General features: G+C 48.5%; 1 protein-coding gene across 1 annotated transcript; it reads right to left on the bottom strand.

Moving 5' to 3' along the window:
* Positions 1–22,070: 22,070 nt before the first annotated feature.
* On the bottom strand, positions 22,071–36,601 carry PDYN (prodynorphin). The gene is made up of 4 exons (XM_079783451.1): positions 36,403–36,601; positions 35,117–35,165; positions 25,308–25,455; positions 22,071–23,936 (listed from the first exon to the last, which is right to left on the bottom strand). Exons 3-4 carry the CDS (start codon positions 25,434–25,436, stop codon positions 23,307–23,309), a joined length of 759 nt encoding a protein of 252 aa, XP_079639577.1. The 5' UTR covers positions 25,437–25,455; positions 35,117–35,165; positions 36,403–36,601; the 3' UTR covers positions 22,071–23,306.
* Between the last annotated feature and the right edge of the window lie 35,251 nt (positions 36,602–71,852).

Below are 71,852 nucleotides of genomic sequence, written 5' to 3'. Positions count from 1 at the left end.
CCTTTCATATCACTGGTCTTGTGGTTTGGACCCCCTGACTTTTCCTCCCTAAAGATAACATCTAGGCCTCAGTTGTATTTCAGCTCCAGGCCCAGAAAAGCAGCAAAACCAGAGAAGTGATGTCTCAGGACCAGCTGCATTGTCTAATGACCCCCCCACCCTGTCCTGGGCTGACCAATGAGTGGGGGCCATGACCCTAAAAGAGCGCACATGGTAAGTAGATGAATATTCTACTGAGACCCTCCCCTGAGACTCTCCCCTATGATTCCCCCGTGTGTGTGTGTGTGTGTGTGTGTGTGTGTGTGTGTGAGAGAGAGAGAGAGAGAGAGAGAGAGAGAGAGAGAGAGAGAGAGAAATACCCCCAGGATAAAGGGACCCAGGGCCATTAGGTATGAAGGGGCCTCGGGAGACTTGCAACCGGGGGAACAAGGGGCAGCTGCGATTTGTCCCAGGCTAACCCCTGAACCTGTCTCCAAGGTCTCTTTTTCTCTGACTGCCCCGTGAGCTAAAGCAGCCCAGCCTAGGTTCTCCTGCTGCTGCTTCTATGCTAAGCCCGTCCTTGTTCCACTGTCCCCAGCTTTAACAAATGTCCCATCTGCATGAGCTTTTTCTGTGGCCAATAACTTCCTGCTTTCCTTTGCTGCACTGTGTCTCTTGACTGAAATCTTTTCTTCAAGAAGACCAGAACCGAGGTCTCCTTGTCTCACCAGGAGCACAGTAATCCCCAAACGCTCTGATTATTTCCTGTTCCCTAATGTAAGGGACCATGGGCCTTTAGGGAGAAGCCTGGGATTAACAGTACACATTTTCAGAAGTGTATGGGATCCTTCCTCCAGGGGACCTGGTCTCCCTTCCTTCGAGGGGGGTCTGGGTCTATAAACCAGCTCTGGTCTGGGAATTACTTGAGGGACCATAACTCTGTTAGTATGACTCAGATTTGACTCTTGTTCACTTGACCTAGCATTTTTCTGCTTACACAGGTCAAGTAAGAATTCAGTAGGCTTCCTATCTATTTCACATCTCCAAACACCATTATTGACTAGCCAACGCCATAGGTCTATGAGGGTCGCACTATTCTGATTGCTGCTTTGATTCTCCTGTCCACTGTGGTAACCACGCCCACCTTGCCTTTGGTGGATCTGTGTAGCCACGTGCCTCCTACCACCCCGGGACCCCATAACTTCCATTGCATTTAGGTTTTTGCAGTTCCCACTGTGAGGTCTTGCCTACAGAGGAGAGTGATTATGGAGCTCCTCAAGATGCTGGAACTCCTCCCACAAATTTATTTCTCACAGTATCGGTAAAACGTGTGTCTTCTGGACCCTCCCAGTGTGAGGTAGTAGATCTTAAATGACAAATCCACTGTAACATTTGAATCTCCCCAAACCTCTGAATCCCTTCCTTTGCATTAAACCACAGGAGGTTGAGCATTTCCAATTCATTTACCGTGAGCCATCTTTTGGTCCATGTTTCAGCCAATCAGACAATTATGCCCTTCCTGATTTCCTGAGCTACAACAGTGAATGCAGACTCTCTGCTTAGTGAGCCCATGTCAATCAACTTGGAATGACCCTTCCACCATTATCCCGACACCCTTCGTGTCGTTCCTACACAGGTTCCTGGGATTCATTGCAAAACTCAAGAAGTTCTTTTGGAGTGTGGCTCACCGTGTGACCCAAGTTTATGGACCTGCTGGGATTTAAGTCTAGCCATGGCTCTGGAAGCAACAAAAGGGTGATAGTGGTTGATCCTGGGGAGAATCAGCATTGTGTGGCATCACAACTGTCTCGGGGAGGTCATTACAGTTTCCTCGGGTGACACAGGGTTAATCCCCTTACCTGAAGGTGGAAAGTGAATACCTCTGGGGTTGGGGAAGCCACTTTTGCTGGGGAAGGAGAGGGGCAATTATCGTGGGGGTCAGGAAACCTCTTCCACTGGCAAAGAAGACTCATCAGAATTTAGAGGTTCAGTGTCCCCACACACCCACTCTCCAACTTCAGGATCTCAGCCTTCCCAATCAACACCTTCACTGGAACAGCAGACGCCCTGTGAGGCTGAGAGTCCAACTTGCGTTGTAATTCAGCCAGTCGCAGGATGATGTTCTGTATTTGCTTTTCAGCAGTTTCACCCTCGCGGACTCCTTCAGGCCACACATAGCCGCTCTCAGGCCACTTACACTGAGTTTGAGCTGGGAATTTGAATCCCTGAACTCATTCTTTTCCTCCCCCACTTTGTTCAGCGACACTAGGCCAAGCAACCAATGTCATTATATTCCCTAGCTTCCCAAAAAGTATCATACACAGTCACCCAGCTCCTTGCTTTGTATTGATTAGGTTGAATAGGAGTATCCAAGGCAGCTATTTTGTGTATCCCTATAAATAGTTCATACCATGGGAATCAGGGAACAGAGTGCGGAATCTTGGAGGGAAGGCAAGGGATGGAGGGTGGGTGGGAGGTAATCAACCAAAGACCTTGTATGCATATATGCATAACCCATGGACACAGACAATAGGGTGGTGAAGGCCTGGGGCAGTGGGTGGGGGCGGGCTGGAGGGGGTCAATGGAGGGAAAAAGGGGATATATGTAATACTTTCAACAATAAAGAATTATTTAAAAAAATAGTTCACACCATGTAATATCAGCTCTCTTTACTACTGAATATAGAGTCATTTGCATCTATAAATCTAATCATATTAGAGAACCTATTCCAAAAATGCCAGAACCAATTCAGAAAATTGATTCTTAAAATTCTGTTCCTTAGGGTTCTCTAGAGAAACAGAATCAATATAGAAAATCTGAGAGAGGGAAAGAGAGAGAGAGATTTATTATAGGAATTAGCTCATTTGATTATGGAGGCAAAGAAGTCCCACTAGGAAAGCTGATGATGTAATTCAATCCAAGTGCCAAGACCCAAGAACTGAGGAGGAGGACTGATGTTATAAGTCCTGACCCAAGTTCAGAAGGTGAGAACCAAGAGCACCAGTATCTTCCCTGGCCAGGTAGCTCAGTTGGCTAGTGCATCATCCCTATACCCCAAGGTTGCAGGTTCAATCCTGTCAGGGCAGACACAAGAATCGACCGATGAATGTATAAATAAATGGAACAATAAATAGATGTGTTCCTCTCTCTTTCTCGAAAACAAACAAATAAATAAATAGAGCACCAATATCTGAGGGCAAAATGGATGAAAGTTCCAGCTCAAGCAAAGAGCAAATTCACCCTTCCTCCACATTTTTGTTCTATTCAGGCCCTCAACGGATTGGATGAGGCCCACCCTCATTGGTGAGGGTGATCTTTGCTTAGTCTACAGATTTTAATGCTAATCTCTTCCAGGAACACCTTCACAGACAAACGCAGAAGTAATGATTTACCAGCGATTTAGGCATTTCTTAGCCCAGTCAAGTTGACATTAAATTAGCCATCAAAACATTTATGTGTGGAAACTACCTAAGGCCAGCAAAGATGAAAGGAAACAATCCCAGGAGCCCACACAGGGCTGGGAATAGTTCCCAGGAGCCTAGGTGGAAAATCCCATAATCCACAGGGAAACAGAGTGCTGACAACGTTTATGCCTCAGTAGTGGGACACAATTAGGGCAGTGAAACTACTCTTTATGATACTATAATGGTGGATAAATGTCACTATATGTTTGTCCAAACATACAACACCAAGAGTGTATCCTAATGTAAACTATGGACTTTGGGTGATAACGATGTGCCAATATAGGTTCATCAGTTGTAACTAATGTACCACTGTGGTGGGGGATGTTGATCATGGAAGAGGCCGTACATGTGTGAGAGTAGGGGGCATATGAGGAATCTCTGTACCTTCCTCCCAATTTTGTTGTGAACTTAACATGGATCTAAAAAATTTAAGACTTTATATATGAAAAAGAAAAGTTTTATCTACTAAGCCAACAAAGGAGATAAAATGGAATCATAAGAAATATTCAATACAAAAGAAAAAAATGGAAAAAAAGAAACAAAAGATAAATAGGACAAATAGAAAACAAATATCAAGATGGTGGGTTAAATGCAACCATATCAATTGTTACATAAAATGTAAATAGTCGCCCTAACCGGTTTGGCTCAGTGGATAGAGCGTTGGCCTGCGGACTCAAGGGTCCCAGGTTCGATTCTGGTCAAGGGCATGTACCTTGGTTGCAGGCACATACCCAGTAGGGAGTGTGCAGGAGGCAGCTGTTCGACGTTTCTCTCTCATGGATATTTCTAGCTCTCTATCCCTCTCCCGTCCTTTCTGTAAAAAATCAAAAAAATATGTACATATTTTTTTAAAAATATAAGTAGTCGAAATACCCTATTCAACAGGCAAAAATTGTCAGGTTGGATTAAAAGTCCACAATATGCTTGGCCTCTTTAGGTTCTTGAGTGTGCTGCCCTTCTAATAAAGACTCGGAAAATGATAAAAGCTAACTCTTACTGACCATTTCCTGTGAGCCTGATAGTGTTTTAAGGGCTTGAGATAAATTATCTCATCTAATCCTCCCAACAGCCCCAGGAGGTAGGAACCAATGTCACCCCTGCATTAAATCTGAGGTTATAAAGTGAGGCCCAATGAAGTGAAGGAAATTGTCAAGTTCACCTCGCAGTAGAGCGGAGCAAGGCAGCCCCAGCAGCTTGCTCTACCTTCCCACTGAGCTGCCTCTTGGACGTGTGGTCCCTTCTCTGGGGGCCAAAGAATACGGCAGGACCATCTGTGTTGGGGATAAGAATGGCGAGGACTTCCCAGCCTGTGCCAAGGGAATGTCAGCACAGAGATGCAGCCAGTTAGCCTCAGGAAACAGCTGCCAGAACCTCAGAATGAATCTTTATCCCCCACCACCTTCTCCCCAAGGGCCTTGACTTTGATTCCAGGGTTCAGCTGTCAGCCCAGCATATGGATAATCTCTGTGTGGCCGATCCCACCCTTAGGATGCTGTTCTGCCAGTCAACAGTAGAGACAGGATCTCTTTGGGAAAACAAGCCCTTGGAAGCGGTTCCAAATACCAAACAACAAGATTATTCCAGCATTCTCAGGCGACGTGAGGTGGGCCGTTGTCAAAGGTCGCAGAGTTGCTCCTATGGCGGGATCAATGGCCAGGTTGGACACAAAGTTCAGAAGACCAGGAAGGGTTATTGGCCTGATTTAGACACAGACATCCATAAAGACATTTTGTTCATTCATCCATTCTCCCAAAGAAGAGTTACATAGCACCTTCAGTGTGCCTCTCACTGCTCTCTCAGCCCTGATGATGCAGTAAGAACTGTGGAAAGATTCCCGCCTCCCCGGGGTTCCCAGTCTAGGGGAGGGATGCAAAATAAGTCTTTGCAATAAAGCATGATGACTGAGGAAACAGCTCCATGGCAAGGTATAATGGATGCACCCAACCATGTTTTGAAGGATGAACAGGAGTCTTCTGGTAGGGGGGGGGGGAGGGGCTGGGGGGACGAGGCAGAGAAGACCATCATAGGCAGACAGCCAGAAGTCACAGAGGCAGGAGCGAGTAGGGGCAGAACATGTGGGGATTTCCAGGCTGGATAAGCAAGGAGGGTACATGTGAGAAGGTGGAACCAGGCAAGCCTGGAGAAATAGAATGAGCCAGATGGGAAAGGACTTTCAATGCCTGGCCATGGAGTTTGGGCATGACCCTCTGGCCTGTAGCAAGGTGCCCTGGAAGAGTTTCATGTAGGTGGATAACATGAGAATATTGGAGTTTCAGAGGGGCCACACCAGAGGCAGAGGGACAGCCATGTGGGGGCTGAGGGAAGCTACTAGAAGCAGAGATATGAGAGAGGGGGCTGGTAGGAAGATGCTGGCAAGAGATAATGAGGGTCTGATTTAGGCCAATGTCAATCTGGCTGACAAAGGGGTTGGAAAGAGTGAAGAGGTGGAATGGGCAGGGCCTGCAGGCCTATCAGATGCGGGGAGGGGGAGCAGAAGCTGGGAAAGGCTATGATGGAGTGGACCTAGAAGATATTTCTGTGGAGGTGCATTGTGCAGAGTATGACCACAGACAGAGGGGAGGGTTAAGGGAGACTCTTCACCACTGGCTCTGACTGTGATCAGGAGAGGTGGGCGCTGTCACCAGGGACACTGTGGGGGAGCCTGGACTTCTTGCAGTCCTGCAGGCTGTTCTCTCAGAGCTGATGGGTGCCAGAAGGGGATTAGGGCAGACCCAGCTCCAAACATGCCATCCTCACAATACACAAAGCTAAAAATCTTAAGAGTCAATACCAGAAAGAAAGGAGTGTGACCCCAGGCAGTCAGACCCACCCCTCACTGCCTCCCTACCCTTCCCTCTGTTTCTACTAGTAAGTTCCAGACTCACTTGCAGGTCCCATCACTCTGTGCCTGTTCTGCATCCAGGAGTATGTACAGCAGGTCCTCCAATAATATTCATTCAATGCCGGAAGCTAATTCCAGCATGTCAGCAGGGCTAAATCATCTGGAGTAGCTAAGGGCATTTCCCCACACCTGAAAAGGATGCATAAATGATTGCTTGCTGCCAGACAGCTAAGGGCATTTCAATCTACATGTTATTGCCTCCTGCTGGCCAAATACCTGAACAGCCAAAAGCAGTTTCCCCAATCTGACAATGGATTCTGTATACTAAACCTTGGTCTTTGATGTGTGTATCTACCTTGCCTTAGGACAATTTGGGTTAATAAAGAGCAAGGAGAACTTGGTTCCTTTAGCTAAGTCTTCTCTGGCTCCCCAAAATGCCTTGCAAAATTATGTTTCATCTTTAGATTCTTTATTAATTTACACACAGCGCCTTCTCCAGATTCCTGAACCCCTTCTAGATGCTGAGAAACACACACCAACAATTCAACATTGTTTTGTCATAATGTTGATGAGATGCTATAGGAACTTAACTCTTGTTTATATCAATCAGCCTATGGTGAAATTGGTTTCACTATATATCATTTTCTTAAAGTCACAGAACCTATTGTTGACATTAAGTGAAGACTTACTGTACCTATTATTCCCTCTGCCTGAAATTCTTACTGCCTCCATCACGCTCCAACTGGCTAATTCTTCCTTTAGGGCGTGGCCTTCATTTCCTCCAAAATTTCTCATTTCCCAGGTGATTTATTAATTTATTTTGTTTTAAAATATATTTTTATTGATTTTTAGAGAGAGAGGAAGGAACAGGGGTAGAGCGATAGAAACATCAATGAGAAAGGAACATCATTGATTGGCTGCCTCCTGCATGCACTGCAGGACATGTGACCTGATCAGGAATAGAACCAGCAACCGCTTGATTCCTGGGTTGAAGCTCAACCACTGCACTACACTGGCTGGGCCTCCCAGATGATTTAGAATCCCTCTGTATTCTACCAACCCCGTGACATAGTTTTAATCACAACAAAGTGATAGCCTTTCTTCTTATTTACTACCATTTAAGGATATAAGTGCCTTTGAAGTTGGAATTGGCTTTTATCTATTCTTAATTTTCAGGGTCAACATGAGGCCTGAAAAGATGGATAGGTGGGTGGAGGCATGGATGAACTGAGGGATGGATGGATGGATAAAAAGATGTACAAATAAGTGAATGTATGGATTATTGAAGAGGTGAATAAATTAGTGAATGATTGGAGTAAGACAAAGAACAAATAATGAGCAAATAAATAAATAAATAGTCATAAGTGAATGAGTGGATGAGTGAATAAATGAGAAAATAAGTAACTGGGAGAATGAATGAATAAGTAACTAAGTAAACTCCTTGCATGAACAAAATTAAGAACAAATAGATAAGTGAATGAGAGAATGCCATGGGAAATCTGGGCCACCCAAGCAATCATAGCTATGTTTATCTGGTGCATAGTAGTGTGAGAATAAACAAGTCATCTTTTCTGTCAAAGAACAGTTTAGTCAGCTGCCATTTTAGACTGCGTGACTTGGCAGCCACCATGTTGGCTGCATGGTTTGCAGCTCCCCTGGGGGCCACCATCTTGAAACAGCAAAGGCCAGCCCCTCCCTTTGAATTAGCCAATCCCTAAAGACTGTGCATCTGAGCTCCAATCAAGAGCAAAGGACAGGTCACGTGTGTAAGGGATTATAAACCCAAGCAGCCCGCCTGCTTGGTGTGCACGCACTTCCAGACCATGTGTGCGCACCCTGCTACGTAGAAGTAAAGATGTTTGCCTTGCTGCCTGGCTCCTGAGTATGTTTTGTGTTCTACCAGGACCCCTGACTTGGGGGGCTGGCTTTCTTTCTAACAGTAGTTACTCAATAAACATCTGTTGAATAAATGAATAACCAAATGAATGTTGGTAGACCAGTTGACTCAGTGGCAAACATCAGAGCTGACATTAAGAGACTTAGATTCAAATCCCAGCCTTTTGACTTTCAATGATGTCACTTTGAGTTTAACTTCCAACATCCCCCCCTCCCCGCTCTGTTTCCTCATCTATAAAATGGGATGACCCTCTTTATTTGTCAAATCTCTTGTAAAGATGCAATAAGAGCTACGTGGCTATAATAGGGGCTCAACAAATGTTAGCTCACTCTAGTTCTCCACTCTCTTTGTACTATTTGAAATACCTTCTGGATATGTATTTTTTAATATTACAAAGCTCCTACTATGTCTCCCCTCTCCTAGAAGTACAGTTGGCCATTTATACATCTAAGCAGCTGAATCACACCCAGGGATTCTGCTCTGTACTCATGAAATGCTCTTCCACTAAGGGATTTCAATCTTAGTTGAGAGCCCTCAGCATTTATAGTTTATTATTATTGCTTTTATCATTACCATTATTATTTAAATTTTCTCCCCGAGCTTCTGGCAAGGCCAGATGACAAAATAAGTTGGGCCTGCTTTCATCTGTATTTTAAATTTTGAATAGGTGGAGAAAGAAACATACTTTGTTTTCTAGTGAGGCTTAAATTTCTGAAAGCCAACTGCCCAAGCTCCCTCTCCACCGGTGTAGATGAGAGCTAGGGCGAGCTTATTTCCTTTGCTTTGTGGTGGGGAAATTGCTTAATCATTTGCAGCCAAAGAGAAAAGACAGCACTGAAGATTGGCCTGCTTTCAGAGGAAGTACCGAGAAGACTTCTCATTGTAGTGCTAGCAACTGCCCATTTGTATTAAATAGGTGCCTGAGCTCCTGCCTTAAATCCTTATTTTCTTTTTGTCTCCTAGAGTTTGAACCACCAGACCACCTGGATGGTGGAAAAACCTCCCTCAACCTGTATTGCTCGGTCTCGCCACGAGGGGGAGCTCCCAGATCAGACACAGGTAACTACCAGCCACCTGCCCCGTTGCTGCCACCTCCTGTGGATGCAGACCTACCCAGCAGAGTTGGACCAGGGGGCTCCTACCCTCTGAAGATCTCCATGAAGACCAGGTGCAGCCCTGAAGGCTGGAGCAAGGTCACTACAGAGGAGCAGGATGCTTTTGGGGACTTCTCTGGATCACCACAGAAGAGACTGGGGCTGTGGGGAGACAATGGGAACTAACTTGAGGGCCTACTATGTGTCAGGGCTTTCCATAACTCAAGCCCTTCATCCCACAAAGTCCTTGCTTGTGCCTTGGCCATACAGTGATGCCAGCCTTGCGGAGTGTGTGTGTGTGTGGGGGGGGGGGGGGGCAGGGGGATTGGCAGGCCTTTGGTGATGGTTACCCAGTGTGGGAGGAAGCTGAGGTGCAAGCAGGAAACTTGACCCTCAGATGAGTTTGACTGGTGGCCATGTTGCTAAGCAAGAAAGTGGTCTCAGCTGTGGACTAGCCTCAGCCTGATCCCAGGTGAGCCTTGGAGTGTGAATGGCACCCGCATGGGGTGAAGCCTGGTATTTTGCACCCTCGGGCCTGGGGTGAGGGAGGGGAGACTCACGGGGAAGAGACAGTGGCGATGAGCACCTAGACTCAGAGCAGCAGGGGTCTGGGTGAGGCTCCACGGCCCGGGCTGCAGAAGTCAGCGACGAATGTTCCAGATTATTATCATGCCCTGGGCGTGTCCCTTCCTAGGCACAGAGAGCAGGGGTGGCTCAGGGAGACGCCCCCTCTTCCTGAACTTCTCTGCCGGCCTCAGTGTCAGCCCTGACTCGTTCACGAGTGTCTCCCAGGGCCTCTTCCTCTCTCCAGGGGACGTCTCCAGTGTGTGGCCCTGGGAGGTTGAGATGCTGGGAGGTGGCGGTGGGGATCTTCCCAGCGGCTCCTGCGGCTGCGTGGGCTCGCTGAGTGCACACGCCTGTGCCCAACCTGCAGGCAGCTCGTTCTCAACGCCTTTTCTCTTGTCCCAACCCATCCAGGCAGGTGTCATGTCCTGCCAACCCCCCCTCCCCCACTCCGCAAGGCTGGCATCACTGTATGGCCAAGGCACAAGCAAGGACTTTGGGGTCACCCCAAAAATCCCAACGTAACTCTTTTTTTTTCGTAATGAGGATGCTGCCATGTTTTATATATTTTTGTTGATTTCAGAGAGGAAGGGAGAGGGAGAGAGAAATAGAAACATCAATGATGGCAATCACCGATTAACTGCCTCCCGCATGCCCCCTACTGGGGATCGAGTCCACAACATGGGCATGTGCCCTTGACAGGAATTGAACCCGGGACCCCTCAGTCAGCAAACCGACGCTCTGTCCACTGAGCCAAACCGGCTAGGGCCCAATTTAACTCTTGAGTGAGCTTGGGAATGTCAGTGTCAGGGAAATTTTTTGTATACAGAAAAAATTTCTCGTAAGTGCTTTTTATTTAATTAGTATTCAGTGTATTACAGTTGCTTTTTAAAATAGCCTAGTCATTCCTAAGCCTGCAAGTTCAGTTCACAAACCATTCTTCTATTTCTATACAGTCACTTCTAAGGGGCTTTTGATTAATGGCCAATCCACTCACACAGTCAAACGATCCATCCCATTTACAAACTTGGTTAATTAAATTATCTTCAACATTTTACGCAGGACTTACTAATTTAACACATTCCATTTCCATTCTTAAACACGTCCATTGCCTGACCCGACAAGCAAAACTTTCCAAAGTACTTAAACCGCTTTGGAAAAATCTAATTTGAAAACTTGCACATACAGCGAGTCTCAAGATCTCTTATACATTCTGGCATCATTTAGGAATTTAGTATAAGAAGGTCCGTATGCTTCTTGACAGAAGGCTCACAAGCCTAAAATCAATTACACATTTTAAATTGGAGTCACAAGGCTAATTTGTTCATACTCTAATATGCCAAAAAAAAGTCTCTTCAATGTGATAAATACTTTAAATACCAAATACACAATTATATGGGCTTGACTTCTAAACCTTTTCAGAATTACTGTCATATGCCTAATAAGGGGACATTTCTATGTCCTTACCGGACTTCCTTCAGTACATTGTACCATCTCAGGGGCAAAGGTTTCATATTTTGACAGAAACCACTGGGTCACATGCTCCCCTTCCTTCTTAGAACAAGGACCTCAGATTCCAAGTCAGTATTTGGCCACCTGGAATAAAGACAGTAGTATTTCCCAGCCTCCCTTGCAGCTAAGTATGGTGATGTAACTAAGATCTGTCACATGAGATATAAGCGGAAATGTTTTGTGGCAACGTCCAGAAACCTGTCTGGAAATACAGTTAGTGTGTGTGTCTTCTCCCCAGCCCCCGCTTTTTTTGCCACCTGGACCATGGGTGTGATGGTCGGCGTTAGCTACTCTCTGGAACCCATGAGGAAGGGCCCCAGGAGGGTCCTGAGATTCTGGTGATCTCATGAAGCAAAGCATCTATTTCAGCCTGTGATTGGTTGTTGGAAAGATCTCTTCCATCCCAGTGCCTCTTGGCAAAGTGACTCTGCCCTCTTCCCGGAAAGAGATGAAGTCTGTTTCCCTCCCCTGAATCTGGACGGGTCCTGCGACTTGCTTTGGTCAGTCATATGCGACAGACTCCGGCATTGGTGATTTCTGAGGCGAGGCCATCAGGCGCCGCCCAGCTCCCATATTTTTGTCTTCTTGGAGCCTGAGCTGAGACCCCATGTGAGGAGGCCATTGTAGCCTAGCACGGGATGAGGTCCCAGCCAGGACACCAGTTGCCAGCCGCGAGAATGATGCCACATGGGACCTCCCAGGCCAGGCAACCCTCGGGCTGACTGCGGCTGCTTGGGGGAAATCCACAGGGGAGGCCCCGCTCCCCCATCACACAGAATAAGAAGAAATAAACCGGCACTGTTTTCAGCCGCTACGTTTTAGGGCAGTTTGTTTATGCAGCAAAGGCTAACTAAGACACAGCCCTAGGCTGGCCACCACTGACTTTTTCATGAGAATGAAACTGATCTGGTTTAAGCCATCATCATTGTGGGTTTTGGGTGAACCGAATCCTGATGCACCTGTGGACCAGAGATTCTCGCTGGGAAGCGAGAGCTCAGTGTCCAGGGTGATTCTCTCTTGTGCGGATGACCATCTGAGCCCTTTTAAAATTGGTTGCCATGACAACAAGGGACTCCATTTCCTCTAACAAGGTTGGTCTCATAGCAATTAGATTCTGGCTATACCCATTACCTAATTCTTCTGTCTGATCTGAAGCTATAACCCACCCCCCACACTCACACACACACTCACACACACACTCCCAGCCTTGCCCACCCACTGCCCCGGGGTCAAAGCCGACTTCCTTTGCTAATCTCCTTACTGCATAATTGAATTCTGAAGCTGTTTCTTACCCTTGCCATCTGCCCACGCTGCAACTCAGATAGATAATAGGAGGCTTCCTTTGGATTCTACATCTCCCTCGCCATGCTCGGTGCAGCAACACCCCTGAAGGTGAGTTAGACACGGACCGTGCGCTTTCTCCTGCTCCAAGCCTGGTTTCTGACCTGCAAGTGGAGACCGTCGTCCCACCTCATGGGGCTGCTGGGAGATCCCTGCGATAATGTCGGCAACACGGGGTGGTTCTCAGCCCTCACTCTCTGCCTTAAGGCCCCAAACGACCTCCCAGAGCACTGGCACTGAAGTCTCAGGTGCTCACCGTGGCCTGGGGCCTGCCTCTCGCTCAGACTCCTCCACTCACACCAGCCACACTGGCCCCTGCCACTCCCACGCCTGCGTGCTCCCCCCTCAGGACCTTTGCCCCGCAGGCCCCTCCCTCTGTTGGGATGCTCTCACTCAGCTCTCCCAGGGCCCCTGCTCTACCCTTTAGGTCTTCTTTAGAAAGTCACCTTCCCTGAGGGTGTTGTCAAAATAACCAAGCTGTCTCATCTTACCCCCGCCCATCAAAAGTAATAAAAATAACTTTAGCTAAGAATGAAATTATAACTTTAATATAAAGTAAAGCTCTTGGGTGAAAACTCACACCCACACAAAGACCTGCCCAAGGATGTTTACTGCAGCCTTAGTCATAATGGTCAAAACTTTGTCCTCTGGGAGGTGAATGGATACATAAATTGAGGTGCAGCCAGGTAATGGAATATTATTTAGTGCTAAGAAGAAATGAGCTATCAAGCCATGCAAAGGCATGGAGGAAACGTAAATGCATATTACCAAGTGAAAGAAACCAATCTGAAAAGGCTACACACGGTATGACTCCAACTATTTAACATTCTGGAAACGACTTAACTATGGAGACAGTAGATCAGTGGGTGTCAAAGGTTAGGGGAGGGAAGCGGGGAGGGTGAATAGATGGAGTAAAGGGGACTGAAGCTATTATTCTATACTAGAGGCCCGGTGCATGAAATTCATACATGGGGGGGTGTCCCTCAGCCTTGCCTGCACCCTCTCCAATCTGGGACCCCTTGGGGGTGTCCGACTGCCAGTTTAGGCCCGATCCCTGTGAGGGATCAGACATCCCTCTCACAATCCAGGACTGCTGGCTCCTAACTGCTCGCCTGCCTGCCTGCCTGCCTGATTTCCCCTAACCGCTTCTGCCTGCCAGCCTGATTGCCCCCTAACTGCTCCCCTGCCAGCCCAATTGTCCCCAACTGCCCTCCCTTGAAGGCCTGGTTGCCCCCAACTGCCCTCCCCTGCTGGCCTGGTCACCCCCAACTACCCTCCCCTGCAAGCCTGTTTACTCCCAACTGCCCTCCCCTGTTGGCCTGATTGCCCACAACTGCCTTCCCCTGCCGGCCATCTTGTGGTGGCCATCTTGTGATGATGTGAGGGTGGCCATCTTGTGATGATGTCATGTGAGGGCGTGGCCCCACCTAGGCTTTTATTATATAGGATGATACTCTAATGATGAATACATGTCCTTATACATTTGTAAAAACCCATAGAATATACAGCACGAAGAGTGAACCCAAATAATAACACATCAATGCTGGCTGCACTATAACCAACGCAGGATGTTAAGTAACAGGGGGAACTGGATGTACTGGGGAAGGTGATGGGGTACATGGAACTCTGTAAACCTAAAATTAAAAAGTGGCCTATTAATCTTTTTAAATTAAAGCTCTCACAGCATTTAATTTACATAAAGTAAAATGGGGTTTTATTTGTCACTGTTTCATCCTTTAGACCGTGAACTCCAAGAGAACAGGAAGCTAGTCTGTGAGCCCCCAAAACGAACGAGTGAATGAATGAATGAATAGTGAATGAGTGAGTGACTCCGTGTGAGTCAGTTGGCAGCTCTGGGCTCGGCACAGAGCAGCATTCCTTATATGAAAAACCCTTGGAGTGAATTCTGAACTTATTTCCATGTGCAAAGCCATGATCTGAAGCTACCTTAGCCCCCAGTGATGACGCTGAGCTCAGCCTGGCCCCAGGATCCCCAGAGGGAGAAAGGCTCTTTGAAACCTGATTCCATTAAAGAGAAAAGCTCCCTTGGATGCTGGAGTCTTAGCATCCCTGTTATGCTCCAACACTTTCTTTCTCCTGCGTCTAGCAGGATTCAGCCCAGAGCTGGTCCCTCACCGTATTGTTCCTTGGATTCATTGTTATGCAGCTTTCATTAATAGGACCTACTACTGCCTTTCCACTCATGGTAGTAACATGAAGTTTCCTTCTGTGATCGACTCATTCTCAGAAGGTTCTAAGAAGTTTTTTAAAATAGGTTGAATTTAAAATAATGTTCGGACAGGATAGTGTCGGGAGTGTGCGGCTGCGGCAGATGGCACGTGGACGTCTGAAGTTTGACCAACACCACAAGGGGAATTCTGCGGGCCCTTTCAGCAAGGACTGGTGTGCCTCTATGGTTTATTCAGGTCGTGTGACTGAAATATATTCATCACAGGGTTACTTACAACGGCAGTAACAGTAATATTCGCAACAATGTAAGCCACTCACATGTTTACCCCGTAGGAAGGGTGACTCGATAATTTTTCATCCAGGACTCTTAAGAGTGAGAGAGGGGCTATCAAACATGACATCAGAGCTAAGGCACAAACTTGGCAATATTCCAGGCAAACAGGGACGTTCTGTCTCTACCCGTCAGGAAATGCTTGAGTAAGTGTTGGTATATTCAATTTGTGAGCTATGATGATTATGTAGATTTATAAATGACATCTATAAAGAATGTGTAAAAAGTGCTTAAGACATAGAATGTTACGTGATGAAAGCATACAATCCAGTGTTCAGAGACAAGCAGGGAACTGCCCTGGGAGGAACTATGCTGAAATATTCATCACAGCTATCTCTAAGAAAAGGAATCAAATATTTGTTTGTTGAAGGTTTATATATAAACTAGAGACCCGGTGCACGAGATTCATGCACTGAGGGTGGGGAGGGTGTCCTTCAGCCCGGCCTGTGCCCTTTTGTAGTCTGGGAGCCCTTGGAGGATGTCTGACTGATGGCTAGCTTAAGCCCAAGCGGGCCTAAGCTGTCAGTCAGACATCCTTAGTGCTGCCGTGGAGGCAGGCCACTGTGCTCGCCAGCTGTCAGCCCAGCTTGTGTTGAGCATCTGTCCCCTGGTGGTCAGTGTGCATCATAGTGACCGGTCGTTCCGCCGTTCAATCGATTTGCATATTTCCCTTTTATTATATAGGGATATTTATGCCTCGCCCTGTTCTAGAAAACTCTGGTTCAGCACACCTGATCATGTCACTTCTCTGCTTGAAATCCTCCACTTTCTTCCCTTGTTCTTGAACTAAAGCTCCCTCCCCCAATCACAACATGGCCTACAGATCTTGTGAGATCAAGTTTCCTCTCCATGTCCCTGCTCAGCCACCCGGGCTTTCCTCTAGACTCTTATGCACACAGTATTCCTTTCACCTCTGACCTCTGCTCATGTTGGTCCTTGGACCCGCCTCCCTCCCGTCCCTCACCGCCCCACACTTATGCCCAGCTAACTCCTGCTCCTCCAGCTCTCAGCTTCAAGTCACATCTGGAAGCCTCCCCAGCACCCCCATCAGGCCAGGCCGCTGTTCTCCCTTAGCTATACACCCCTCAACTCCCTTAGCTATACACCCCTCCTCAGAGAAACTCTTCCTTCATTTTTCATAGCAATTTGTTCTATGAGGTCTTCCCTGCTGAATGGTAAGTCCTTGAGGGCAAAGGTTTTGCATGTTTGGATCCCCACTGTGCCTTGGCCAGAGTAAGGGCTCACTCAGTAAACCTATGGTGTCTAAACCCTGACTGTTGCTTCATTTCACATGAGCCTGCTTGATGTTTTTCTGAGATTTCAAATGTTCCTTAATGGGCAAGAGACACTGTTGCAATCCGTAAAATCAATAAGGTAATTGAATAGCAATAGTCCCCAGTGCATTTAAATACAATTTGATTTGCAAAAATTTCATTTATACACTTTCCAATGGCACATCTTTTATGGAAAGCAAGTCCCCAATCCAGGGAATTTTCTCCCCAAAAGCTCAAAGCTCACACCACCAAGGCTGCATTTTTCAAGGCTTAGGTGTGGCGGGGCAGGAGAGGGTGCTGCCCGTTGGCTTCTGCAGACTGATTCAGGGGCAGCCCAGCAGCACCATGGGCAGCGTCCTGAGCACCAGCCTCTGCCTGACCGTGGCCTGGAGCCCACTGCCGCCTGTTGAGGGGAGCACATTGTGCCTAGGGCATCGTCCTGATGCCTGCATCTTTGGTGGGTGCCATTTGCCCTGTGCTCCCTGCAGCCTGCCCTCCACACCGCAGCCAGCCTGGCCCACTCAAATCCACGTCAGATCATATCCCTCCTGTCCTTACCACCCTCCAGTGCTCCCTTCCCACCCAGAGCAAAAGTCAAGGTCCTTTCCATGGTCCATACATTAGGCAACAATATGGCTTAGTGTCCAAACCAGGGCACTTTGAGAGTGAAGGAGGCCCTACTCACCCCACGGGTAACAGCGGAAACCAGGACAGTGCTGAGTCCCGGGAGGGCCTGTGCGATCGGGTCCCCCCGGCTGCTTCTGTGACCTGTTCCCTACCCTCTGTCCCCACTCATCCCCTCAGCATCCTTACTCTTCCTTATACAACCTGAGCCCTCCTCCGGGCCCTTGCACTTGCTGTTCCCCTGCCTGGAATGCTGCCACCTCCACGTAGACACCCACAGTGCCCTCACCTCCTACACATCTCTGCTCACGTCCCCCCTTCGAGAGGTTTCCGTGACCTCTGTGACTGGCACCTCCCACCTGCCATCACTCATGCCTCACCCCCTTTTATTTTCCTTCACAGCTCTCGGCCACCTGAACACGGACCCATTTGTTCAGTTATAGACTATTATCTCTCCCCCCTCCCCGCAGTGAGCCCTGTGAAGCAGGGGCTCTACTTAACCACCCACTGCTGAATCCCCTGCCCCCACCCCAATGTAGGGTACACAACAGGCGGAGCGGGCGCCCAGCTCTCTACATGGACCTGAACCCCACTGAGACACTTTCAACAACCAGCCCTTCTGCTCTGAGGACTTCCTCTCACTGAGAACTTCCAACCCCCATGGAGGCCCGGGGCTTCCAGGACCCCGGTGCCCACTGACAGGCCGGTGCCCACTGACAGGCCTGTGCCCACTGACAGGCCTGTGCCCACTGACAGGCCTGTGCCCACTGACAGGCCGGTGCCCACTGACAGGCCTGTGCCCACTGACAGGCCGGTGCCCACTGACAGGCCTGTGCCCACTGACAGGCCGGTGCCCACTGACAGGCCTGTGCCCACTGACAGGCCGGTGCCCACTGACAGGCCTGTGCCCACTGACAGGCCGGTGCCCACTGACAGGCCTGTGCTCACTGACAGGCCTGTGCCCACTGACAGGCCTGTGCCCACTGACAGGCCTGTGCCCACTGACAGGCCTGTGCCCACTGACAGGCCTGTGCCCACTGACAGGCCGGTGCCCACTGACAGGCCTGTGCCCACTGACAGGCCGGTGCCCACTGACAGGCCTGTGCCCACTGACAGGCCGGTGCCCACTGACAGGCCTGTGCCCACGAGCCTGAGGCTTCTGCTGGGCCTCGCTGTACACTCATGCTGCAGAGGCTTCCCAGGGTGGGGCCCTCTCACCCTCAACCAGCCAGCCCCATTCCCAGGGGCCTGCGGAGAAGCCTGGACCCACGGAGCCTTCTCCAGCCCTCCTCCTCGCCAGCCAGGGCGTCTAGCTCTCCCGCAGTCTCTCTGGCGGCCCCATTCCTCCTCCGTGTCGCCGCAGTGACCTGCTTCCCAGGACCCCATCCAGACTCCTCAGCATGTCGAGCTTGTCTCATGCAGTGCTTCCCACCTCCACTTCGTCGGGCCCACAAGTCCACGTGCCAGGTCTGCACCCTCCCAGCTCCCTGCCCACATGGCACCTTCCCCAGGAGCCTCTCTGCATGGCACGTGTCCTCCCCTGCCTCCCTGTCACAGCCCTGTGGTCAGTGACACAGCATGATTTTCTAGTGCTGTCCCCTTGCCCCGTCCGCCCTGCCTGCCTGCCTCTGCCCCGGACTCAGTGCACGGCAGGTGCCAAGTGCAGATCGGCCCGGGAGCACTGCAGAGAGCAGCCCTCCTGCCCATGACCTCCTTCAGCTGGTGCTGAGGGCCTGGGCACCCGGGAGGGAAGAGGGGAGGAGCAGGCACCTAAGTGGTTGTGCTGCAGCAGCCTGGGCTGCAGGTGCCAAAGTGACTGCCCTCCAGCCAACCCCCGAGGGTCCCTACAAACCACACCTGCCCATCTGCACACGGTGCTTGCTCTTCCTGCGGGTGTTCGTCCTCCCTCCATCCACCTACTCAGCTGTCCTCTGAGCCAGGCCACCGTGGGGCTGGAGAAAGGACCAGGGATGCTGTGCGGCATTGGGCAAACAGTGAACCTGTTCAGAACTCAGTTTCCCCAGCTGTAGAATGGGGACAGCCATCGGCTCTGCTGCTCCCCCCGCCCCCGCCTTGCTGTGCCCCCAGGACTGTTGAAAGGCTGTGAGGGGAAAGGGGCTGGGAGGTGGAGTCACCGCTTACCCACCACCCAGATCACTTCGGCCCTTCCTCTGAGCCCCTCCTGCCCTCACCTGCATTTTGGTGTTCATCAAACACAGTCTCGTTACACAAAAAAATGAAATAAGTTATTTTGAAAAGCGCTTGGATGAATGTGGGTGGAGGGCATGAGCCCTGATTAAGCAACAGCTTTGGGCCCTGTGTCACCTCACGTGACCCCCACTGCCCGCCAGGGTGGACGTCATCAGCCCATTTCCAGACGAGGAAACTGAGGGTTGCTTGCTTCTTCACGCATCGACTCAGTACCTGATGCTGAGCAGGTGCCATGTGCCAGCTCAGAAAGGACAAAGGCCTTTCGATACTCTCTGCACCATTTTACCGAAAACCATGTCCTGAAGGACTCAACGCCCACCTCCCACAGCAGGGACAGGGCCACACTCAGGTCCCCAGGCCCCTGGACTCTCTAGTGCTCCTTCTCCAAGTCTGAACGTCACAGGGATCGGACCTGTGATGGGAAAGCACTCCCACACCAGGGCGGGTTCCTTAGGAGCCTCGCTGGTGTGATGGGGGCAGGGGAAGTGCAGGGGGTGGGTGTTTTACGAGTGAGACAGGTGGGCATTTTCAGAGAGCCAGCTTCATGTCAAAGGAGATTAAGGATGAGGGGAGCCCTGGGGACAAGAATAATGGGGCTTGGACTGAGTTAGACAAGAGACAAGCCAAACAGGGTGGGAGTACAACTTATGGGCACATTTGCATATTAGAAGAGTAATTACAAACCTTTGTGATAAATCTCCACAGCTACAATGAGAGGAGACATGAATCAAGAATGCTGAGATGACATCTATTAGGGCCCCATTGTTCCTGACACTGTTGTGGGGCTTTTCACTGTCTTCGCTTTGGGGCCGTTAATTAACAGACAAGCCCCGTCGCTGGGCTGGTTTGTGTGAAGGGCTTGGAGTTGGGGGTGGGAGAGGGGCGATGCGGATCCGAGGGAATCATTATGAGTGTCATGATCATTATGACAAGACTTTCCTCTCTGGCAGTGGCGTACGGCGTTGTCGTGGAAACTGCGTGCTTGTAAGTAACACGATTTTTAAAGGTTACCGGGACGTTGGCATCCCTTAACCAATGCCTGCTTTATGATTGCCGCACAGTGGCCTTGGAGACATGGACAAAGAATCGGTACTCCGCAAGGCCGGTGATGGTTTTATTCCAATTTTTCCTCTGGCTTGCTCTCCATCTCCACAAACAGCTCATAAAAAAAATAATCTCCCCTCTGGGGTGCTGCCAATGTTCTATATTGTGACTGGGTAGTGGTCACAGGGGCGTAAACATATATAAGAATCCATTGAGCCACGCACTTACGATTAAGTGTACTTGATAGCACATAAGTTATAGTCAATAAAAAATGTTTAATTTCATCCTTTTCTTATCACCTGGAGATTTTTGTCCTTTCAACCGCACTCAGGTGACATCTGAAGGGGGGCAGCAGCTTGTGCCATACACCTCTTGAATGCCAGTGGTTCACAAACCTGGTATCATTGAGTCCTCACCGCTGTCTGGAGAACTCAGTGTTTTCTCCCCATTTGACAGATTAGAAACTGAGGCTCCGTGAGTGCAGTGGCTTGCCCAGAGTCCCCATGGAAGGGGGACCTGAGCCCAGGTCTCTGTGACCCCTAGCCCTGCTCTGTCCACCTTGTATGGGCATGCCTCCTTGACCAAATGAAATGCATCCAGAAAAGGAATTCTGGAACAGTAGCATTCTGGAATCCATCCCATATGGGGAAATTGAAAATAAAAAACAAAAGGAGTGTTTCTTGTTTTAAAAAGAGGTCACAAAAGAGTAGTGAGAGAGTGATGTGTCTCATCCCAAACATGTTGTTTGTCCTGCTCATTACTTAAAAAAATTACTTGCCTACATTGGGGGGGAAAAAAAAAAGCAAAGCCAGATTTCTGCAGTCTCTGAGAATTCAGAGCTGGCTACTCTGGGCCTGTATTCCCATGTATACACTCTCCAGCTTGCCCTGCTCTCCACCCAGCCACCTTCACTCACTAGCGGGTGACCAACTACCGTTGGATGGTCTGGCATTCATTCATTCTCCTACGGGGAACTATGCTCCAGTCTTCCTCTTGAGAACCACCCCCTTTCCTACTCCTAGTCCAGCTACTTTGAGTTGGGTTGAATCCATCCCTGGTTCTAATTATCCATGTAGTTCAGTACTGACAGATCCTGGCATCATGTTAAATCTAGCCACAATGATTGGCATTAGCTCAGAATTGGAAATATGACCCCATCAGAGCCAATGAAGGTGCAGAGAGGCCAACTGACTTACCCAAGGCCACACAGATACCCAAGGCCACACAGATCTCAAACTTAGGGCTATGGCACTCTAACATTTGTGCTCTTTCTATTAACTTACATTTAGTTTTCTAACATAAAAATGTGTGTGTGTGTGTGTGTGTGTGTGTGCGCGCGCCTATGTATTTTTCATTTCCCAGCACTCTTTTCTGCAAATGGTATTTTCACTCTCTAGGGACTTGAGGCAAACATACACACAGCCCCCAAGTCATCAGCAATTTAATTTATTTATTGCACTTAGGGAGTGGGAAATAGCACAGGCCCACTAAGGATCAAGCAAATTCCAAGTAAATTGCATAAATGGGATTTTTAAAAAGCACACAAAATAACCCTAAAACAATCAATACATGTCAGAACATCATGAGAGAGCTGGGAGTTGTACATGAAGAGGTGTGCTCAGTAGGATCTTATACAAATTAACCAAACTCAAGTCCATTCCCTCTCCTATCCAGTCCCGCCTCCTGGACCCACAAACCAAACCATAGTGCCTGGGGACAGTTGAGCAGGAGAGACAGAGAGAGAGAAAACTCTGGTTGAAATCGAGGCATCTGGAGATCCCTGCCTCTGATTCTGGGCTGTGTGAATCAAGGGAACTCGTTTGGCATTAAGCACTTAATCATTTCCTTCCTCTCTCTGGTTTCCTTTTGACACTAACAGGAAAGCATCATCCTGGGGGTTGAGGAGGGCCTTCTAGCTGTCTCACTGTTGCTCCTGGATCCCCCTGCTCAGTGCCCACTGCATATGTCTGGCCAGATGGCCTGGACGCTTGGCGGCAGACTCAGCTGCTCAAGAACATGGTTGTGCTTAACCTCATCAACTCGACTCAGCTTCAGTTCATCCTGGGGTGGGAGTGTGATACCCATCAGTTTAATTAGTTTAATGAGGGCTGAGGGAGCTGGTCCACATTTTGAGTTGGTTGCACAGAACAAATTGGTTTGCCTCACTCCCTCCTGGATCATTTCAGCATTCAGAGGGAGAACTGCTCTCCGCAACCTTTCTGGAAGGGGCTGTCCCTCCCTTCTCCTGGGAGAAGTTGGGCGCTGTCCATGGTACCAACATGGACTGAAGTCCGGGAACTCAGTTCTTCCAGATGTGTGTTTCTAAACAACGAGAACTCAGAGTACCACCACACTGGCTGAACATTTAACCCGCTAGAAACTGAACCCTCTAGCGTAGCAACTCCTGCTCCAATAAAAGGCAGTGTCTGAGCATTTTACCTAAAGCATAGTCTGCAAAGTGGGGTGCACAGGAGGTCCTTTAAGGTTTGGGAATAAAACATAAGGATATCTATTTGTTTATTTCTATCTTTGCTGTGCTTTATGGTAAATGAGAACATCTGCATGGGGGGTGTGCTCGTGTTTCTTCTGAGAGGGGCATGTGACCAGCAAAGCTTGGAGACAACAGATCTAGAGGCATGAAGGCGTCAGCCTGGGTTTCTGGACCTGGGGAGTCCCATGACTGGGGTTGAGGGGCTGACAGGAACGGTGGTGGTTTTAGAAGTCTAGGGTTGAGCCAAGCACAAGCCTCCTGAAGAGGGGAACCGCCCTCCTTCCCCCTCGCTGACCCAGACAAACACTGCGCTCCAGGCAGAAGAGAGGCAGGCTGGGTAGGATGCTTTGTGGACAATGCTGAACCAGAGCGTGGGGACGGGGAACGGGAGGAGGAAGAATGAGTGCACTCCTCTCTGGGGGAAGCTCCTGACTCACCAGGGAGGTGTTTAAGCATCAAAGAGCTCTCTGGAGTAGGCATCGGGGGCCTCCTCGGACCGAGTCACCACCTTGAACTGGCGCCGGAGAAACCCACCATAGCGCTTCTGGTTGTCCCACTTGAGCTTGGGACGGATGCGCCGCAAGAAGCCCCCGTAGCGTTTGTACAGGTCCTCGTGGCCCACACCATCCCCCTCCCCGGCCACCTCTGAGCTCCTCTTGGGGTATTTGCGCAAGAAGCCCCCATAGCGTTTGACCTGCTCCTTGGGGTCCTCCTCGTCGGAATCCAGGGCTCCAGCTTCCAGGGCACCATCATTCAGCTGAGTGTCCCCCATCAGCTCCGGCTCTGATCCCTCCTCCAACCTGCCGGAGAGACCCCCGAGCCTCTCTGCCAGGCTCCTGCTCAGAGCATTCTCCTCTGCCGGAGTGCCGAGTGCGAATCTGCTTTTCTCCAGCTCTTTCAGGAAGGGCCCCCCGCGCTTGGCCAGCTCACTGTACGCCTCTTCCAAAGCGGCCTTGCTCTCCGAGTCTTCCTTACTGTTGAGCCCCAGGGGTAAGGCGGTGAGAAGGGACAGGAGGCCCTGGCACCTCTCCCACTCCTCAGTGGGTAGCAGGACAGCCTGGCATTCCAGGGAGCAAATCTACAAAAGACCCCAAAAGACCACAGTAGTAATGTCACCCCCACTGAACTGTCAAAGCGTGTGTACCCCCCTACCCCAATGTCTGAGAAAACACAAGCTGTGATCACTAAGCCCAGGCTGCCCACTTTAATGCTTCCAGCGGTGCATAAAGGTAGGTGACTCTGTGTCTACGTAGAAGATGAGGAAACAGATGTGGACAAATGAAACAGCCTTCCCAAGGGCACATGGCTCCAGGTGGCAATGCCAACACCAGAAGTAAGATCTTCCCAAAGTGCTCTGCTGAGCTCACCTGTCTCTTCCACTTCCGACTCCAGAGAGAGCAGTGGGCTCTCCTAACCTTTCCTAGGTGTGTGGGAGCTGCAGACACTTTATAGAGCAGGACCAGAGCCATGCAGAATGGTGGAAAGAACACACGAGGGGACGTTTGGGGGTTCATCAAATCTGGGGGACAACAGTGTCTACTTCATAGGAGTGTTGGGAGAATTCGAACATGATGATGAGGAGGAGGAGGACGGTGACGACAACATGATGATGACCATACTGGACAACTCTGGAACTGGGACCCAGGCAGTCTAATGTCACAAGTCCTCATGCTTAACCGCTGTTCCCTGCTGGGATCATGTGTGGGCAGCACCTGGCAAGCTGTGCTCATCTCCATAAAGAGTGGCTAGAATTGTAAATTTAAAACTTTGCATCATCGTCATGTAATGGAATCACTCCCATTTTGCAGATGAGGAAACTAAGGTTCAGAGAGAAGGTTCCAAGGTCATGGAACTAGAAAGCAGCAGAACCAAACCTGCATTTTGTCCACCACACCCTTGGTACCTCTACTCCAGACTTCTGTCACAGGAGAGGAACGTGGGGAAGCTTGACTCAAAGCAAAGCCAGTAAGGTTGGGTCAAGGGATGCTAAGACCCAAGAGAGGGGTCAAGACTTGGATCCCATTAACCAGATCCTGGTATTTAGGAGAGGTGGAGAGAGCTCCTTCCACGGGAGCGACTAGAATTGGAGGTGCCCATCAGCCTGGTGGTAAGAAGCCCTGAGAAGTTACTCTAAGGATGCTGACTCCCAAAGTCAGCACACCTCATGAAGGACACTCCTTGTTGCCAGGCATCAGGCTCCTTGGAAACCTGAGTCAGCCTCAGACCTGAGTCAGCCCGTACTGTTGAGGTCGGGAAAGGGAATGGGAGCTAGAAAGCAGCAGTCCCAGGCTCCCAGGCTAACCACAGAGCAGGGCATGCCCTGCACAGATGGGACGAGTCTACAGGACAGGCACAGCGCTGCCCAGGCCTGCCTTCTCCCCTCTCTGGGTTCTATACACAGATGGGCCCTTCCACTGCCTGGCATCCAGCAGCCTTGCCTGAAACCTACCAGGGGGTTGATGGGTTTGGGCCCATCCTGGGTCTTCACAGCACACAAGGAGCAGCGGGACAGGCAGTCCGCTGAGGCGGAGGGGAGCACGAGGAGGCAAGCAGCCAGCACCAGCCCCTGCCACTCCATTCTGTCTCGGTTCTTCCTGCTGGGAGGGGAGAAAGAGCAGACGATGAGATCTGTGACCGCCTATCCTGTGGGGTGTATCCTGAGCCCGCAGTTAACTCACCAATTCCTGCTGGCAGGCTCCAAGGCAAGCATTCTCGTTCCCCCTCTACAGATGACAAAACAGAGGCCCAGGGAGGCACAGTGGGGGCCCCAGGCCAAGGGTCAAGGGAGGTAATAAACATGCAGTGAGCGCCTCTGCGATGTGCCAGGGGCTTTCCCACACAGCTTGCATTTAATCGGCACAACCGCTCTGAAGGTAGGTAGGCTGTGCCATTGGACGGATGGGGACACTGAGGCTCAGAGAGGGGGAGTGATTGCCCACACAGCGGGGCAGTGCATAAGCCAGGACTTGACCCGAGTTAGTCATCCTTCAAACCCCACTCTGACTACGTACCAAGACAGAAGACACTGGGCCATCTGCTTTCCTGGGTTCCCTGAGGCTTCCCTCACCTGCCTGTCCCCCCTGCTCAGGCTGTCCCCAGGCCAGGCCTTTCTGCTGGGTAAGGTCTCTGGAATTTGCCTTCTCCACCCCAGCACTTCTACTCACCCTGGCCACCTTCACCTTCCCCTCCACGCTGGCCTCCCTGCCTCCGGTTCCTTCTCTGACCCCTCCTGCTCACCCTGCTCAGCCATATCCATTCTGTGATCAGACCTGCTGGCGTGGGCCACGTGTGGCCCTTCTCCTAATGTCAGGGACAGCCTCAATCCCACTCCTGCACCCCAACACTTCAGCTCTGGGCTCCAACCACATCCAGCTACTTAGTTACCATATGACTCTATCAGGCCCTGTCCCACCTCTGGGCCTTTGCACATCCTGTTCCTTCTGCCTGGAAATCCTTCCTCTCTTCTTCTGGTACCTGTCATGTGGGTCCTCGATTAGATATCACCTCATCCAGGCAGCTCCCCCCGATTCCCTAGGCTATGCGGGAAGCTCCTCCTTGCATTATCCCAGTAACCGGTGCCTCCTCCATGAAAACATCCCGCTACCTGGCAATTAGCTGTGTGAGGCTTCAGGCGTGGGCCCCATGAAGGCAGGAGCCGTGTCCTGTCTGTGTCTCTGTAATACCCTCTCTGTGCTCCTCGAACATGCCATGCTGGCTCCTACCCCAGGGCCTTTGCGCTTTCTGTTCCCCTGGCTGCAGTGCTCTGACCTGATTTTCCTATGGGTCGCTCCTTCTTGTAACCAAGTGAATTCAATGTCCCATCGCCAGGGAGGCGTTTGCTGACCCCTGCATTTAACATTTCCCATTTCCCGGGCCTCTCTCACATCACCCTGCTGTGTTGACATCACCACTTCATGCTGTCCTGTTATTAGATGCTTGTTATTTCCCCCACTGAAACATTAGCTCCTTTAGAGCATAGATGTTATTGGTCATAGTCCCTGCTGTGTCAGCACCGACAAATCTGACCAACACACAGTAGGGCCTCAATAAACACTAAGCAGATGAATTAATGCCTCACAATAGTCTGTTAAAAGTTGTTTCTTTCATAAACCAAATATCAAGGCCCAAAGCTATTCAAATGGGGGCACAAGGCAATTCTCCCAACTGGCACTGGGGAGTTCCCCCAAGATACCCACCCGGGGCAGGGGTCCATGCCCCTCCCTGCCTGGTCCTTGCAGCCTGAATTTTCTAATGCCACTGCCAGGGATGGCTGTCCTCCTTCCCTCTTCCAAGGGCCCCAATCCTGCAAACTGCCCTGTTTGCTCATGTGGTTAGGGATTCGAAAGATTCCACGGCGTGCCTCAGAGCCCCACGCTGCAGCCCAGAGCAGCTCTCCCTCCTCAGAACCCACAGTCGGTTCCCCCATCAAAGCCAGCCTGAGAGTGGTCCCAGCCAGCATTTAGGAAGCCCCTACTGTGCTTCAGGCCTCGAGCTACATCCCTAAATGCCTCGTCTCATTTACCCCTCCCAGTGAGGGGGCACTTCCAGTGCGATGAATTGCCCATCCCTCCCGTGAATGGAAGCTGGGATGCAAAGTCATCCTGTTTGACTCACCACAAGTGTAACCCTTAATGATCACAGTTTCTAGAACAGCTGACTCATTAACAGCTGAACCCTCCATGAGGCCCCGAGGGCCCCGTGCACAGGTCTTTGACTTGTATATTGTTCTCAATCCACTCCCCAGCTCTGAGAGGTGGGCATCGCTATCCCCACTTTATAAATCAGGAACCTGGAGCTCAGAGAGGCGTGGTGAACCCCCTGAGGTTGCAGAGCAGCTAAAGGTGAGGACTCAGGTCCGTCTGCCTCTCTGGCTGGGCAAGAGGCTCCCCTGAGGAGGGAGCTCAGAGAAGAGAACTGAGGGAGGTGACCTGTGTCCCTCCCACGTCCTCGCCTGCCCTCGAGTTTCTCTCACACTCTACCAGCTGCTGAGAGGACTTGGGTGCCAGGTGGGTGAGTGGTGCCTCTTATATGCAGACACAGAGCAGGCAGCTCATGTTTTCTTTGATTCCAGCGCCGGCTGGGCTGGGCTGTTACAAGCCGAGCAGTGAATTAACCAGCTGGGGAAGGAAGCCTACACTGCCCTCTGCCTCCTGGCCGGAGGCTCCCCACACAGCGAGGTTGCTGCGGTAGGAGGTCTGATTTGAGCTCTGCTTGTCCCGGGCAAAAGCAGTGTCAGCATCCTTGCCTTTCATCCGTTAGCTTTATAGTTAACAGCAATCATTCTAGCTGGTCTAATGGCTGTTGAGCACTTCCGAAGCTCTGAGCAATTCTGAGGATGAACTCGTTTATACTCACAGCAACCGCATGCTGTGAGCACCGTTGTCATGCTGCTTTACAGAGGAGGAAACTGAGTTAAGACGCCTGCTGAGAGTCAAAAGCTAGTAGGTGGCCAAGGGTCTGGCTCCTGGAGCTCACCTTGGTAACCACGGTTACTGTCCCAGCCCCTTCATCCCACCCCACCCCCCCAACCTCCTGCTTCTCCCGCCAGGGGTCCATAGCAGTCTCCTCCTGGCCCCAGAGCAGCCTCCTGTTGCCTCTCAGGGCTTTCCTGCTGAGAAGGGCTGACATTGATCAGGGCACACGGAGTCCCATACGCATCTTAATGTAAGGGGTCTTTATAACAACCCATACAGCTGGGACTAATAGTCTCCCCATTCTACAGGTGAGGAAATGGAGGCACAGAGAGATTATGCCATCTGTCCAAGGTACCCCAGCAAATGCACAGCACCCACACTGGGTGTAGGCTCTGTTGGACCTGGGCCTGGCCACACTCAAACAAGCACCCCCGCTTCTTCCAAGCTTTTGCACACGGAGTTCCCTCGACCTGGAAGGCCTTTTTCTCAAGGACAAGGATGCAGGAATTAGGGGTCCAGTAGGGTCAGGCGGGGCAGGGGCCTCTGGTTTCCTCCTCCCAGCCTCGCATAGTGTTCAAAGGTGCCAACCGGCCACCCGCAGGACAAACTCAGCAGATGGGCAAAGGCTGGGCTGATGTGCATAGGGATTTTAAAAACATTGTTGCTGTTATTTTAAAATGGGGAGATTTTTACACTCTAAAAGTTTCAATTTCCAACTTGTCTTAAAAAAATCAAAAGCCTTAGCCCAGCCGGCATGGCTCAGTGGTTGAGCACCGATCTATGAATCAGGAGGTCACGGTTTGATTCTTGGTCAGGGCACATGTCCAGATTGCAGGCTCGATCCCCAGTGTGGGGCATGCAGGAGGCAGCTAATCAGGGATTCTCTCTCATCATTGATGTTTCTTTTCTTTTTTTTAAAAAAAAAAAAAAATATATATATATATATATATATATATTTTTTTTTTTTTTTTTTACAGAGAGGAAGGGAGAGGGAGAGAGAGTTAGAATATCCATGAGAGAGAAAAACATCAATCAGCTGCACACCCCCCACTGGGGATGTGCCCACAACCAAGGTACATGCCCTTGACTGGAATCCAACCTGGGACCCTTCAGTCCGCAGGCCGATGCTCTATCCACTGAGCCAAACCGGCTAGCGCTCATCACTGATGTTTCTATCTCTCTCTCCCTCCCTCTTCCTCTCTGAAATCAATTTAAAAATGTATATATTCTTTAAAATCAAAAGCCTCAGAGACATCAGGTCTGCATTCTAATCTGGCAACAGTCACAGAGAGGCCCCATTCAGCATGGTCCCCACTGTCCCCGCCCTGTGGCTTCCCTCGTGTCTGTCCCTGTTGAGCACCTGGTAGACAGTTGAGTTCGCAGCCCCTGGTTTGCCTAACAACTCTAACAACTTGGAGGAGCACACAGGGTAGTAGGGGCACAGCTGACAAGAAAGGAGAGGTGAGACCTCTGATTCCTTCCTGGCCCAGAAGCAAGGTCACCAAGTGGCCAATAATGTGGGCTCAGACCACAGCCCACCACTCATTGCCAGCTTGGAGAAATTACCTCACTCTGCTGTGCCTCGATTTTCTCTGCTATAAAAGGCATCTAATAATAACACTTCAGAGGATTGGTGTAGGAATTTAAAAAATGATCATGTATAGAGTGTTTAGCACATAGTAGGTGATTTAAGAAGTAAAGTAGGAAGACTCCATTCCAATATTACTTGGGCTACAGGAGGTGGGAAATGAAGAGGGCAAAAAGAAGTGCTAATTTAGAGTCTGGGACACTAGAAACAAACAAAAGTTGTTGAATGAATTGACTATCAGATGTGGAAGACCTACTGGGTGCCAGGCAGGGCTGAGTGCTCCTTATTCGTAGTCACATCAATCCAAAAATAGCCACCACTTCTCAAGAGCCTACTAGGTGCCAGGCTGTGTGTTACCACTTTAAACACATTATTCTAATCCTCAGACAGCCCAGAGGTGAGTGTCTTTATACCTAATATACAGAGGACAAGTCTGAAGCTGAGAGAGAAGTTCACTCGGCTTGGAAATGGGAATGTTGGGCTTTCGGACTGGATGTCTCTGGGTTAAAAAGGTGACTCTAATAGAGATGCATCAGCCCTGAGATTTTCCTAAGACATTCTGTTTCTTTCCTTTGGTGAAATAAACCAATTACTGAGCAATGTCAGATGGGTCCCGGGGGAGTATTTTCTCTTCTGCTATGGGGATTTGCTCGAAAGTCATACATCAGAGGTAGGCCTGCCTGCTTGTTGCCTCTGATTTAGGATGAGCTAAAGAGAAAAGGAACTTGGCCATTCATTGGTACGAGAGGCAGACAGCAAACGCCTTGGTGGCGGCAGGCACACAGACCCCGCTGGAGAGCTTGCGTGACCCCCCGTGACGGAGGAGGCTCTTTCATGGACTTGGCAGGCCAGAGGGCCTCCTAAGAGCCTCCCAAAGAAAAACCCTCCACACGCCCAGGCTTCTTTGGGAAGCATTTCCTTAGCCACTGCCTCATGGTGCTTCGCGACAGCCCAGTGAGGGAAGCCTGGGCTGGGGGAGGAGGACATTTTGGACCCACCAGCCTCCTTACCACATGATTCAATTCCTTACGATAAATCTCTTTCACATCCTCTCGTCTCGATATCCCATTCCGTTTGTTGCTGTAGCGTCCATGGCTGCCTTCATGCTCAAAAGCACGGTTGCATATTGAAACAGGGACCGAAAGACCCAGAATGCCAAAAATACTTAACTGTCTGACTCTTTGCTGATCCCTGCCTTCATTAATTTTGTAACCATTTTATAACTTTAATTGTTCTAATAGTTATAAAGCTGATTTTCTTGGGAAAGTAAGAGGGGAATCACGCCTCTCTCCAAACCTCAGTATCCTCATCTGTAAATGAGGTACCACCCTCCTGCCATGTCTCCATAAGGACCGACTAAAACACCATCATTTATAGGGCCAGCACATAGTAGGCCCTTTTTATGTTTTTTGGGTTTTTTGGGTTTTTTAGAAAAAGTGAGTTTTTAAATTCATTTTTGTTGTGATTGTTGTTAATCCTCACCAGAGGATATTTTTTTTTTTTTGAGAGAGAGTGGAAGGGAGGTTGGGAAAGAGAGAGAGAAACATTGATGTGAGAGAGACACATCGATTGGTTGCCGCCTCCACATGCCCTGATTTGGGGATCAAGCTCAAGACCCGTCAGTACGTGGGCCAGTGCTCTAACAACTGAGCAACACCAGCCAGGGCTTAATGATTTTTTAGAGAGAAACATCGATCGGTTGCCATGAGCCCGACCTCGAATGGAACCCGCAATCTGGGCATGTGCTCTGAAGGGAAATCAAAACCAGGATCCTTCAGGGCACAGGTCGACCCTCCAACCAACTGAGCCACTCCGACCAGGGCAGGCCCTTTTACACCGAGGGCCCAGAGTTCCTTGAAAGGGAAAACACTGCTTGCCCTATTATCTCCTCTTGATGATATTTCTATATTGTATTCAGAGGGCTTGGAGGAACAGGGAGCGTTTTTGTTTAAAAAGCCAGCATGGAATAATAATGGCTTGATTTAACATCGCAATTATCTCCCCAAGCACTTTATCGCATATGATTATCCCTATTTGATAGAAGAGGAAATGGGAAAAGGTAGAAATGAAATCACTTGTTTAAGGTCACATCACGAATCAGGAGGGAAATGGAGCCGGAGCTGGGGCCTCCCACACCGGGCGGGCGTGGTGACTGGAAGGGAGGGGATGGCGTCCTCTCAATGACCCTCAGCAGCACACATCACAACAGCCTGCGAGCCCTGTGCTGCTGCTCGTGCGGCCTGCCTCCCGGGAGCCCGCCCCGCCACAGGGGCTTTGATTACAGTCTCAGGTTCCAGGAGGAAGAATGAGAACCAAGTGACAAAATGCCTCCAAGGTCCCGAGCACGGTGGGCAGGGCAGAGCTGAACTCCACTGTTGAAGGCACAGCCCTGGGGCCAAGCTCATTGCTGTCTGTTTTAGCTCAATGATTGCAGGATGACCCTCAGGAGAATCCAGTAGCCTGGGCACTGAGTCCCATTTTCTAGATGGGGAAACAGAGACTCAGAAAAGTGAAATGGCTGGGTCGAGGCCAACAGGCAAGGCAGAGCAGAAACTGGCTGACAGTCAGTCTGTGACTCTACTCTCCACACCATCCCTGAGGTGCAGGTACGCATGGGATGCCCATCAAATCCCCCCACCAAACTATCATATTCCTGAAGGTGAGACTGTTTCAGGAGTTTTATTTCACTCAAAAATATATAAAGTTCACCCTGGCCGGCATGCTCAGTGGTTAGAGCGTTGGCCTGTGCTCTGAAGGGTCATGGGTTTGATTCCCAGTCAAGGGCATACACTTGGGTTACAGGTTCGAACCCGGGCACACGCAGGAGGCAACCGATTCTCTCGCTCTCTCTCTGTCTCTCTCTCCCTTCCCTCCCTTTCACTCTCTCTAAAAAAAATCAATCTTTTCTCTTAAAAAAGAAAAGAAAATACATAGAGTTCATCTTTGTGGGTCTCTAGTGGGCTGGCAAAGGGACACCCCAAAACTAGAGCACAGTGCTTTTGTTAGGCCTTCAGCGTCATTAACAACGAATGGATGATCATTTTAGGGAGATGGGGAGCTCGGATCTGAATGGAAAGTGAAGCCATTATTTAGTTCTGCAGGAATTAAAACACAGAACCTAGGATGAGGGCCCACACCGAAGGTTGGCCAATCTCTCAGGCCACTTGTCCAGGAACCAGAGTGACAGAGCCTTGCCCTTGATGGTCACCGCGGGATTGTTAATCCGCGCTTTTACAAGAACGTATTTCAAAAGCAGGACTCACATGGCATGCCCACCCTTTGTCACTTGATGCAATTCAGGGATGGGGAGAAAGGAAGGAAAAGGAGGGTGGGCCAGAGAGAGATGGCAGCGAAGAGACACGCACAGAGAGGGAGAGACACGCACAGAGAGGGAGAGACACGCACAGAGAGGGAGAGACACACACAGAGAGGGAGAGACAAAAAAGAACAGCAGAGGTGCAGCTCGCATGCACAGAGAAATGACACCTAGAAAACCAGAGTGAGATGGGGCAGGCTGACAGACCTCAGGGGAGGGCGGGTGGGGAGCCAGGAAGAGGTTAACCAAATAACTTATATGCATATATGTGTAGCCCCAGGACACAGACAATAGTGTGGTGAAGGCCTGGGTCGGGCAGGGGCTGGGAGGGGAGGGGCAAAGGGGGGATGTGGGGGACATCTGTAATACTGTCAACAATAATAAAGAAAATCAAAATGTGAGGCGATAAACAACGTGGGAAAGGGAAATAAAGATGAGAAACAGAGATGGAGAGTGAATGGGAACGAGATGAAGAAGGTATAGGAAAAGGAAGGGGGGGAAGGGCAAAAAGAGGAGGGAAGGGAACAAAAGGAGAAAAGGAAGGAAAGGAAGGGGACCTTGATTCAGGAGGTTGACCTACTATGTGAATCACAAATATCAGTTTTCTCCTCCTGCCAGTGCACTGAAGACCCAACTGCATAATAACTGTTCCATAAACCCTTGTCAGGTTAAACTGAACTGTCCAGGAATAGGTCAAGGAGCCAAGTGATGGCGGACAAATTGCCCCTGGCGAATAGGCCTGCAGCCTGCAGCCAACCCGCTGGCCAGCAGGTGGGCTGGATGGGCTCAGAGAGAAGCCCCCAAGGCAAGAGATGTGTCTCGTGGGCCTGGGCCATTTCCCCTCCTTCTGCCAAGAGCATCATCTGCACCCAGAGTGGGAGGAGTTAATGAGGTCCACCTGAAAGGACGCAGGGACACCTCTCCATCCCCGGGGCCTGGTCCTGGCTAACCTGGGTGTCTCCAGTGAGGTTTACTGCCCACCACGATGGCCAGCTCTGTCTTCGTGAAATCGTTTCAGACCTTTGTCAAACCCAGTGAGATTACCCATCGCTTATGGGCTGAGATGAGCGAAAATGATGAGAGAAATCAGCTAGCTGGACACACTTGCTCAGACACGCATTGAAATCAAACCACCAACTATTGATCCCGCTCAGACTGATGGAAGACATCTAATAAATACAACAATTGTGTGAGAATGACCCGAGGAGGTTGGCAGTGGGCCGGGGAGTCAGGGAAGATCGATCCAATGAAGAAATAAAGTCTTCTGTTGTGTGGAGAGAAGGGGGTGGGGAGGGGAGAGCAGTGCCCGCCGCCCCACAAACAGAAAAAATAGACTTTAGATGCTTCTTTGTGGATATTACACACAACGTAATGAGTGAGGTGATCAAGGATTAGAGCAGATTCGGGGGGAGGGGGGAGAAGGGGTCCAACTCTGCCACTGGGAACAGGGAAAACCTGAGCAGGCCAACTAGCATTTATGGAGTACCTAGTAAATGCCAGGCATCGCATTACAATAGCCCACAGAGGTCTCACAATAGCCCCAGGAGGTGAATGGGTGAAGAATTAACGCTCAGAAAGGGACAGCTACTATCCCCAAACCACACAGCAAATGAGTGGAGGGATTTGAACCCAGCACTGTCTCGGGTGTTGTGAGGCAGACATTTCGATGCTATATGGAGTTACCTCAAGACCCTAATCCCTTTCCCTGTGTTTTAAGGAAATTGCAAATTTCTCCCAACAGCCCCAGGACTGGTCCGTTTGCCTGCTCCTCTGAAATGTGCTGGGTTCCTCAGGAACCACTGGGACACCCACTCTCAGCCGCCGCCGGCCGATCACAGGACTTACCTGCCACCCCTCACACCTCTAGCTCACCTGGGGCAAGGCGGTGGGCCTGAGATCCCTTCAACTAATGCAAACCTCCCCCAGGCAGGGTAACTCACCTGCTGCAACAGCTCCCCTGGCAGATCTCAAAGCCCGGGGATAAATGACCTGCAAAAATAGAACAAAAGGCAAGAGGAGGTGGGGCTGGGGTGGCAGGTTCAATAGTGGGGCGGGCGGGGGGGAGAGGGAGCAGGAGGGAGGAAATGAAGATACAAGGATTCACATTCTGAAACGGCACGGATCTTGGCTGGAATGCCTGTCAAATGAGAAAGACAAGCCTTGTCTATTTTACCAGCCCTCCTGAGAAAGATGGTAGGGAAGGCTTCGATCTGTGGGAGGGGAACTAAAATCAGACCCAGTAACGGAAAGAGCTTGTTCCCCTTCCAAGCTTAGAGGCTTCATGAAGGGATGTTTGTAAAGATTCCACATAAAAGATACCACGGAAAAAGTAGCAGGTCTCAGAATTCACTCTTCAGCCTCAGAGTCCTGAGCAGGCTCCTGACCGCCCTTCCGCCCCCCCCCCCCCCCCCCGCCCCCAAACTCAGTAGCTGTTTTGCTACAGTCAAACTTTGAGGCGCTGTAACACTTCCCTTGAGTGTGGATATCTTGACCAGGGAGCAAAGGGCTCCTTCCCGCCTGACTAGACTCCTGGGGCTGCAATTTACATGAAAGCAACAAGTCCTTTCAAAGTAAAATGGACAAGCAAAGCCCTCCAAGGCTGCTTCGGCTGGCTGGTGTCCCTCTCTTGCCCACCCCCTCCCAACAAGGCAGCCCCACGCTTCATTTCTGGGTGGAATTACATCCAAGAGAGCCACTCAAGCCAGTCCTCTGTCAGCAATTAAACTCGATCCGAAAAGGATGAAGAGGCTGAACTCTGTTGTACGTTGATGTACATGACTCGCAGTAAATGCCAGAGCCCGGGACCTCATTAATGTCCCGAAGCCCTTGTTCTCGAAGTCCGGTGAGAATCGCTGACCTTTGAAACCACTCTGATTAGCTAAAACTCTCCCTTCTTCCACCCAGGGGCCAGTCCCACTCTCCCATGGGAACTGCTGGGAGGTGGACTGTAGGGCCAAGGAGACCCTGGAGCTAAAACAGAGGGTGGTCCTCCTGGGAGAGAGAAACCCACCTGTTTCCGCCGGGGCTGTGGGGAGAGGGAAATTCCAAAGAGCAGTCCGTCTCCCCCTGATCTGTCTTTTGTAAACTAGCCTCCTAACTGTAACTATGTCTTCCAGGTAATTAGACCCAAACCCCAAATCCCCCAGCCAGAGCGCCCACCACCGCCAGGTTCAGAGCACCAGCAAAACAAAACCAAAAGAGATTCCAGCACCCCTCTGGGTCTTACCTGTGCTCTCTCTTCTTTGTCCTGGGCAGCTTCTGCCCCAGCAGGTCGGAGGGTGGTGGCAGGTGGCAGCAGGTGGTCGGTCCAAGACTCAAAGGGCCACTCTGACTCCGGCTCGGGAGGAGGTGCCCAAGAGGCGGCTGTGAGCACCACCAAAGCCCCTTCGAATGGCAGTTCTGGTGCCTCAGCCCCCTTTTATGGACGAGAGCCTCCCCCTGTGGCTCAGCCCTTGCTGAGCGCAAGCTGCTCGGAGCCAATGGGGAGGTAGCGCTGAGCAGTCAGAGGCGCGGAGCCCAGGGCCCTTCAACTTGAACTCCCTGGGCCCCACACAATAGGCTTCGTGACAGGGGATGTGGAGGAGGAAGCAGTGCGGTGGGAGGGGTGGATTCTGGGTGGAGTGCTGTTTGTCACTTGAAATCCGGCCACTTCAGTCTTTGATGCATTTCCAAGAGAGTTTCACGGAGAGGGAAAAAAAGAGAGAGGTAGGGGCGGACAGAGGCAGAAGGAGTCAGAGAAAGACAGAGAGACACCGAAAGGGAGTCAGAGAGGGACAGACAGACAGCCAGAGATAGTCAGATGGACATGGGGTTTTGGGGGTTGGGGCGGGGGGAAGGGGAATGAGAGAAAGAGAGAGAGAGACAGATGGAGAGAGTGTCAGATGGATATAGAGGCAGATGGAGACAGACAGAGTCAGACAAACAGAGAACAAAACAGAAAAGATTCGGAGAGAATCAGAAACAGAGAGACCCCACGAGTGTCCAGAGGGTCAGAGATGAGGATTCCCAAAGAGACAGGGAGAAACAGAGTCCAAGGAAGAGAGATAAGGAAACCAGGGAAGAAGAGAGACTCAGAACCCTCACAGACAGACACACACGTTGAGACAGAGGCAGAGGGTCCGGGAACACAGGAAGAGAAGGGGAAGTGGCCACGGAAGCCGGCAGGGCTTGCAGCACCTGTGCGGTGTGCTGTGGCAACTCCGTGTGTGGCTGGTGCACGTGTGTGCTGGGATGTGTTTGTGCACACATTTGTCTGCAAACGACAGCTGATGCTGAAACAAGCCTGAGCCGGTGCCAGGCACCAGCAGCCCTGGCAGAAGTACAGCCCTTCCCAGCAGCCAGGAGCTGCAGTTGACTTTTCTCTGGCGGCAACACAAAGCGGGTATCGTGAAACCCCTCTCAAAATATGGGCTGTGATGTCTCTGCATGCGCGCCGGGCGGGGGGCATACCCGCCTCGAGTCCCCTCGCCGCCGGGGCCAGCAGCAGCTTGCAGGCTGCGCTCTCCATGGCTACAAACACCCTCCAGACGGCAGGGTCTCCACGTTGGAAGAGAACATGGGAGTCTCTCCTCAGGCAACAGCAGACACTTTCTGGTGGGAGGCATGACTGTTTCTGAAGTCTGCCAGGGGCTGCCCATTTTGTGGGCGCTTATCTGCACCAGGCAGTTAGCCGAAGCCGTCGGGTTTAATCCTCCCGACCTGGCCAGGTAGTGACTAGTATCCCCACCTAGAAGATGAGGAAAAAGAGCCTTGATGGCTGAGGAACTTGCCTACAGACATGCAGAGAATAAGTCACCAAGCTAGAATCCAAACCCAGGTTTATCTGACCCAAAGTCCCTGCCCACTCCCTCCCCCCTCCTTGGGCAGGAAGCCTGAATCTGCCCACCATGGGGGGAGGCTGGGAGCTTCCTTCTCTGGGACTCAGTCTCTCCACCCGCACAATGTAGGAGAGGGCTGCGCCTAATAACATTTAGGATGTGACTTTGATTCCCAGCTCTGCCACTCACCAGTGGAGAGACCTTAAAGAAGTTTCCAGCTTCAGCCTCAGTTTGCTCATCTGTGAAATGGGGGTAATGGTATCCAGGACATCGGGCTCTTGTGAGGGTGAAACAAGAGGACGTGCGCAACAGCACTTAATGCAGCAACACTTCCCGAGGGCTCCACCCCCCAGTGGCTAATCACATCATTCGCTCTCTGACACATCCCCGCTTCTCTGGGGCCTCATCCTCTCCCTGTTCATTCTGAGGAGGAAAATGGAAGGGGCCGTTTGCTGAGCGCCTACTATGTTTGAGACACTTCCCATGTTTCACCGGACCCTCACAGCAGGCAAACATGTGGCCTGGGTATCACCATGCATCCTCAAAATGATAGGCAGCTGAAGTTCTGGGGGGTCCTAGCCACACAGGGAGGAGGAGGAGTGGACCCCAGCCCCAAAGCTCAGCCTCTGCACATCCCCTCCAGCCTCCCTCCGGGGTGCGGGGGGTGGGGGACTCCTCGGGACCCTGTCTTCCTTCCCCTCCTGCTCCCTATTCCCAGGCAGCACACTGGGTCTGACAGGCAGATGCAAACGACTTCCAGGTGCCCTCTGTGGAAACCCCAGCCCCAGTGTCTGATGGCCATGGCCGAGGTCTAGCGTTCAGCCTAGCAACCCCAGGACTTGGGTGGCGTCTGTGGACTGATTCCCTGGGAATATGTGAGCCCGGGGTAAGCTCCTTCCCACCTCCCTCAGTGCAAATCCTCACGGCAGTTGCTCTCTACCCTCCTCATTTTTCACCTCCTCCTCCTCCTCCTCTTCCTGAGCGCTGCCTCTATAAGCTCTTGGTAATAACGTTGGGATAAACAACGTCTCCAAGAGGTGGGATAAATGGCTTCCATTCCTGGAAGCCAGCAGGCGCTGGCCCAGAGGAGTGGGGGCCTCTCTTGGCTATTGTTCATCGTAAAGAGAAGGAAAGGCAGGGAGGGCGGCGGTGCTGCGGATGAGCCTGCTGTGAGCCATTACTGTTGAACATCCCTCGCCCCCGGAGTCTATTGTCTGCCTCTCGGCAAATGGTTCACTCACTTGCTTTTCCTTCCCGTCTACCATGTCCTTTACACACGCACCGCAGGACAAGGCAGGGAGTCGCTTACTCCCCTCGCCCCAGAGAGGCCTGTCTGACAGCTCACCCTGTCCCAGGCTCGGTGTGCCACCGTCACATGGCAGCCTCATGGGCAGCGGCACGTGGGATGGGAAACCATGGAACCGGCACAGGCTCCCTGGGGCTCGAATCCTGACGCTCCTGCTTACTCACTCTGTGGCAGCTCGGGGCTCTCTGAGCTCCTGAGTCATCTGAAGATGCGAGGACCTCCCCCCCATCCCCCCCACCCCCTCACCCCTCAGCTCCATGCAGGTGTCAGGGCCAGCTCCAAAGCCCCAGCACGCTCCCTTCCCTGCATGTCCGCGGTGCACGGGGTCTCCGGTTCACCGGACTACAGACAAGGCAGCGGTTGAAACAACCAGCCCTGAAGCATTCTGCTAGGTAGGGATAAGGAAGAACTTGGCAGAAGACAGAAAAGTAAAACCAAGGCACAAAACCAGTATTTCTTTTTCTTAAAAGAAAAACACTTTTATTGATTTCAGAGAGGAAGGGAGCGGGAAAGAGAGATAGAAACATCAATGATGAGAGAGAATCATTGATTGGCTGCCTCCTGCACATCCCCTAATGGGGATCAAGCCTGCAACCCAGGCATGTGCTCTTGACCAGAATTGAACCTGGGACCCTTCAGTCCTCAGGCTGATGCTCTATCCACTGAGCCAAACCAGCTAGGGCACAAACCAGTATTTCTTAAGGGCTTTTTACATGCCAGGCCCTGTTGTAAGCCATTTACTAGTATATCCTTGATTTTCCCAAAGACCCTGCAATGAGACATGACCCCTACCCCTACTTTGCAGAAAAGGAATGGAGGCTGGGATGAGGGGAGTCACTGGCATGGAACTCCTGGGGCTGGAAAGTGGCAGAGAACAGCTGGAAAGCAGGCTGCTGGACTCCAGGCTTGTGCCCCAGCCACGAGGTGTATTGTTTCCCAGCTTCTCTCCGCCCGGGTTCTGTCTCGCCCACAGAGCTCTGTGTATTTTCTCTATTCGCTTGTTACACGGGGAAGGTAGCAGCAGGTGACAGGACCACGCAGGAGGATTTCAGTAGAGTTTAGTCCCCACTCTCCCATCAGCTTCCAGCCTCCTGCATCTCTCTTTCTGCCTCAATGTGCCCGTCATGAATCTCAGAGGACCTGCGGAGCCATGTCTGTGTGTGGCTGCCACGGGAACAGAAATGGGAGTCAGAAGTTGTATCAATGCTCAATCTCCTCCTCTCTCTCTCTCTCTCTCCCCCTCCCTCCTTCTCTCTCTCTCTCCTCGCCCTCCCCCCGGTCATATTTTCATATTGAAGAGTCATAATATGCTATTTTGTGCTTGGCCCTGGGAGTGAACTGTGCCATACACAATTTTGCCCTTCCTGTGATCCTGGTCCAGGTTGGGAGACAGATGTGTGAGCAGACAGTGCCCAGCCATATGACAAGTGTTGGGTTAGGAGGATACCTAGAGTACCGCAGGAACACAGAAGAGGGGCTCCCTGGTCGGGGGTGGGGGTGGGAGCTGGGAAGGTTTCCGGGAGAAAGTGAGAGCTCAGCAGTGAGAACTGATGCTCAAGCAGGCGTTCCCCAGGCGAAGGGAAAGAGTGGCCTTCCAGGCAGAGGGAACAGCATAGGCAAAGGCCTAGAGGCAAGAAGAATTGAGCAGGATGACGGAGGAATCATCCTTGACTCCCCTCTTTCTCTCTGGCGCTGGTGACTAGGAGTCAAATCCAACGTGGTTCCTACCCTTAGTAAGTTCAAAGTCCAGTGGGAGGAGACATGAAGGCGTAAAAAATGTATGGATGGAGTAGGTGCAAAAGCAAAGCAAGGCAAGATGCGGACATGGCAGTGATTAACCTTGTCTAGAAATGTAGGGAATGTTTAGAAAGGGCTCTGTGAATAGATAACATTTGAAATGGGCTTTGAAGGATGAGTAAGAGTTTGCCAAGCTAACCAAGAAGGGTCTCCCAATGCACCTCAAAGAACCAAAGTCAAGGACATGGAGAAATAGGAATCCTCATGCATTGTTGTTGTCTTTTTAATCTTTAATGTTGAAAGTATTACATATGTCCCCTTTTTCCCCCCATCGACCCCCTCCAGCCCACCCCTGCCCCCTGCCCCAGGCCCTCACCACTCCACTGTCTGCATCCATGGGTTATGCATACAAGGTCTTTGGTTGATTACCTCCCACCCACCCACCCTCTGAGGAATCCTCACGCATTGTGGTAGGAATATAAAGGGGAGCACCCATGGTGAGGGGGAAAAATGTGATGGTTCCTCAAAGTGTTAAAATGGAATAACCATGTGACCCAGTGATTTCACTTCTAGGGATATACTCAAAGAACCGAAAACAGGGGCTCAAACAGATACCTGTGTGCCAGTGTTCACAGCAGCATTCTTCACAATAACCAAAAGGTGAAAACAAACCAGTGCCCATCAACAGATAAATGGAAACAAAATGTAGACTATACATCAATGAATATTACTCAACCAGAAAAAGGAATGAAGTTCTGAGATATGCTATAGCTTTGGCAAACCCTGAATCATTATGCTAAGTGAAATAAGCCAGACATAGAGGACAAATATTGTATGATTCCACTCCTATGAGATCCCTAGACTTGGCAAGTGCACAGAGACAGGAAGTAGAATAGAGGTTACCAGGGAGGGGCTGGGCGCGGGGGGGGGGGGAGGGCATGGAGAGTTATTGCTTAAATGGTACAGAGTTTCTGTTTGGGATGATGAAAAAGTTCTGGAAATAGAGGAGCTGGTTGCACAACAGCAAGAATGTTCTTAATGCCACTGAACTGTACACTTGAAAATGGTTAAAATGAGGAGGGCTGGAGAGACCTTGGGGAGGTCTCCGTTTTCCTAGTTGCAGAAAGCTCTCCGGCAGCGATGCCGGGGAAAGCAGCTGTGTTCTTCTCCCAGCCAAGAGGCGCCGGCAGAGGCCAATCACCGAGCTGATGAACTGACTGGGAGAGAATTTCTCCTTCCCAATGGGCACAACTTCCCGTCTCTCCTATGTTGCCTCAGCTGGTAATCGAACTTTATTACTCCGGCTAATAGTCATCGCCCATCGATGACGCCCGCCTTCACGTCACTGCTGAGTCGTCTCCAAGTGTCACCTCATTTAGTTCGCAAGCAAACCTCCGAGGTACAGAGTTTTCCTCTGTCAGAGGAAGAACCCGAGCTCAGAGAGGCAGTGACTTGGCTGAGGCCACACAGCTCATACGTGGCATGGAGCCCGAGGTGATCTGCCCCCAAAGCCGTGGTTGCAAATCACTTCCGCACAGAGGCAGCTGCTGCCCAAGAGCAGGAAACGCATACGTGTTCCTCTTCGCTGAGAGCCACCGTGTGCCAGGCGCGATGCCAGGACAGGGGTAGGTGACCTGTATGTAGTAAGCTCTCTCTCGGGGACCCTGGGAGGGAGGCACTGTAGAGCCACTTTGTAGGTGAAGAAACTGAGGCCCAGGGAGATGAAATGACTTCCCAAGTAAGCGGTGGAGCCAGGACTTGCATCAAGGTCTGTCTCACCTCGAAGTCCAGGCCCTTTCCTGCTGTCGTATCTGCCCATGATGCCCTCCCTCGCTCCCAGCCACCTGGGAACAGGTCCCGGACAAGATCCGAACAGCACTGAGCAAAGAGGGACGCCTGCACCCTCGGCACCTACTCTGTTCTGAGTCCTGAACTACAGGCTTCCCGTTCATGACCACACCTCTGGGGCCCGCTCTTGACCTCTGCCACCAGGCGTGAAAGAGGGCAGCGGTGGGCTGTGCTTTTGTCCAAATGAAGAAGAGAAAAACTTACACTCAGATTCCTGCCAAAACCATAGCCAGTGAGGGTCAAGTCCCTGCGAGGTGCTGGTGCTTCTCCTAAGCCACCTCACTTGCCCCTCACCACGGCCTTACGATGGAGAGGTTGCCAACTGCACCTCGCAGACGAGGAAACTGAGCTCAGAGCAGTGCCTGAGGTCACACAGCCCGTACATACATGGTGGTTCCAGACCGTCCGCCTCCAAAGCCAGGGCTCCGTTTGCTTCTCCGGCTTGCATTCCTCAGGAGCTGCCTGAGGGCATCACCAGGGGGCCAGACCCACTGAGGGATCCCCAATATTTGATCTGAAATGAGATGCTTGATCTGAGCGGTACGCCTCACCATCCCAGGAGCTCCCTAAGGCGCATTGCTCCTAATAATAGCTCCTAATAAGAAGTAAGTTTCTTTTTGCCAAAGGGGGAAATTGAATTGCTTTTTTTCTCAGTCCATGAATCTTACAGTTTCTCCTTAATCCTATTGAACTGACAAGTTGCTACCTTTTCTGCATTCATTCCACAGAATGCTCCCAGAGCACCTGCCATCACAGGTCAGGGTCTCCGCTACAGGCTCAGATGCATGGCCAAGAAGACCCGGTCCCTGCCCTCGGGGATCACGGTCTGGTGGGATGATAGAAAGTAAACAGTTAATTTCAGCACCATGTGGAAAAGTCTGAGACAAAGCCAATTGTGGAGTCACAGAGGAGAGAGACCCATACCAGTCTGGCTGATAAGGGAAGGGGACCTGGAGCTGGAGTCTGAGGCTGGGTTTTGAAGGATGAGTAAGAGTACATCATAGTGATCAGTCAGTGCTCCGTACAGAAGAAAAAAACCATCCGGGCTTTTAAAAGCAAGAGTTTACTGCAGGGAAGTAGGAGATTTAAAACGGTGTTGTGGGGAGGGCTGCTAGAGGAGTAGACTGAGCCTCCAGGAATGACTCTCAGAACACTGCAGGGTCGCCAGCTACACAATCAACAGTGGGCCAACAGGCAGCCACCCCTGCGAATAGTAGGTTCAAGAACTTACCATGTTATGATCCAGGGGTGTGGCATCTGGGGCCAGAGAACACCAAGCTGCTGTCACAACAGCCTCGCAGGGCTCATGAAGGTGACGGCCGGTGCTCGAGATGCTACTGCAGAGATACCTCCATCGCTGCTCTTGCTGGAGCCAACAGCCAACGCAGCAGAAGGACCCCCTCCACCCGTTCCTTCCTGTTGTTTAACCCTCACACAGGTTTAGCTGATTGGCAGGATTGAATTTGCACCCAGAACCCTAGCTTCAAGGGAGCCTGGAAAAATCGCTTTTATCTCTAGAGTCCAGGAAGGCACAGGAGGGAGAAGAGGAAGGAGGTGGCAATGGGTGCTGGGGGCCCAGCAGGCACAGCCTGGCTCACACAGGAAGGAAAGGGAAGAGCAGCCTCAGCTGGGTGGACCTGTCTTGAGTTTCCTCTTCTGTCCCCACACAGAGCCTTTTTCCAGGCCCACGCTCGCCAGGTGGTGTGGGGAGCCCACAAAGCCGCCTGCCCAGTGGCCCACACGGTCAGCGTGGAAGAACCTGCCAGACCAGCGAATCCACATGGCCATGTGGGTGATGAGGAAACAGGTCCAGAGAGGAGGCGCTGCTGTCTCCAGGCCACACAACCACTAACCAGCTGGACCTAGAGCTTTCTTGTCCCCATTTTACCACTCTGTTCAGTCTGCCACCGGGAGGCCCTCTTCTTCACAGCCTGGGGCTCACCCCACCAGGTCTGGGGCTTGGCTGGGGCTGGGGGTGGTGGCTGGTGCAAGTGGAGGAAAGCAGTCTGGAGTGATGGGAAAGTTCAGCCTCTGAAGTCAGGCAGACCTGAGCGCTCCTCCTGGCTCCACTCCTCCTAGCTGTGTGACCTTGACCAAGCTACTTAACCTCTCTGAACCCCAGTTGCCTCCTCTATGAAATGGACATAATGATAGCACAGAATAGTGATGAGAACATAGCTCCTGTATGTAAAAGGTTATACAGTAGGTGTTCTCTACATGAAGCCAGCAACAATCTGTTCTTCAATACGCCTGTTCATTTACAAATGGCTCTTATTGTTAAAAGTAGCTAATCTTCCCAAGTTCCAGATGGGAACATTTATAGGTTTTATAGTGCTGTAGGCTGTGTTTCTTTTTCTTCTACACCACAGCAGCATCAAAAGACTTTCCCTGTAACTGCTTCTATTGCCCTATGTTACTGGTTTTTAAATAAACATTTTGGATTCCTCACCTCATAGAGGCCCTCTCAAGCCCACACACATAGATTCACACCAAACACACACTTATACACATACATACACATGGATATGGACACACACACACACAATCAAATACACAGATCCTCAACAGCACTCCTGACTCACACACAAATTCACAGAAACACACACACAGCAACCACAGCAGCACACAAGCAAACATACCCTCCAATGTGCACACCTCACACACACCAGTTCTGTGACACATTCAGGGATATTAATAGTTACAGGGAATGGAAGCTGACCTCCCTTTGAACGGCTGGTCAGTGACAACTTAGGGCTCCTTAGAGTCCTCATTGAAGGGCCCTTATCAGTCTAATTCTGAGTCTCCAGCCTGGGTCCCATCTCTGATAAAATAATTAATTTTCCAGGATAACATCTCGCTCTCTGAGTCATCCCTACAAGTCCCTGGAATAATGGCACGTAAGGAGGGAGCTTTCTGAACACCCCAAGTCCCTACAGAAAGCTTCAGCTTCCTTGGTGAGGCATTTACATGCTGGGGAGGGTGCATGAGTGGCATGGTCCCCACATTTGAGAAAAGTAAGTGGGAGGAAATATCAGACAACTGCAGAGTACAGATCATCATCTAAGTAACCCCCACGGGGCACCTTGGCAGCGTTAAATCGCTCCGTGCCTCTATGGCGGTGTCACAGAACAGCTTCCTTTCCTCTGCTTTACCGTGAGAAAGGCAGTGTGGAACCGTGGGAGTATCCTGAGGCTTGATTCTGCGTCTGAGTCTGAAGCATCATTTCTGGACTCTGAACAACTGGGCAAGTGGCTTACTTCTCTGAGTAATCGCTGTTTTATCAACAGAGTTAGTGACTAAGAACAAGCGCTCCAGACCAGGCGGCCCGGCTCGGCCCTTGACTAGCTGTGGGCTCTTTGGCAAGTAAGTTAATCCCTCTGGGCTTCAATCTTCTTATCTGTAAAATAGGAATCGCAATGGCACCGACGTCATAGGTTTATTGCAAGTATGAAATGAAAATATGCAAAATGCTTAGGACAGTGCCTACGGCACACTCAGTGCTCGATGAGTGCTAGCTAGGTCATTCTCAGGCCTTAGTCACCGTTGTTGGGAGGATGTAGAGAGATTAAGAATGAGGCTGTGTCATGGAAGCGGCAGCGACATCAGGTGCTACCATTATCAAAGCTGGCTCTGCCTATTCAGGGGATTGGTCATTAAAAAAAAAAAAGTCAAATAGGAACTTTATGCTTGAGATGCAAGAAAAATTTAGGACTGCAAATGGCTTTGGGGTCAGACAAACTTGGGACGAAGTCATATGTCATTTCCTGAAGCACTTTGTGACCCTGGGCAAGTCACTCAACTTCTCCAAGCGCCAGTTTCTCATTTGTGAAATGAACAGACGTTACTCTGCCAACATCTCAAACATGCCGAGGGTCCTGCAGCAACAAGGCAGGTGCATAAAATCCCTTTGCAACCCAGGGCCAGTGAGGGAGTGACTCCTGTCATTGTCTGGCCAGGTTTTGTGCAGGGACCTGCAAGTCTCCGCACAGGGACGATAAGGAGAGGGAGCTGATGTGAAGACTACATGACACTCTTAGCTAAGATGCCTGGAATGTGGGTTCTTCTCCCTATGCCGTCTAGCAGAAAGCAGCCTATGCGGCTTTATGGTGGGGACTGCGCCTCGGTGATGAGGGATTCTAAAGCAGCTGTTTCCACAATAGCTCCTCTTCCAGACCACTGTTGTTCCTGTCACTCAAGAAGAGAGCAGGGAAGAGTGACAGGGAAGTGGTTTTGCCTCATCTTCTGCTGTCTGGAGCGTATTTGCCTTTAGACGTTCTGATATCAGCCAGGGACTCATTTCTTCTTTTCTTCAGCTTCTAGACATTAGACTTGCATATAAATAGTAGGTTGCTAGCTCCCACTGGCCTCCATCTATTATAGCTTTAGACATGCTCAGAGTCATGCAGGCAGAAGTCCTAATTATCCTTGCATCCCTGGTGGCATCCAGCGTGTTGTGCTTTATCCATGGCAGGTGCAACAGTAACTGGCATTTCGTCTTTCTCCTATTCTGAGCATTTTGCTTTGTCCTCCTCAAAACACATGATCCAATCTCTGTGTATTTGTCTAACCTTCTCTAATGTCCCTTTGATAAATCTGCTCCACTCACACCGGTCTCTTTGCTCTTCCTTGGACTTGCCATCTTGTTCCCACCTTGAGACTTTTGCTGTTATTGTTCCCTCTTCCTGGAACATGGCCCTTCTCCAATATTTACAGGTCATATTTTTTTTCAATAATTCACATCTATGCTCCGAGGTCACCTCCTCAAAACGGACTTCCATGATTATCTTATCTAAAAGAACATTCCCTATCATTATCTGTCCTCTTGTCTGAAATTATACTACACATTCATTTGTATATTTGTTCATTATTTGTCTCTTCTACTGGAAAGTAAGTTCCAGGACGCAAGGGACATTGCCCTTTTTTTGTACTTGACTGTATCTGGGACTCCTATAACAGTGCCAGGCCATGGTAGACACTCAATAAATAATTATAGAATGAATAAATGAACAAACATGATCACATGGAATACTGGTCAAAATAAATCATCCTGCCAGTTGTAACATCACTCAGCTCCAGACTGTTAATCGCATGCCCTACCTCTCTCTGTGTGTGTTTCCCCATAGCCAGTTCTGACTCAGAGCTGCTCACATTCTTGGGTGACAGACATGGATGAAGTCAGCAGGGGGTGTGGAAGGGGGCATCTATCATTGTTTCATTTTCCTTGCCCAGAAAGAGGTTTAAAAAGGGTCCACCAACTTTCAAGAACAATTTTCAACAGTACTTCATAGGGCTATGGGTTCCCATTGTAGATATTATCAAGTTGTGTGGTTATTAAGAACACCTATCTGCCCAGTGTTTCCAGCCAGCAAAAAAAAAAAAAAAAAAAAAAAAAAAGATAAGTGGGGACAGCTGGAAAAAAAGATATCAGCTTTAGATTCCAAGATACGGCAAAATGAAGATGTCACTAATAGCAAGTGAAAAGTTGGCTCGTCCTCCCCCCTCTCTCCTCTTCCCCTGGGCTCCATTTTCTGCCTCAGCACCTGCACTGCCTCATGCCTAGTAGCGGAATTTGCTTTTCAGCACCACGGACAGCAACCAGCTGGCTGCCGGAAAGGCAGAGGGAGCCAGAATTTGGGCCATTCTCACAGTCAAACAAATATTTACTGAGCACTTCCCGGGGCCAGGCACAGTGGAGAATACGAAGACTTATGTGGTCCAGAGCTTCAGATAACTTAATCTCTTCAAGACATCTACATTCTTAGACTGATACAGCTGGAGCAATATCCCAAGCCTCCTGATACTTGGAAAGTGGGGGGGAATCAAAGGGAAAATGTTTTCCTTTGCACAGTTGTTGAATTTCTGCTCTGTGTCTGCATATGTCTTCTAATTTTCTCACTAGGCTTTCACCGGGTCCAGCAATGCCCTGTGCCTTGTTAAATTCCAAGTACCCGGCACACGGCCTGGCACGTGGTAGATCATCGTTTTTGAATGGGTGTGTGGATGAAGGGATGCTTACAAACCCCTATTTTACCTTGTTCTTTTTACCTTTATTTTACAGATGAGTACTCTGAGGCTCAGAGAACTACCTTCTCATGACAGCTATTAAGTGGAAGAGCTTGGATTCAAATCCAGGGCCTCCTGTTTTCATGCTGTGCTGCATGAGCCACTTTAGGTGCTGGGCACTCCTGGGTCCTAGAAAAAAATGCTAGCCACAGAGAATAGTTCTAAACTTAACAGAGGCTTGGCAAATCACGAACCTGAGTAAATCATGTTTTTCTTTTTGGCTTGTTTCCCCCACGTGTAAAACGAGGGGGAAAGGATTGTATGGCTAAGGTCTCCCTTCCCCATGCACATGGCTTGTAAGGGCACAACCTCCCCCATTCCCCTCTCCAGCCCCCAACCCCACAGCCCTGCCCCCACTATCTGGATCATCCATCTGCAGCAGTTGGGCAAGGGGGGGGCAGCAGGGGGCGCCAAAATGAACTTAAAACATCTTCCCCTGCCTCTGCAGGGCGTCAAATGAGAAGTGTATTGATATCCCAGCAGACCTCGGGCTCCTTTTTCATCTTCCTCTGTAACCAGAGCATGTGCGCAAGCAGTGCAGACTCTCTCCTTTTCAGAGTGCAACAAATGAACTTCAACCCCTCACAAGAAGTGAGTAAAGAGGCCGCCCCAGGACACAGAGACAATGAAATGAGGTTGTGGTGACTTATCGTCTAGGAACCCACTGGTTGAGTAACTTTGGACAAAGCCCCAAGCAAAGCTAACTGTTTAAATGGCTGCGGCAGCGGAAAAATCAGTTTGGTTGATTGATGTTCTGGGTTTCTAGTTAGTGGGTGGCTTCCAGCCATAGCTCTGCCTTAGCTCCCAGAATTACTCCAATAAATGATTTGCTCATCCCTAACTCTTCCCAGGAGGCAGGAGAGGGGGGGCTGAATCAGTTCTCTCCAAGCCTGATTGGGATTTAATGGGGGCCGGTGGGTATTTGTGCACTGGGGGCAGAGTGAAGAGAGGAGGAACAGATCTGTCAGGCTTGGCAGAAGTGTTTGGCTCCTGCCTGGAGGTGTGGAAAGGAAAATAAAATCAGGAAAAAACTGATGCAGAGTGAATATCTTTCAATTATTTGGGAAAAAAATGTGAATAAAATGTTTTATAAAGGTGTTTCTCTAACTAAGTCAGCCATTAAAAATCTAGACTGGCCAAAGAGGGTGTCCAGATTGAAACAGTAATGGGGGGAGGAGTCCTTGGGAGGTTTTGTCCAAGGAGCTTTAACTCAGCAGGTGGCACCTAGGATAATTGGAAGAAAACAAGCTTGCTGTTAGCCCGACCTTGGTTCAGATCTTGGCTCTGCCATTGACTACCTATGGGACCTGGGTCAAGTTGCTTAATCTTTCTGAAAGTCAGTTTCTCCATCTGTAAAATGGAATCTATATATATAAAAGGCTAAAGGACCATCACAACCGAACGGACTGCCGAACAGGCTGCATGGGGCGACTAGGCCAGCAGGGGGGTTAGTGAGGGACAACCAAACAACCAAACAGCAGGCTGCATGGGGCGACCAGGCCCATGGGGGGGGGGGCAGTTGGGGGTGACCAGGCCGGCGGGGGGGGGGGGCAGTTTGGGGCAACCAGGCTGGCAGGGGGGGCAGTTAGGGGCTATCAGGCAGGCAGGCAGGTGAGCAGTTAGGAGCCAGTGGTCCCGGATTGTGAGAAGGATGTCCAAGGGGTCCCAGATTGGAGAGGGTGCAGGTTGGGCTGACGGGGACCGCCCCCCCCAGTGCACAAATTTCATGCACCAAGCCTCTAGTAGTAATAATAATAATAATAATAATACTTCCCCTTCCAGCTATCTGTTTCTGCAAAGTATCTATTCCCCATTAATATTTTGTGACATAACAAAACAACCATTTTATTATGCTCAGAGATTCTTAGGACAGGAATTCAGCAGGACATAACAGGTGTGGCTTGTCTCTGTTGCATGAAGACTGAGGAGTTGAATAACCTGGAGGTTATTCACACAGCCCCCATCTGGGGTGACTCAAAGGCTGGGTTCATTTGTAACAATGATTGGAGTACTTGCCTGTGGTCTCTCTAGCATCAAAGCCTCAGTGTGGTGACTCAGGACTCTAAGAGCAAGTTTTCTAGTGAACAGGCTCAAGTTTCATGACCTTTTATGACCTAGATATGGAAGTCACATAGTGGCATTTCCTTTGTACTCCACTGATCAAAGCCATCGCAAACCCACCCAGATTAAGGGGAGGGGAAGAGAGCCTACCTCTAAATGAGAGGAGTGCCAATCTGCAGCCAAGTTTTAATACCACCACACCTGCCACGCATGGATATTATGACAAATGCGTACCAAGTACTCGACACCAGCTACTCCTGTTTGCTCAGAGAATTGAATAGTGCACTGTGAGAGCTTTCCATTAGTCTTAGATAAAAATCTATAAATCTACAGGACCTGCAGGGTCTGGATCTGATTTCCTCTCCAGCCCCATCTTGCCCATCTCTCCTCTCAAATACCTTGCCAGTTACCTTCCTTCAGCAACTAGAGGCACCTTGCCCCCTCCCACCTTCCAAGTCCCTTTGCTCTGCTGCTTCCTCTGCCTGGAATGCTCTTTGCTCACTACATTGCTTTGCAAAATACCTTAGGTCACTGCTTCAGGGAAAACTTCCCTGATTCTTGAGACCTACATCAGGTCCCCTCGTTAAATGCTGTTAAGAGCACCCAATACTTTCCTTCGTAGCACTACTCACCAGGTAATGACTTTCATAATAGCCATCCCTTTCCCCATGCTCAACCTGACCACCATCACGTTATCTAATGGACAGGGACCCTGTCTGTCTTGTGCCCTCAGCATCTAGCACAGGGACTGGCATAGAGGATGCTCAATAAATATTTGCTGAATAAATGAGTAAATGGATGATTAGATCTTCAAGGTGTTAGATTGGACTTGAATCGCATTTACTAATGGTTTTTAGCTCATGCTCATCAGGAAATCTGATTGGCTTTGATGTCATCATGGGGCTTACTGGGGTTCGAGAAGTTTCTGGTATCGAAAATGTTAATTCCTACCTGGCCATCATGGCTCAGTGGTTGAGCGTCGACCTATGAACCTGGATCCCTGCTTCGATTCCCCGTCAGGGCATATGCCCTGGTTGTGGGCTCAATCCCCAGTATGAGGTGTGCAGGAGGCAGCCGATCAATGATTCTCTCTCATCATTGATGTTTCTATTTCTCTTTCCCTCTCCCTTCTTCTCTGAAGTCAATAAAAATATTTTTAAAAATATTTTATAAAATAGGAGAAAGAAGAAAAGATAAAATATATGAACAATAAAATAGCAGTAAATACATAGCTATCAAAAATTGAATAAAAAAAATAAACAAACAAGTAGAACAGAAACAGACTCATAGATACAGAGAACACTTTGATGGTGGCCAGATGGGAAGGGGATAGAGGGGTTGAGTGAAAAAGGTTAAGGAATTAAGAAGTACAAATTGGTTGTTACAGAACAGTCATGGAGATGTACAGCACAGCATAAAGAATATAGTCAATAATATTCTAATAACTATGCCTGATGTCATATGGGTACATTTATTGGAATGATCACTTAGTAATTTATATAATGTCTAATCACTGGGATGCACACCGGAAACTAATGTAATATTGTATGTCAAGTATAATTGAAAAATACAAATGATTTAAAAAATATAATAAAAAAATATGAACCCAGCCTTTGAGTCATCCCAGATAGGGACTGAGTGAATAACCTCCAGGTCATTCCACTCCTCCGACTTCATGCTAAGACTAAATTACATCAATAATTACATTAAATGAAACTAGTCTAAACTAGATTTGGATTTTTAAAAAAGACTCAACTATAAGTTATCTACAAAAATCTCATTATATTTTATTATTTTTTAAAAATATATTTTTATTGATATCAGAGAGGAAGGGAGAGGGAGAGAAAGATAGAAATATCAATGATAAGAGAGAATCATCAGTTGGCTGCTTCCTGCACACCCCCAACTGGTGATCAAACCCACAATTCAGGCTATGCCCTGACCAGGAATTGAATCGTGACCTCCTGGTTCATAGGTCAATGCTCAACCACTGAGCATACCGGCCAGGCTACAAGAATCTCATTTTAAATTAATGACATAGGTATATTAAAAGTAAAAGGATGAAAATAATGCACCATGCAAATGTTAATAAAAAGAAAACTGGGCTCGCTCTATTAATATCAAAGTACACTTCAAAAAAAAATTACTAGACATAAAAAGAGCATTCAACATTGTACTGTAATTCCCAGCCACTGCAAAAAGACAAGTAAAAGAAATAAAAGACGTACATATTAGAAAAAAAGAAATAAAGCTGTCCCTACCATAGACAATATGATTGTCTATATAGGAAATTCCAAGGAATATATGAAGAGAAAAAGCTTCTAGAACTAATTGGTGAGTTTGGTAAGGTCACATGATATAAGATCAGCATGTAAAAATTAATCATATTTCTATGTACTATTAATAAATAATTAGAAATTGAAAATTTATAAACAGTACCATTTATAAGTCTGAAAAAGGTAAAATATTTGGGTATAAGCCTAACAAAACATGTAGGTGATCTGCATGCTGAAAACTCCAAATACCTGATAAAAGAAGACCTAAATAAAATGGAAAGACATAACATGCTCACAGATTGAAAGACAACATAGTTATCCCCAAACTAATTGGGGAGTCCTAGTAGATATAGAGTCCTAGTAGAAATCACAGCAGGAATTTTTCTGCAGATATAGGCAAGGTGACTCTAACATTTATATAAATAAGAAAAAGAACTGGAATAGCCAAAACAATTTTGATAAGGAAAACAATATTGGAGGGCTCACACTACCCAATTTTAACATTTACTGTAAAGCTACCGTAATAAAGACAGTATTAACAAAGGACAGACGTGTAGATCAATGGAATAGCATTAGAGGACACAGAAATAGACTCACATAAATATGGTCAATTGCCTTTCAACACAGTTGCAAAAGCAATTCAATGGAGAAAGGATAGTTTTTTCAACAAATGGCATTGGAACATTTGGGTATACATAAATAAAACAATATACTTTACTCCTTATACAAAAATTAAAATGATCACAGATAGAATATAAAACAAAACTTTTCAAAGAAAACATAGGAGAAATCTCCATGACCTTTAGTTAGGCAGAGAGTTCACAGATATAGCACCAAATGCATGATCCATCAAAAATTACTGGTAAATTGGACTTCATCAAAATTTAAAATGTTTGCTTTGCTAAGCGAATGAAAATACAAACTCCATATGGGGAGAAAATATTTGCAAATTACATATTTTGCAAAAGACTTGTATTCAGAATACATAAAGACTGCCCAAAATTCACAATCCTATATAATAAAAGCCTAATATGCTAAGTGTCCGGTCATCTGGTTGGCTGTTCAACCAATCAAAGCGTAATATGCTAATGATGTGCTAAGGCGACTCAACTGCTCGCTATGACATGCACTGACCACCAGGGGGCAGGTGCTTTGACCAGTAGGTTAGCTTGCTGCTGGGGTCCAGCCGATTGGGACTGAGCAAGACGGGCCGGACATGCCCTGGATCCCTCTCACAGTCCCTCCCCAACTGGCTAACCTCCACATCCCTCTCCAGCCCCGATTGTGCACTAGTGGGATCCCTCAGCCTGGCCTGTGCCCTCTCACAAATCCGGGATTCCTCGGGGAATGTCAGAGAGCCAGTTTCGGCCCAATCCCGCAGGCCAGGCCGAGGGGCCCCACTGGTGCACAAATTTGTGCAATGGGCCTCTAGTAAAATATAAAATAGGCCAAAAACTTGAACCTCCACTATAGAGTTCTCATACTCAATGAGCTCACATACATTGTTGGTGGAAAGGAAAATGGTTGAGCCACTCTGTCCCTCAATAACTGATAAGCAAATTGTGGATCATCAGTATAATATAATACTACTGAGTAATAAAAATAATGAATGTTTATACACACAACAATGTGGATGTATTTCAGAGGCATTATCCTGAGTAAAAGAAGTCAGTAACAAAAGGTTACATAATGTATAATTCGTTCCATTTATATGACATCTATATGGCAGAATTATAGGAACAAAGAATAGATCAGTGATTGCCAGGGTTTAATGGTTAGGGGAGTTTATCTATAAAGGGACAGCATGGGGAAATTTTGAGGAATGATGGAACTGTTTTTTAATCTGATTCTGGTTGTGGTTATGTGAATGTTATATGTATTAAACCTCATAAAAAAATCTATCCAAAAAAGCTAATTCCACTGTACGTAAAAATATTTTAACCCTTTGTGACAGAAAATGGTAGAGCAATGTCTACAGAGTCTTTTCTGAACAGACAGAAACTCACTGAGTTTTATAGGATTACTAGAGGTCTGGTGCACAAAATTCGTGCATGGGGTGGGGGCAGGGGTTGCCCAGCCTGCACCCTCTCCAATTCGAGATCCCTCTCGCAATCCGGAACCATTGGCTCCTAACCACTCACCTACCTGCCGGCCTGATGGCCCTAACTGCTCTCCCCTCCTGGCCTGATCACCCTAACTGCCTATCTGCACTCCCCCTCCTGGCCTGATCGCCCTAACTGCCTATCTGCACTCCCCTCCTGGCCTGATCACCCTAACTGCCTATCTGCTCTCCCTTGCTCTCTGCACCCATCAGACCCCTGGCGCAGGCGTGCTGAGAGCTCTCTGCCGAGGCCCCGCCCCATCCTGATTGGTCATTACATGGTGGTGTCCTGGCCAATTTGCATATTCCTCTATTATTAGTATAGATATGAAATAATGCACATAAAACATTTGGTGCCATGATTGGTCTATTGCATATAACCAAGCCTTCATTTGTAAAAATGTGATGGCAACACACAGACATTTTCAAGTGGTCATGAACTCAGAAAACACAGGAGCAATGAGACATTCAGGTAAAAAAGTACTTATATATGAAATTCAGCCAGTAAAGAGATAAATCAAAATAAAGAATTCAGGAAACAAAAGGAGTGGTGGTGAGCACTGAATTATTTCAATACATAATTAAGTTTCAACAGCTCCAGTAATAATTATGGTTGCCAAAAAAAGTCAATGTTCTAAATCTTGACACTATGAAAATAATTAACAAAAATTGGCAAGTTGGGAAAGAGAAAATGAAAAGAATTTTAAGAGTGCTAATGCCATCATGTTTCATAACAGGGAGTGATTCCACACTCTCTAGAACAAAAACATAATTAAAAACCACTCCAATCTCTTGTATTTTATAAAGTTTTTAACCTTAAAGTGATTTTAAAGAACATTTCATTTTGAATTATTTTTAGAATTACAGAACAGTTAAAAAAGTAATACGGAGAATTTGGTGTGCTATTCATCAGTGTCTCTTAATGTTAACATTTTATATAACCACAGTATAATTACCAAACAAGGAAAGCAACATTGATATAACACTATTGACAAAACTACAGACCTTATAAAAACATTGTCAGTTTCCCAGTGCTGTCCTTTTTCCAGTCCAGAATCCTATCCAGGATCTCACAGGGCAGTTAGCTGTCATATCTCCTTAATAATTCCCTCAGAGTAATCTGTTAAGAAACAATATCCCATGGGTGAAGAAAAATTGTTTGAAAATCAGCAATTGCTTTTTTTTTTAATATATTTTATTGATTTTTTACAGGGAGGAAGGGAGAGGGATAGAGAGCTAGAAACGCCGATGAGAGAGAAACATCGACCAGCTGCCTCCTGCACACCCCCCACCGGGGATGTGCCCACAACCAAGGTACATGCCCTTGATCGGAATCGAACCTGGGACCTTCCAGTCCGCAGGCCGAGGCTCTATCCACTGAGCCAAACCGGTTTCGGCAGCAATTGCTTTTTTTAAAATATGTTTTATTGATCTTTTTACAGAGAGGAAGGCAGTGGGATAGAGAGCTAGAAACATCCACGAGAGAGAGACATCAATCAGCTGCCTCCTGCACACCCCCTACTGGAGATGTGCCCGCAACCAAGGTACATGCCCTTGACCGGAATCAAACCTGGGACCTTTTAGTCTGCAGGCCGATGCTCTATCCACTGAAATTGGCCAGGGCTGCTTTTTAATTTTACTTCCATTGTTATCTTCTTTAAATTCAGGTAAATTTAAATTTAATATTTTTATTTAAAATACTAGAGGCCCAGCGCATGAAATTTGTGCACAGGAACGGTCCCTAAGCCTGGCCTGCAATCAGGACCATTTTCCCAGGCTGCTGGCAGCCAGCTCTGCCCTCCTACTCCCAGTTCCCCGTTCCCCATCAGACGATTGGAGCCTGCCGGCTGGGGGGGAGGGACCAAGAGGTTGGCTGTTCCTGCCAGTTTGCTGGCCCCGCCTCCTGCCATCATTTGCCCTCTGTGTGTGGGGCGACCAGCATGGCAGCGGCCTTGGCCTGGCACCACCTGCGTCTGCCACCACCCACCTCCGGTTCCCCGTTCCCCATCAGGCAATCGGAGCCTGCCAGCAGGAGGAGAGGGACCAAGAGGTTGGCCGGCAGGCCCTGATCAGGTGATAGGGGCCTGCGGGCTGGGGGCAGCTCCTGCATTGAACATCTGCCCCCTGGTGGTCAGTGCGCATCATAGCGACTGGTCGTTCTGCTGTTCAGTAGATTTGCATATTAGCCTTTTATTATATAGGATTATTGCAATATTCATCAGGAAAAAAAAAACACCTCATTAAGGTGCTGAGATGCTCTCTGAAAATCCTTATTTAGCCAGAAAATAATACTATGTCCAGGGACTGTTGTAGATGAAGGGAAGCCTTTATAAAGTTTTCATCCCAGGAGTAATCAGATCTGTATATTTCAAAACATAGGCTAAACCTGGAGGAGGCATGCTGTAAGGCTGTTATAATAATAAAACAGGTAGAACATTCAGCTTGAAGTAACAGAAAACGCAAATAATGGTGAGTTACACTGCTGTTGTCAGCTCTTTTGCCAAAGATCCAGGCTTTTTCTTTTCTTTTGCCTTTTTTTTTTTTTTTTTTGGTCTTTCTACTCCATCATATTTGCTTTCATCCTTATGGTTGTCACTTCATGGTTCCAAGATGACTGCCACAGCTCCAGAATCACAGCCACATTCAAAGACAGAAAAATTTAGGACAAATAGAATGCTCTACATTTATTCCAGGAGACTTTTGCTTCCATCTCCTTGGTCAAAACTGTCACACCTAAGTGCAAGAGTCTGGGAAAGTTAGTATTTACCTGAGACTATGCACATTACAGGCACCAACAAAACCATGATGCTTTTAGTATGGAAGAAGGGGGGATGTATATTTTAGGTAAACAATGTGTGTCAGGTATGAGACCAAGAGCCCCAACTATGTCAGTGAATGGGGACTGGAGATGGGCAGATACAGTTCAGATATTAAGAAGATGGGAAGGATGGGACTTGATGACTGGCTGTCAGGTATGAGGAAGAGAGGAATAAGGATGCCTCTCAGATTTCTGCGTTGGGAGACTCGGTGAATGAGGATTCTGTGATTCAAGGGGAAAATGCTGTTTCCTTGGAGTTCCCAGTATATTGGGCAATATTAGGAAAGTATTCCTTGATTAATATTTAAAATAATAATCAAAACAGCCACCATCTAAGCATAACCAATGGACACAGATAGTAGGGGGGTGAGGGCATGTGCTCAGGGGGGTGGGAGGAGCCGGGGAGAGGTAAATGGTGGGAAAAGGAGATTCATGTAATACTTTAAACAATACAGAATTTAAACAAAACAAAACAAACAAACAAAAAACAGCCACCATCTAATAAGTATATGCAACGGACCAATCATGGTACCAAATGTTTTATATGCATTATTTCATATAATCTTAAACAACTTAGTGAGTTTAGTCTGGTTGGGTCATTGAAATATTATCAGTCTCCAGAAAAGCACTTGATACATAGTAGGTGCTCTATCAATATTAAACAAAGAAAGAGGGGAAAAGCAGGATTATCATTATTTTATACGTGTCTTTGAATGTGGCTGTGATGTCTGGAGCTGTGGCAGCCATCTTGGAACCATGAAGTGACAACCATGAGGATGAAAGCAAATATGATGGAATAGAGAGACAAAAAACAAACAAACAAACAAAAACAAACACGCCTGGATCTTTGACGAAAGAGCTGACAGCACCAGTGTAAGTAAGTCACCATTATTTGGGTTTTCTGTTACTTCAGGCTGAATGTTCTACCTGTTTTATTATTATAACAGCCTTCCAACATGCCTTCTCCAAGTTTAGCCTTCTAATTCATCCTCTGCATAGCTGCCAAAAGTTTATTTAGCTTGCCTACCTAAGGTCATATATCTGTTGTATGGTAGAGCTCAGAGTTCAGCTGAGCTCTGTGCTTCTCCACCATGATGTGCCATCTTTCTGCTAAACAAAGCTATGAAACTCCCACTTTTTAAAATGGAACGTCTTCAAGTGGAAAATGGAACCACAGCAAAATCAGATACCAGATCCTTTCGTGACTTCCAAAGCCCTGGATGATCTGGCTTCCCAAGGTCTCCCGATCCGGTCTTTTATCACTCTTCCCTTCTTGCCTTGCTCCTTGCTCTGGGAGAAGACACAAAGGTCTTCTCCACCTCAAAGCTGTCTTCAGGCTCTTCTCTCTCATAAAGACCTGCTCAGCTCCCCAATGAATGGATGGCTCTTTCTCATCCATCAACTCTCAGCAGTTTCCCTGACCCCAAGACTAGCTCAAGTCCTCCAGGTACAGAATCTCTTAACACCACCTGCATCTTCTCTATAACGTTTCTCAGAGCCTATAACTAAAAAGTTATTGGCGTGACTACCTGTTTATTGTCTGAACTCATGCTAGAACATAAGCTCCATGAAGGCAGTATATCTGACTTGTTCACTGAATCCCCAGTGTTCAGTACAGTGTCTGGCACCAAGTAGATGCTCAGTACATGTTTTGTGCCTGAAGGAGTAGATCAATGAATGTGATAGATTGGTGTATATAATGGATGGATGGATGGATGTAATTAATGGTTGAATGAATAAATAGGTGGATGGATGCTATCTATTATTAGACAGATGCTATGTATGAATAGAAGGATAGATGGATGGATGGATGGATGGATGGATGGATGGATGGATGGGTGGATGGATGGATGAAAGGCTTTCTCTAGACCACCTATCCCAGAGGATTCACACACCCAGTTTCCTGGCAGGGTGCCTCCTGCTGCAGCTTTGGTTACCCCTCCTCCCTTTGCTGACAACAAATGCCAACTTAACTGGGCCTACGCTGCTGGGAAAGTAGCCAAGAGACTCCAGACCTGACTTGGGTGTGCAGCAGCAAGAGATTGTGGGCTGACTTGGAAATACCCTCTCCCTGGAAAGAAGGTGGGCCCATGGCAATTATGTAGTAGAAAGGGCCCTTAAAGTAAATCTGTCTTGTACAAACAGGTTAGAGTTAAATTTGACCCGAGCCATGAATCATGCTGTCAGTTCCCATTTAACCACATCTCTAAGCCAGCAACCTTTGTGAGTGCTACTATTTATGTCGACACAAATATATGTATTTATACAGACAGAGGTATGTGCGCAAGCATTCTGATTAATTGTATCCTTGGGGAGAAAGGCTTTTTTTCATCGCTCCTCCTTTTGTGTTCAGTAAAAGCTGATTCAAGGAAGTTGAGAAGGAGGCCTTTGAGGGACCGGAAGTGGCAGGAGTGGGAGGGGAGATCAACGATTCATTTAGCAAACATTTCCGGATGCCTCCTCTGGATGAGCACTTGGGAGTGGGAGTGGGGTGGTGAAGAGTTTGAAAATTAATAAGACCTGCTTTTTGCCCCCATGTTATTCAAAGTCTGGTAGGGCTGCTGACTTTGAGGAGGAAAGGATGGGGGTGGTTAAGGATTTAGACTTTGACATCAAATAAATGGAGATTCAAATTCCACTTTCAGCATGTACTTGCTGCATGACCTTGGCAAGCTATTTAAAGTCTCTGAGCCCCAGTTCTCACCTCTGTGGGGTGTGACTTGCCCAAGGTCACACCCCTACTAACTGGTGGAGCCAGGCCTTGAACTCAGAATATAAGCCCAGATTTAGAGGGTCACAAATCCACCCCAAGATTTCTTTAGCACCCTTCGGGCACCCTTTTCTTAAGTGTGATGGTCCCCTGGTTAGCCTTGATGACCACGGGAAATTGCTGCTTTGATCATTAATTTTTGTTAGGTGCCAGATATTTTATAAATAGGAGAAGCGGTATTGTGTAGTATTTACGGTTCGGAGTCCATCCTCTTCTCTCATGTGAAAGAAAAGATTCGTAAAGTATTAGTTAATCAGATGAACGATCTAAGTTGGAAGGCATTGCACAGAGAAAGGCTTTGACTGAAATCAGGTCCTGCTGTCACTCACCCACTAAACGATTTTGAGCAAGTCAATTCCCCTCCAATGCCATTACCAGGTTGTAGGGAGCAGTTATAGGGTTAAGCCTCAGACTGACCTGTGGCAGGGTCACAAACAAGTTCGTTTGGAGGGCAGACCCCTCCCAGCATAATTAAGCCTGATCCTGTAACTGATCCCTAGATCTTTCCTGGGTAGCTAGTGGGCTGTGGGAGGGGCAGCAAGTGCTGCCAAAACAAGTGAAACTTACAAGAACATTGTTAATTGCCTTGTTTGTCCCTGATTATAAATAAAGCCTCAGCTTTGCAGTCTGGATCTGTTCTGTGGCCTCAGCCAGGCACAGAAAGATCCACCCAGCCCCAGCTTTCAAATCTATCTCTCCTCTTTTTATTTCTAATATTTCTCAATCCCTGGCCGCCTCCACTTAGAACCGGTTCGTTCATCTCTCTTTCCACGCGGGACGCGGAAAAGGGAGATCCCCGCCATGTTTGGCCCCCGCCGCATCAGGCCCCCGCACCAGGTCACCAAGGTCACTCCGGATTCAATGGGAGAGGGCATAGACCCCATCGTTTGCTGGCAGAGGGATCGAAGAATTTGTGGACATTATTTTAAAACTACCACAGTGTTCCACCCAAAAGAAGGCAATCGGCAATAACACAGCCCGCTCTCCAAGAGAATATCGCAATCAATGCCTTGGTGTCTACATTTATGGATATTGCTGTTATTGATATTTATAAAAATGGGTTTGCTTTAGTCAAGACTCTAATGCGAGTAATAAGAGAAATGTACTAGCGCCTAGAGTTGAAAATCCCAGGGGTCTGTCTGACTTCAGGAGCAGGTGGCCCCAGGGGCTCGAGGAAGGTCCTCAGGATCGGCCTTGCTGCACCTGTTGGTTCTACTTTCCCTCTTTGGTTTCATCTCAGGCAAGCTCTCCCACATGACAGCAAAAGGGCCCCGACCGCTCTTGGCATGCAGGGCCCGCAGTTCTTACGCCTGTAGCAGGAGCGTTGCTTCTCTGCTCAGAGGTTTAGCATCCTCCTGGGGATGGCCCTCATTGGCCCAGCTGGAGTCAGGAGCCCCGGGGGTCCTTCAATGTCATGGTCTGGCCAAGAAGGCCCCGGGGAGATGAAAAGCTCTCGTCCACTACTGAGATCACAGCACACACGCAGTTCTGATCCCTGCTTTTCTCTGGTTCACTTTACAGCCACGTCAACGAATATTGCTTCCGACATCGTTGAGAAGGGCTGCTGCGTAGCCCTATGAGTGGCTGCACCATTTATTTATTTAATTAAGTCCCGGTTGTTGAATATTTAGCTCTTTCCAATTTTTCACCGCAGTAATCAGCACAGTATGCCTCCTGACTGCATCGTTGCAAGCATCGACCCATATATTATTTCCAGACGTGGAATTGCTAAGTCAAAGGACATGCATGTTTTTAATTCTACTGATGCTTTCCTGTCAAACTGTCTTCAGGAAAAGTTGTCACAACGTGTACGCCCCCTTACATGATTTAAGATTGCTGATTTTCCCTTGCCCATACCCATACCAGCTCCTAACACCTTAAAAGCAAAATCTTCTTCCAAGAGACAAAGTGTTATTTTGTGGGTTTAATTTGCATACTGTATTTTTTTATTGCTAGTGAGGCCCAATAAATTTCAGCTCGTCTTATACAAACTGCATTTTCCTGGGAGAGAAGCAAAAGGCCTGAACTAGTGACTGCCTGGGGCCCGCAGCCCCCAATCCCTGCGAGGCTGGGGAAGGTAACAAGAGCACTAATGGTAATGAAAATTTAAGTAATAGTAGCTGCTGTTATAGCGCCTTCACTATAATCAAGCGCTGTGCCCAAGACTCCCCATGGGCCACCGTGTTTAACCTCCTCAGACGTCACACATCATGGCCCCTCCGTTAGCGCCCCCGCCCCCCTTACAGATCTAGAGCTTTTTCTTTGCTCAGACCCCAGTCTCTTGGCTATACAGTCCTCCCTTCTGATTTCTGCAAAGGGTCTTTCTTATCTGTACCCTCTCTTTCATCCCCTATCTACGCAGCCTCTTCACTTATTTGTCGGGGAACTCGACTCACACAGAGCATTGTGTGTTATCAACTTGACCAAGGACTTGGGCGCCGCAGGAAGTAGGCAAGAGACTTACTGCACACTGTCTGTGTAGCCAATGTCAGCGTTTCTTGCTTTTTTTCCTCTCCCTCTCAGGAGCAAAACGCATTCCTCTCCCCGTCTGTTCAGTAGCACAGAAATTGCCTTCAGTGGTTTCAGCATGCCATGGGCTTATTGAAGTACCCATTTCTATACAAATAACAGGGGGAAAATGGAAAATAAAATGTTCTCTTGGGCTTTTAACATCTATAAGGTAGGGGGCTTAATGGACTGCCCCACTTCATACATGAGAAAACCTAGGATAAAAGAAACAAAGTAATTTGTCTGAGGTCCTACACTTACACAGCCTAAGAAACTCTCAGGGCTGCTGCCCTGGCAACAAGAACTAGTACTTGACCCTGAGCTTGCAGCTCATCTTCTTGCCCCCATGCCTTCCCTCCTGCTGTTTCCTGTGTTTCTCGCCGACTAGTCCACATTCTCCCGTTATCTCAACATCTGCGGGACAAATAGACCAGATCCCATCCTTCCACCTGCAAAACCGAGCTCAGCCTGTGAACGCGGGAGAGTGGGTCACAGACACAGGCCGGTGTCAGCATGAGAGTGAAGATGGTAGTGACGTGAGACTGCTCCCTCTGCACCCTCAGCCCTGAGGGCAAGGAGACCTGGAGCAACTCTTGAGTGGGGCGCGGCTGGCTCCCCGGACCTGGATCGAGATCAGTCTGTACCAAGTCTGTCGACTGACTCATTCACTCAGAGACCTTCCCGTGTTCTCAGCTCAGGCAGTGCCTGATGCAAAGCTGAGAATTCTCCTCCGCCCCATTGTGTGCCTGCTCTTGGGGGCGGCGGCTCTAGGTAGATTTCTGAAAAGCAATTATGCTTATTACGGGTTAGGATTTCAGACACCTTCTCTGTTTGCTGAGTGCATTCATTTTCAGCCCTTTCCATCACTCATTCTTCCTGACAGCCGCATTTTGCAGGTGGAAACACGTGCAGGTGGAGAGCAATGGAGAAAGGCTGTAGCAACAAGAAAAACAAAGAAAGAGAGAGAGGTTCCTGACAGCATCATTGGTGTCCATGGAGTTCCCAAGACTTGACCCTGGACGTCTCAGTCATGTGAGCCAGTAAATTCCCTCCTTTACTTAAACTACTGTGAGGTGATGTTCTCTCACTTGCAGTGAGAAGGCTTCTGATTATTATGCTTCTTATATGTGGTGACTTTAAAAAACATACATTTTAAGTGTGTGTGTGTGTGTGTGTGTGTGTAGTACATTTGTAGTACATGTGTGTAGTACAAGCTAAATGTTAATATATAATATGTGATAATATATATTAACATTTAGTTGTGTGTTTTTTTTCTTCTCTCTCTCTTTTTTTCTTTTTGCCCAGCTCTACCCAGGCCCCGTTCTCCCCACCTCCCCGGCCTTCACTACACTGTTGTCTGTGTCCAGGGTCTCTGCATATATGTTCTTTGGCTAATCTCTTCGCCTAGTTTGTTTCATAGTATAATAATATATATTACTATTTAGTTTGTTTTTTAAAATCAGGGCTCATTTAAAAAATTGAAACCGCTGAAACCGGTTTGGCTCAGTGGATAGAGCGTCGGCCTGCGGACTGAAAGGTCCCAGGTTCGATTCCGGTCAAGGGCATGTACCTTGGTTGCGGGCACATCCCCAGTAGGGGTTGTGCAAGAGGCAGCTGATCGATGTTTCTCTATCATCGATGTTTCTAACTTTCTATCCCTCTCTCTTCCTCTCTGTGAAAAATCAATAAAATATATTTTTAAAAAAATAAAAAATTGAAACCATAAAAAAACTATTATGAGATATAGATTTGTGGTTAACAATAACCGATGGAGCACATGGGCTTACCTCTGCACCCTTCCAAGTTCCCACTACAAGTAAAGAGGTAAAAGGAGTGATCCACAGTGTGGAGAGAACAAGAGAGAAGACAGCGGCCCTCAAACATGGACACATGGTGACTGCAGACTAAGAAAGCTAAAACCTGTGCTCAGTGGAGAAGCAGAAAAACCATCTAATTTATGCTGTGAATTCCCCCAAAGGCTCAGGAATTGGAGGTGTCATGTGCCTCTTAAAATAGAGTGCATATAGAGTGGGAAATGGCAGGTTTGGTGAAAGCCTAGAAAAGAAGCCGTTGTAATAGCTTCTGCCCCTCTCCCTGCACCCCGCCTACTTTTAGAGGGTGTCTTTCTGCATTGAAACAGGAGGCTCTGGTCTTGGGGGTTTCCATCTGGAAATCAGGAAGGGGCTGAGTTAAATGAGAGGAAGAATTTGAGGCTGAGGCCTCCCTGTCTCCGCTCTAAGTCAGGCGTCGCTGCAGTGGGCAAGCAACGGGAAAATTCCACTCTGGACAAAGGAGCAGCCCAAGAGCGAAGGCCCACAGGACCTCACGGCTGGGGCTTCCTGCAAATCACAGCCAGCCAGTCAGTCCTCTCCCAACCAGCACCTTTCTCCCGTGCATTTCTTCACATGTATAATCACTTACAAAGGAGGGAAGGTTGTAACTACCCACAAGTTCTTTTTAAATTTAACAATTTATATCCAATATAATAAAGAGCTAATATGCTAATTAGACCGAACAGCCGAACGACCTTCCGGACGAAGCCAGGGCTGTGAGGACCTGCCGAGGCTGCGAGGGGCTGCGAGGGCCGAGCCCCATGCACAAATTTCATGCACTGGGCCTCTAGTATATAAATAATAAAGGCTTTATATAAAAGCTATATGTGCAGTAGACCTATATGGAGGAAGAAGAGGTTAATCACGCAGTCCCCAGGTGTACCATGGGTTACTCAGTTACAGAGGGAGGAGGGTTCCTTTCTAATGACAAATCTGATGAACACTGCTTTAAGCTAAGGACCACATTTGGCAGCACTGATGAGGGACACATTTGATATCACGTGCCCTCTTATGTGATGCACTAACAGAGACACAGCAGTACTAATAAGGCCTTCCCACCCAAAAATGCACATCCTGAATCTAACTGGGAACAGACAAATCCACAATGTGACTAAAAAATGCCAATGTTATGGGAGAGGGGAACTGTTCTAGATCCGTGGTCGGCAAACTGCGGCTCGCAAGCCACATGCGGCTCTTTGGCCCCTTGAGTGTGGCTCTTCCACTAAATACCACGGCCTGGGCGAGTCTATTTTGAAGAAGTGGCGTTAGAAGAAGTTTAAGTTTAAAAAATTTGGCTCTCAAAAGAAATTTCAATCGTTGTACTGTTGATATTTGGCTTTGTTGACTAATGAGTTTGCTGATCACTGTTCTAGATTGAAGAAACTAAAGAAATACGAAAATTAAATGTAGTGGAATCCTAGAATGAAATGAAACTAGCTAAAAAGGGGCATTTTGAGGACAATTGGAGAAATTTTAATATAGAATGTAGCCCTGACTGGTTTGGCTCAGTTGGTTGGAGCGTTGTTCTGTGCGCTGAAAGATTGCCGGTTCTATTCCTGGTCAAGGCACATACCTAGGTTTTGGGTTCGATCTCCAGTGGGGGCTCATACTGGATGCAACCGATTGATATTCCTTTCATACATCGCTGGTTCTCTCTCTCTTTCTCTCCACCCCTCAAATCAGTAAGACATATACTAGGATGAGGGTTAAATATATGTATATTGGGTGTTTCCCAAAAAATGTATATACACACTTTGAATAATTATAAAGGCACTGTTTATTAAAATACATTTCATTTTCAAAATTGAGCTATCAGCTGTTAAAGTGTGTATGCATTTTTTGGGACACCCTGTGTATGTAACATAAATTTAAATATAGAATACATAGACTATATTAATATTAAATTCCCAGAATGTGGTGTAAATAATGGCAAAATGTTAATGATGATAAAAAGTGCAAAGGATATATGGGTGTTCATTATACTATTCTTGCAAGTCTTCAGTTGGCTGGAAAAGTTTCAAAATGAAAAACAGGGGGATAAGGGCGTGGGCCTCTGGAGTCTGCTCTGCATGGCCCATTTGGGTAGGTGACTCAACTTCTCCAAGTGCCTTCTCTGTCAAAGGATGATAACAATGGAGCCTGGCTCACGAACCTGTTGAATAGTGCCTGCAAGGTGTGCATCAGAGTCCTGACACAGTAAATGTTAACTGTCATTATCATCTGCCTGTTCCCTTTAATGGATGCATAATTCCACTGTCTTGAGTTCCTCTTGATTTGGCAGGAAGTCATCACCCCGCTAATGAGCTCTGCTATCTTCTTGTCAGTGCAAGGTAAGGTGGTCACAGTCTGAATCTGCAGGAGGAGGTCTTGCTCTGACTGTTGAATTTGGATGCCTGACTGGTAGACGCCTGTGGTTTAGAGCCCCTTCCCCTCCCTCCTTCAGGTCATAGAACCAGCCCGCCTTTCAGAGGGGAAAGCCATTCAGTGTGGCTTGCGTTTGGTTAACTGTGCTTCCTCTACTGCCACTGGGGTAGCCACCCCGCCAGGCCTGGATAAAGCTCTTTCCTCCAAGCCAGAGAGGTTGCTTTGAGGGTCAGCATTACCTCAGGTAGGGTCCTCCCTGAGTTCTCTCTCCCACCAACATCTAGAATACCCAAAATGAACCAGAAATACAGAAGTGGATAAAGCCCAGCCGTGGCCCCAGGCAACACTTGGATCTAGAAGGGAGATAAAATTCAGACCCAACTCCCCATTATCCCAAATCTCAAATAAGTGGATAATTTTCTCTTTCCTGTCATTTCTCCAAATGAGGCACCAAAATTGCACTTCTCAAAAACCTCTTTATCTACAAGGTAGAGATTTAAGGTTGCCTCTAAAAGACCTGCAAGGAGCAATTTCCTCCCAATTACCACTAGTTTCTCATCAACATCATTCCCTTGGGAGATATTAATAGAAGGGAGACGGTAGTGGATGATAATGTCAGGGAACCTGCACTATTTAATAACTTCTCAAAGTCCCGCAGGCTTAACGGCAATGCTTTTCCTTTGAACTCCCAACTTTTTTTTTTTTTAAAGCCCTCTCCAGCTATTTCATTGTATTGTGTTCAGACCATCCTTTGACGCAAGTGGGACAAATATAGTCATATCCGTCCCTCTGGTAGCCGAGGGGGTGGTGCAGTGTCGCAGGGAAGTTCACAGGCTCTGGCGTCAGACTGGCTGCTTTCACTCTTGTCTCTGCCAATTAGCAGGTTCGTAATCTTGGGCCAGTGACTCCGCTCTTTTGAGCCTCAGTCCCTTCATTTGTAAAATGGGGGTTTAAAAGTACCTATTTCATGGCATTGTGGTAAAGCTCAAATGAAATAATGAATTCAGTGGCAAAACCTGGTACATAGGAAGTGTTCAGCAAATGTTACCTATTATTCTTATTCTTATTATTGTTCTATTCTTATTCTTACTCTTATTATTGCAGACAGTCCAGGGGTGACAAAGATAGACAAGCAATCTTGGAGAACTGCCAGGCAGAAGCATGGTATCAGACTTGGAGGCAGATACAAAGGGCCAAAAAAATTGTCCTTGCTCTTAAGGATCCCACAACTAGGTTGGGGAAAGGGGACAAAATGCACGGGGAAGAAAAAAACAAATAACGCAAACAATTAAAAGGAGTTTCTTATGACAGATGTTTCATGGTGGCATCGATGTTCAGACACGCAGCATGAGGACGTTTGTTTCAGACAGATGTGGTATGAGAAGCGTCTTGCCAAATTCTCACAGTGAAGCATTCTTAGGGGTCATGAAGTTGGCCCGGTCTAGAATTTAGGTCTGTTTGATGCCAAAGCGTCTGATCTTTTTGACATCTCGCTGCCCTCATTGATTTCTCTCTACATCTTCAAGTTCTGAGGCACAGTAGATGCTTGTTTCTGATTGGAGGAGAGGATGAATGATGGGGAGGAGCGGATGCACGGTGGGTGGAGTGTGGAGAGATGGATGGAGGGTGCATAGCGAATGGCTGGACAGTGGCTAGATACATGTACAGTGGATGGATGGGTGGGTGGTGGCTGGAAGAATGGTAGGTGGATGAATAGTTGAATAGTTGAAAGATAAATGGATGGATGGTGGATAGATGGACAGGGGCACAGAATTGCTTTATACCTAAAAGCTCATGAGATAGAACCTTTAGATTAGGTACTAGCCCAGGGCGAAGCGAGAATGAAGAAGCAACCGAGTACAGTCAGGTACTGAAGTGCCCTGTTACTCCTTGTTAAAACATCAGCTACGTAATGGTAGTTAATAGGTACTGTAATGTAGTACTTACCACATGCCAGAGCCTGTGCAAAACCCTTTACAGAGGTCATCTCTCAAAGGCCTAAGGCCACTATTATCACACCCCTAAAAACACCCTGGAGCACAGAGAGGCGTGTCTCCACGCTGCACAGCGAGTAGTTGGCAGAATGAGGACTCAGACTCAGGCTGCAGAAAACTCCAAGCTTCTGTTTTTTGTTTTTTTAATATATTTTTTATTGATTTCAGAGAGGAAGGGCGTGGGAGAGAGCGATAGAAACATCAATGATGAGAGAGAATCATTGATTGGCTGCCTTTTTAACCCCGGTGGTCAAGTTCTGTGATTGACCTTTATCTTCACAGAAGAAGCTCATAACACCAGCTAGGAATCCAAAAATATTTCCTGGGCAAGGAGCTACCTAAGCTGAGTCTTAAAGGCCGGGAGAAGAAAGGGCTGTCAAGGCAGAAAGAACAGACAGCCTAGCACCAAGGAGACATAACAAGTCCTTCCTGTATGTGAGAGCGAAGCAGAAAAAAGGCAAGCCTGGAGACCAGGTTAAGGGGAGGGGGACTGCCAAATATAGAATAACCAATAGTAATATTAATAGCAATGAATACGAGTCAAGCAAACTGCTAAGCACTTTTGCTTTTATTATCTCATCTAATCTCAAATATCTGAGATTAATTGCCACTTATTAGCCCAATTTGCAGCTGAGCATGTTAAAGATTCAGTAACTTAGTAAACTTATCACACAGTAATTTGTGTTAAAGATTCAGTAACTTATCACACAGTAATAAGTGGCAAAGCCAAGCTTGGGTCCACATCTCTGCTCCACAGTTCCTGCTCTTAACCACCATGCTGTACTGCCCCGTGCAAGCTTGAACTTGATCCATTTCACAAGGCTTTAGACTTCCTCCTGTCCAATGGGAAGGCATTGAAAGCTTTTATTTTTTTAAATATATGTTTACTAGAGGCCCGGTGCATGAAAATCCATGCACTGGAAGGTGGGGGGTGTCCCGCAGCCCAGCCTGCCCCCTCTCACAGTCCGGGAGCCCTCAGGGGTGGGAGGCGACCCGGCGATCAGGGGAAGATGATGCCCGCATCACATCTCTGCTGCTGCCACTGCCGGCAGCCCAAGCCTTGGCCAGCTCTGGTTACCTGAGCCTTGGGCAGTCCTGGGAGGCTGGGTAGCTGCCATCTGAGGCGTGCCTGTACCTGGGCCAGCCCTGGGCAGCTGGGGGGCTGAGGGGACGGGGGGACTCTGAAGGCAGGCGTGTGGCGCGGCTGGACCTGCCTGGGGGCAGCCCCAGCCACATGCCTGCCACCCCAGTGGGGCTGAGGGGACTGGGCACTGCCATCTTGTGGCTATGGGTGCCACCATAGCCGCCATCTTTGAGGGTGTGACAGTCAATTAGCATATTCCCTCTTTATTAGATAGGATTGATTTCAGAGAGGAAGGGAGAGGGAGAGAGAGATGGAAACATCAATGATGAGAGAGCATCATTGATCAGTTGCCTCCAGCATGCCCCACACTGGGGATTGAGCCCACAACTTAGGCATGTGCCCTGCCCAAAAATCAAACCATGACCTCAACCACTGAAGTCATAGGTTGACACTCAACCACTGAGCCACGTCAGCCAGGTGGCATTGAAGCTTTTAAATAGAAATAGCCCCTCTGATGACTATGCAAGTTGGGCAGAAGAAGACAAAACTGGTCTTTTCTGTAAACCCACCTTTGACTGGCCTCTTCTGCCTGCCTACCTTTGCCTAGACAACCTGCATCTCACTTCCTAGTTTCCAGAGCCCATTCATTGGATGGTAGGTCAAGAAAATGGATTCATCGTGTGACCTTAAGCAGAATCTGACCCTCATTGGGCCTTCACTTCTTTCCAGGACACAAAGGGGCTGGCTCACAGATTCTTGGGGTTCCAGCTCTGACTTTATACTTCCCTCTGATGTTCTCTGGGCCTGTGCAGCTAAATGTGCCACTTTTAGCCACTTATAACAGCCTCAGGAAAGTTGACATCTGCATTTCCCCCCAGCTACCATGAAGTTTCATTGGCGCTTTCTCCCAATAGAAAAAGAGTTATTTTTGGCCGCTGTTCAATATAAAGCTTTGTTCTCTGGGCCAGGCCCTCAGGTGTCATCTCCAGCTTGTCTCTACAGAATCTTCTTCAAGACACCCTTACCTTTCAGAGTCACTGACTCCAAGGGGAAGCTATTTATAAGCCTCTGACAGAGCATAATTGCTGATTGCGGCT

The sequence above is a fragment of the Cnephaeus nilssonii genome (genome assembly GCF_951640355.1).
Source record: "Cnephaeus nilssonii genome assembly, chromosome: 11".
Lineage (NCBI taxonomy): Eukaryota > Metazoa > Chordata > Mammalia > Chiroptera > Vespertilionidae > Cnephaeus > Cnephaeus nilssonii.
The sequence above is the reverse complement of the archived record's forward strand: the minus strand, read 5'-3'. Positions and strand labels throughout refer to the sequence as shown.

Excerpts from the sequence above, each read along its gene's own strand:
- PDYN (XM_079783451.1), bottom strand. The coding sequence starts at position 25,436 with ATGGAGTGGCAGGGGCTGGTGCTGGCTGCTTGCCTCCTCGTGCTCCCC. Across the intron at positions 23,937-25,307 it reads CCAAACCCATCAACCCCCTG|ATTTGCTCCCTGGAATGCCA; the intron begins GTAGGTTTCAGG and ends GGTCTTTTGTAG.